Genomic DNA, 58136 nt, shown 5'->3' on the forward strand with positions numbered 1-58136 from the left:
AGCTGTATCGACGAGCTCTTTTCCACAATCTGTACGAAATCAATGCCTTGCACGGGATCAGACAATGCTTCAGGAATTTCTAGGTGGGACTCCGCAAATGTGGCATTAGCAGGGGCCGCATTGATAGGTACGCTGGGTCTTTTTTTTTTGGCGACCGCCGTCTCTTGCGATTTCTCGATAAATAGCTCGGAACATTCGGGAATTGGCACGGAACTGCATCAGGCTTCAGTGCCCAACACCCCATCTCGACAATCTGACCGTCAATGACATGCTTGTAAGTCTGCACAATGTCATCTGCCGCGTCACACACCTTGCAAGTCTTGCTGAGCACTTTGTCTGCACGCGGAATACCCACCTTCCGAGAAGCTCCGGATCGGATGGCGGGGCAAAAAAGTCTCCTGGTTGCTCTTGTACCCGCTAGTACAGCCGGGCACGAAGCAAGTTGGCATCGTCGCGCTCGAAAGCTGCTTCACGGCCAGCAGCGTTTGTTGTTCTGAGTGCACGATGGGCACCACGTGTTCGCAGAGCGCACAGGAACACAAATGAACAAAAAAAAGGCAACGACAAACGCGTGCACGGGCTAAGTAGTAACGGCGGGAGAGGGGCCGCGCTAGCGCCGGCGACCGCGCAAACCTCGATTGTAGCGCCCTCTCACCGCCCGGGTACAAGCAGCGCCCGCTTTCAGCGGCGGAGTTTGGGAACTAAAAAAAGTATCTATAAACGTTGGGATGGACCTCATTGGTTGCTGTTTACAGCTGACAGACACGCCAGTGCCCTTGCCGGGAACGTCGCTTCTTAATTGCATTCATGTTGTTTGCGGTCAGTCGCCTTCCGAGCATCGGGAATCTTTTCCTTGATCACCTCCAACGTCACGAATGCGCGTTCGGCTTTCTCTTCATCGCTCGTCTCGTATTCTAAGCTCGGAATGCGGCTAGACCTTGGGCAACCACGACTTGAGGTCATCGCCGTCGCACGGCATTTTTTTAATCGTGTGCTTGGAGATAAGGCGTCTATTAGTGACGTTCCGCGGCTCATAGCACTGGGATATTAACCCACAAATGATGTTCAAGGCATGGTCACACAAGGTTTCCCTGTCAGTGGCACATTACTAGAGGCACGAAAATTTCCCAATGGATCATATTCGCAACCTAGAAGAGGCTCTCATGCAGGGTCTGCCCTGAAAGCAAGGAGACTGAGTATATGGTACACACTTTGAGAAAATCGTTTAGTTTCCCTAGTATAAGCGTCAAAATACTGACCTTCGGCATCGACACAGCCAGCCCAACGAGATTCCTACTGTTTGTAGGAGTCTTGGAAGTCCAATGGAATCTCGTTGAGCACCTTCGCTGAGACCATTTGCACGTCTTCAACGGTGTACTTTCAATGCCAGAAGCTGGAAGAAGTTACAGGGAGAGAGGTCGGGGCTGTATATGCTAGCTGGGGAAGCGTATACTATAGGCCTTTTCAAAGAGCTACATCAGGGTGCCTTGGAACGTGAAGCTCCAAAATAAAATTAGATTTAATCTAAAATTTAATTTTAACATCGGCTATGTGTGGTAAGTCTGTAGAAACAGTTGAACACCTCATACTTGAATGTGATAATATCCATCCGGATGTCGATGCAGGCACAGCCACCCTCCCTGAGGCCCTAGGATTTAGATAACAATGGTTATAGTGCCTAGAATATACTGGCTAGTGTGCCGACCGTGGCCTTCCTGGTGGCACCGCGAGCGATGAATGCCGACGGCCGCCGCATGGAGCGCTGCAAGTCGTGAGGGTGCCGCCGAGCCGCAACGCTCTCGCAACATCGGCAAGAGGACTAGTGCATTTTTGCTTTCGTTCAGCTGTAATCGACCAAAGCTGTCATGGAGGCAGCTTACTATAGGTTTCAGGGTTTGTTTTGAGTCTCTGTCGAGGAGCTGCACATTTAGCACTTGTCGCTTGCGCGAAAGCTGCTGTGAAATTCAGCACAACTTCGTGTTTCGAAACACGAAACTTGTGCTGTACATAGATATCTTTTATTTATATATATATATATATATATATATATATATATATATATATATATATATATATATATATATATATATATATATATATATGAAGTACTTTTTCGGTAATATTTTCTCTAATAAAGTAGGCGAAACGCTTCGGTTAATTTTATTGGATTATATTTAGGTGTTCTCGCTGTGTACGTACTACATTTGCGAACGAGTAAACACATGCAATGTGAATAACGCAGGAAACACAGTCGTGCAACACTCGTTTTTATTCGCGTGCAATATCAATCGCGGACATGTTACAGAAGTACAGCAAGCAGGGCCCATATGTGCACATGAGAAGCATTTATTCGCAGCGACGCAGTTTTAGAAACTTATGCCGCTGCCTTTGCGCTTCCCTCTCATTGTTGAGGCCCTTGACAAAAAAACGAAACCTTAAGAGAACATAAAACTTAACGGTAGATAAAACTGCCTTTTCATGCTCTGAGCAGCCAAGTTGAGGAAATGACAGTGTCTGTAGCTGACTCGAAAATTCAACTAAACTCATTTCATGGAGCTTGTTTTTACTAAAAACACAGTAAAGACATCTTCCATGGCCTTTACAGCAGTTGACAAGCTCTGGCTGGGGTACACTAGGCCCCCATTGTCAAAATGGCTAGTAAAGTACGAAGCGGCGTCGGCACTTGCTTCAGCTTTGCTTACACATAGGCAGCCTGCACACTGTGGACAACAGTTCTTAGCAATGATCTTTCTTGCCACGTAGCCTGTAGTGTAGTAGATCAAAGCACTGTGGCTCTTCTCTATGCACGATGCATGGTCACTGCTAGACACGACAGCTTGAACTACATCTTCAGCTTCACTGACGTTTCCGTGGTCAAGAAGGTCATCTATTTTGTCTGAAAGGAACTTACTCGTAGTTTCACACACCTCCTTTGGGCTCAGCAGTGCTTTGATTACGTCTGGGGTGCAGTTCACTCCTCTAGGTGGCTTTGCCAGGTTGTAGAATGCGAGTAAATTCACAGTCATCAGAAACTGTGACACTGTCGGATGGTCGTTACAGCCAGACGACTGTCTAATTATACCAAAAAGGTTTTCAAGCTTATCCTGGCTTAATCTGGATGTTAAAAGATACTTGAAACCCACAGTCGACGTCAGGTAGGACAACAAGCCAAGTGTACTCTTGATGGTAACCCTTAGCCCAGCAGACGTGCTTTCTGTAAGAAAACCACCCCCAGCTGGTTTTGCAGTTTGCTCCCATTCCTGCAGATACTCTAGGAAGCCTTTCAGAAATTGCACATTTGGACTGTCAGGCTTGAGTGCCTTCTCGCTTGTTCGCGATGTCATAACACGAATCAGGCGATTAATTTCTTTTACGAAATCTACTGTCGGCTGCACGGTCCTATGTGAGGCTTCAATGTGTTCTCTATAAATGAAAAGTCCTTTGATGACCTGGTCGCTGAAGAGCTGAAATGCGATGTCCACTTTCATTTTTTCAAAGCAGTTTGGCTTAAGGTGTGCATTTGTCAGGCTTGGCATAACTTTCAGTGTAACATTTTCTCGATCCGCTTCGAAGGCTGCTAGTACAATACCAATGTGAACATGCCCAGCTGCTGTCAGGTATCCTTTTCCAACAAATTCATTTCTCACATTCTTCAAAAGGTGTGGAAAATCTGACAAAAAATAGAGCTGCCTTTTAGGATCCACTGGGTGTTTGGTGCTGCTCCGAACGTGGCTTGGAGAACCTTTGAAAAAAACAAAAACAACTTGTGATCAGTTTCTTCATCACAATATTTAAACATTAGAAACATGAAATCTGCACTAGCACCATGCACACTGAAAACAATCTTGCATTTTGCGTGAAATTACAGCCTTACCCTGTATTCCAAACAGCCGCCACATGCTCCTGTTCCAGCTGGCGCCGTCGCATGTTATGCAATCCACGAACAGACCAGCCTTTTCCGCAAGGACTGTGGTTTCCAAAATGATTTTCGCCAGTGTTGGGGCCTTCACATTGCCCTTTGAGGCAAAAACACCAAGGATTTGCGTCCATTTTCCTGCGGAAAGGTAATCTCTCACAAATGTACGTGCGTTTTATGTATAAAGTTGCGAACTGTAACCAAGAGAAAAAAAAGTTTACCAGTAAATGGCTGAAACAGCACAATCATCCCATGGTCTGCCAGCACATTCTTCTGGTCAGCAGGTGTATGACCTTCGAGGTCAACAAAGCCTTCAATATCACCTGAATTGTAAAAAAAAGCACAGGAAAAACACCTTGTTTTATGCGCAGACATCTCTCAACACAGATCAGAATATGGCAAAGGCGCTAAACCAGCATAAAAAGAAACACGTGCTAAAAGACTTGACGATCGAATATTACCAGAGCACTGCACGGCTCGAGCAATATTGTAGTGCTTAGCAGAACATCGTATTTTTCTCATACTGTAAAAGCTCGCTGATTCGTGCTTCAATGGACCGGAAAAAATGTTCGCATAGTCTGAAATTAAGTTCGAACTATCGAATGACCCCGAAAAAAAAAACTGACAAGAAGCGCTTGCATCGTGGTAAATTTATTTGGTGAAAGACTTGGCAGTAGTTGCTTGTTATTTTAGATGAGGACGGCGCAACAATCACTATTTTTAGCGGTGGAGCTCTGCCGCTAGTGCATCGCACGCCGCAAGCGCGGACGATTCACGGGCGATGAATACGGCATTGCTCAGCAGCTCCGAAGCGGCAAGAAAAAAATGTGGATAGGGAAGATTAGCGAAACAGCCAACCAACGCTATAAACGGCGCGTAGCTGGGTTTGGCTGGCTGGCTAGTGCGGTTGGGCGTACGTTTCAGAAAAGCAAAATCGAAACTATCAGTGTGTCCGCTCTTGTAGATGAGGCCGTCGGTCCGCCATCGCGCCTGCCGTTCAGCGCAAGTCAGAGGTGCGCGAGTGATTCTGCAGCACAGAATTCAACTTTGAGAGGGGCTATTTGGACGACCGCTTGCCGAGCCGATACCTGTATGTACACAACCTCCTTTGGGAGCCCGTTCGAATTAACCGGTGCGAGACCCGTAGCTTCCGAAACAGCGAGCGTGCAACGCCATAGACTTGCATAGCGTTGGCCGGGACCGCGCCGGCAGTTCGAATTATGCGGATTTTCGCATTGCGGGGTTTGAATCAAAGAGCTTTTACCGTATACACAGAACGGTCCAAGAATACATTGCAGCTATACTCACCAGCTGATTTCACCTTTAGGTGCTCCGAAAGCTTTATTTCGTCAATGACGAGGCCACCGTGACGACTGTAAGCATCCATGGCCTTTGTTTTTTTCATTTAGGGCATCGAAGACCTTTGTACTGAGGCCAAAGCCACCCTTGAAGCGCTGTAGGTACTTTTTCAGGCAAGTTCGCCCTGGCAGAACCATAATAGACTGTCTGCGGAGATGTTCATACAACTTCGGGCTTCGCATCCTCATCAGCATACATTCTAATATCCACTCATCATCGTATCGCATTCCCTTGTGTGATTTTCGCCTTGCAGCAAGGAAACAACTCTTTACAACCAGCTGCTGCTTTGAGGGAAGAGATTTAATTTTGCTGTTAAATTTCTCTTCACTAAGAGCCTCATTTCGCTCTTTCATGTGAGCCACCTGTATCCTTGCATTTGCCAATCTTTTCTTGGTTCTTGACAGGCTTCGAGAAATGTTCCTGCACTGTTTCTTTTCATCAGATTTTCTGGCAATTTCACTTGTGCTTTGCTTTTTTCTGCACGCTTGGTTTTGAGCCAGAATCCTTTGGTACTTGCAGAAAGCGCAGGATTCACCTTCAGACCTCACAGATAATGAACACTTCTCAGAAAAAATCATGCCTTTGTAGAAGGCGTGCTTTCCTGAGGCCGGCTTTATGCCGCATCCATCACAAAGATTTGTCAAGGCAACTTCCTTGATCAAAGTTTCGGCCTCTTCGCAAGTTGTGACGATGTGTTTTGACTTTTCCCTTCCCCTGAAGTAAACCGTGGCTACCACTGATTGTCCATCAAGTAATGGCTTTGCAAATGCTACCATATTTTCACTGAAGAGGTTAGCGAAGTTATTTTTTTCAGCCTCACAATAGGCGTACGCTAATGAATCGACTGTCACGGATGGCACTTTCATCCATGTCACTGGAATAGCGACGTTGGAGAATGGATGGAGACGATCGTTGGTTGTTCGTGGTCGTTCGTCACCAGCATTTTGCGCTTCGCCAGCGCTTCCTTCTGCAGAAACACAGCGTGGGGTGGTGCACTTTTCAGTTACTGCAGCTCCGCTGTTGGTGTCAGATGCTTCCATGCTCACCGATTCAGCATTATCAATGCCTGAGCACAACTCGGAGGCTTCCGACGCAGCACGCCTGTGACGCTTTGCTGGAGGCTCTTGCTGGCCCAGATTTCTAGTTTTTCTTTTAGCTGACACTTTAGGCAGAATGTGTTCTGGGTAATGCGTGAATATCGAAGGCACGGCGTCGGGTTTCAGGGGAAGCTCGCTGGTAACACCATTTACGCTGACACTGAATGTGCGCTCGATACAACTGCTCTCAAAATGTTTCTCGCAAACCAAAGCAGCTGGCGTCAGCCTTCTGTCCTCTCTTTTGATGTTTCTTTCCCATTCTGCAAGCCGCATAGCATCAGATGGTGCAGTAAACATGGAAACACGTTCCTTGTTCGAGCGGTAACCGCTTTTACACATTGGCGCAAAGCAAGTCTTCTCTTTGCACTGTCGCTTTGGCTTTGACATTTTTTGTGCAGTGACATGTAGCTTGTTTAGTGGTGGACACGGGAAAAAAACAATCGAGAGCTCAGTGCATGATTTGAATACACGGTGAAAGCACGCAGAACGGATACACGCACGCACAGAACGCGCGCACAAAACCGACGAAATCACCACAGAACTGCTCGGAGGAGCGGATGCGTCGACTTTCATGTGCAAGGAGCCACACAGGACAACATACACTGCACCTCAGTCAACAAAATTTCGTGCACAAGCAGGTTAATCGCGCACGCACAAGACCAGGTCGCTGCCTTCCGAAGCGAGAAAACCGCGTCGTCTGCTGCGGCAGCACCCTCCCGACAAGCAGCGCCCCCTGCCGCCATCGGTGGGCTTTCATTGCAAACGGTGCCACCTGCTCCCGTTGCGCAGCGCTGGCGCTCGGCACACTAGCCAGTATATTCTAGGCACTATACAATCTGCGGTGGAAGTTAGCAAAAAGCGAGTCGAATGTTGGTGGCTCAAAACCAGAGAGGTGAAATAAGGTTTGAAGCATAGGACTGAAAACGTATTTAATGAAAATGGCGAATTTTAAGACCAATTTATAACACAGTTAAATAAAAACAAAAAAGCGAAGCATGGTGGCAACTGGCACCACCCCGTTTCCTTCCTTCCACCCACTCATCCATCTATAGGGTGCTCTCGCCATCATCAGTGCTGCGCTGCCTCGGCTCGCGACGCGCTGGCACTGGCTGCACGAAGCCGGTCTCTGTGCAGCTGATTTCTCCCTTATCTTTTACTTTCTGTAACCGTTACGGAAGTCTCCTTTCGAGTTGAGGAAAGGTAAAGGCAAGGCCGGCTTGTTGTGAATATTGTGGTTAGGGTCTAGCCTCAGACTTGCACTGATATTCACTCGCTGCTTGCCAGTATAAGGCAGCAGCTGGTGCTTGCCATGGAAAACAATATTCAAGCACAAATGACCACAAGGAAGCGTTTGTTTCAACTTTGAATGAAGCATACTTAAGTCATCACATTTATTGCAAAATAAACAGGATGGCAGCTGTTAGGTTCATTGACACACAAAGCTGACTAATGTGAGAAATGCACGGAGAAGGAACCGTAGAGAGCACTTCCAATTACACCTTCTTGCGGGCCCTCTTTGCGGGTGGCGCCTGCAAAAAACAGAACAAAAGAAATATTGAGTGATAAAAAAAGGAAATTCACAAATCTGACAAAAATATTTCATGGGCTGAGCTAGCTCAAAAATTTTTAGAAATGGGCATAATATGTGACACACATTATGGCATCCACACTGCTCTCGATACTCTGACATGTCTTGATTACATTTGTTTCAAAACCTAAACTGGCCAGAGCAGCAGTGCATATAAGTGTGCTAGTCTGCCACTCATGATCGACTGTCTTTCGGAACTGGAGATAATCTTTTAAAGAAAGATTGCATATCCCATCAGGCTATGAGATTTAAAAAGATCAAGTAAACTACCATTCAAGCATCTTTAGTTTACCTGACTTTACTCACACCAAAAACCAAAACTGAAGCTGACCTGAGTCGATATGACTGCGGCATTCACGCGACAAAGAGGCCACTCTCATCGAAAACGGGCTTCTATATCGTTGAAAGCTTCTATGAAGAAGTGGAATTGGCAATGTACAAAGTAAAATCACAGTCAACTGTAAAAGGTAGACATGAAGCAGGCTGGCGACCAGGCGGTAGGCGACTATGGGATAGGCTCTAGGAATAGCAGGGGAGAGTTAATTGAGTTCGCAAATAGAAATAATTTACGAATCATGAATACCTTCTTCCGCAAATGAGAGAACAGGATTTGGACGTGGAAGAGCCCCAATGGTGAGACTAAAAATGAAAAAAGACTTCATACTATGTGCTCACCCTGGCATGCAGGATGTGGAGGTTCTGGGATAGGTGCACTGGAGCGACCACAGAACGGTAAGGCCTCTATAGTTAGCCTAGATTTGAAGAGGAAACGAAAGAAACTAGTGGGGAAGTCTAATAACAAGTTAGCGGTATGAGGGGAAATAGAGGAATTCAATATATCGCTGCACAACAGATATTCAGCCTTAACTGAGGAAGACGATCTTAATGCTCATACAATGAACGATAATTTGAAATCTAACATTACGGAGTGCGCAGTAGAAGTAGGTTGTAGGACGGTTCGACAGGATGCCGGCAAGCTATCTCAGGAGACGAAAGATCTAATTAAGAAAGGCCAAAGCATGAGAGCGTCTAACCATACATACAGAACAATACTAGCAGAGCTATCGACGTTAATAAGCGCAAGAGAGGAGGAGGGTAGCCGAAATATAGAATTTCAATATGGAGAGAATCGAGCATGCTCTAAAGAACGGAGGTAGCATAAAAGTGATGAAGAGGAAACTAGGCAGAGGTAAAAACCAGATGTATGCGCTAAGAGAATGGAGGGCAATGTGATTAGCAATATGGATAATATAGTTAAATTGGCCGAAGAGTTCTACACAACTGTTTGGCTAATCCAACTGTCTTATCCATATTGCTATGACATTGCCCTCTTTGTCCCTTAGCACATATATCTGGTTTTTATCTGTGCCTAGTGCCTAGTTTCCTCTTCACCACTCTTATGCTACCTCCTTTCTTTAGAACATGGTCGATTCTATCCATTTTGAATTTACTGAATTCATTATATATATATATATATATATATATATATATATATATATATATATATATATATATATATATGCACACACTCTCGAGGTACGCTTTCACCCTATAAACATAAATACCCACGAGAGCAGCAGATTGGACAGCCGTCGCCGTAGCGCAGTTGGTAGAGCACCGGACGCGGTATTCGGAGGTTGTGGGTTCGGATCCCACCGGCGACATGGTTTTTTTTCTGCTGCTTTATAAGTAATTTTCTTAATGCGGTAGATTATTCCTAGCATTATTATCCAACTGATTAGCACAACACATTAATAAAATTAAACATTCCCCTGTGCAAATAGGTTTCGGTGACTGTTGGCTCCCTTCATAAGTTTGTCAAACGAGCCCCTCATTTCCTTTGCCTTGTCTGCTAGCGCACAGCAATAGGTAATCCAGCAATTAACTAAAGAGGAAGTAAAGGAAGCCTTAGGGAACAATGCAAAGGGAGAAAGCGGCTGATGAGGATCGGGTAACAGCAGATCTGTTGAAGGACGGAGGAGAGATGGTGCTATAAAATCCAGCCATCCTGTACACGCAGTGTCTTATGACCTCAATTGTACCAGAATCTTGGAGGAACGCTAACATTATCTTAATTCCTAAGAAAGGAGAAGTCAAGGACCTGAAAAACTACAGACTGTCCAGCTTACCATCCATTGCCTACAAGGTATTTACTAAGGTAATCGCTAATAGAGTCAGGGCAAACTTAGACCTCAATTAACCAAATGGCCAGGCAGGCTTTCGTAAAGGATATTCCACAATAGACCATACTCACATTATCAATCAGTTGATAGAGAAATGCGCAGAATATAACCAACCCCTATATATACCCTTCATTGATTATGAGAAAGCATTTGACTCAGAGGAAACATCAGTAGTAATGCAGGCATTGCGTAATGAGGGTGTAGAAGAGCCTTATTTGAAAATACCGGAAGATATCTATAGCAACTGCACAGCTACCATAGTCCTTTATAAACTCAGCAATAAAATTCCAATAAGAAAGGACGTCAGGCAATGAGATCCGATCTCGTCAATGCTACCCACCGCCTGTTTACAGGCGGTATTCCGAGGCCTGAATTGGGAACAGTTGGGGATAAAAGTTAATGGAGAATACCTAAATAATCTGCGATTCGCTGATGACATTGCCTTGCTTTGTCACGAGATGAATTGCAAAGCATGATGAATGATTTGCACAGGCAAAGAAAAACAGTGGGTCTAAAAATGAACATGCAGAAAACCAAAGTAATGTTCAATAACCTAGCAAGAGAACAGCAGTTCACAATTGGAACCGAGGTGCTAGAAGTGGTAAAGGAATACGTCTACTTAGGACAGGTAGTGACACCTGATCTGGACCATGAGACGGAAATAACTAGAAGGAAAAGAAGGGGTGGAGTGCATATGGCAGGTTCTCTCAGATCATGAATAGTGTACAACAGCTGTATCGTGCCGGTACTCACCTACGGGGCAGAAAAGTAGAGGCTGACGAAAAGGGTTCAGCTTAAGTTTACGGACAACGCAGCAAGCCATGGAATGGAACATGATAGATGTAACGCTAAGAGACCGGAATCGGGCAGTGTGGGTGAGAAAACAAACTCGTGCTAATGACATCCTAGTTGAAATCAAGAGGAAGAAATGGGCTTGGGCAGAGCATGTGATGCGAAGGCAAGACAACCGCTGGTCCTTAAGGGTAACGGAGTGGATTCCAAGAGAAGGCAAGCGCAGCAGGGGCCGGCAGAAGGTTAAGTGGGCGGATGAGATTAAGAAGTTCACAGGCATAGTGTGGGCGCAGCTGGCAAAGGACCGGGTTAATTGGAGAGACATGGCAGAGGCATTTGTCCTGCAGTGGGTGTAGTCCGGCTGATGATGATGAAGAAGCGCTTTCTTAACGTGATTCAGCTTCGTAAAGTGTACCACTTGAGGTGTGCTCATGATGGTGCATCTTCGAACGCTAACATATGGCTGTTAGGCTGTTGTGTCTTACTGCTACACTAAGTGTGCATGCATTCCATTTTGGTTCTAGTACTTCTTAGGCCACATTCTCACAGCCGGCCGGCCTCTACGGCGCGGCGGCGACGGAGCCGAAAACCGCGGCAGCAGCGGAGCGGTGCGGTGTTCTAGTCGAAAGAGGCGCCGGACACCGGCACACCAGTTGTGGTGAGCGCTCGCTTCTCCAACGTGACTGTACGATCTCGCAAGCGGTGGCAAAAGTTTGAAGTTAGTTGAATAACTTTGAGCAACTCCAGAGTTTTTACAGCGAAACACCACGCGTACAGCACCAAAACGTTTTATACGAATATAGCAAGTTACTAATAAAGCGCTGCGCGCACTGCAGTCACATTATTCTGGCCAATATGAACGAAATCGAACTCTGTTATCGTTACAGGAATGGTTTGCCAGGGCTTGCTAGATTAGTCTTTATGCTAACGTTCGAGAATTAGGCTAGCAAAAAAGTTTGGAGAATATTTTACCAGTATCGGCTAATACACATGCAGATTTTCGCATTTTTCTCGATAGCAGAACTCAATGAGTGTCTGAAAGAGATAAATCCGTCATGCTAGTAACATTCCATACTGGATTGTTTTGCTGCATTCCTGTCTGTTTTAATGCATTTTATTCTGATATGCATCTGTGTGTACAACCATGTCTATCGCAAATGCTTGTACTTTACAGCTGCGTATTTACTGTATGTGCTCGAACTAGTCAATGTTTTGTTGAGTAAAGGGATGAATTTTTGCCCTACGTTTCTCGCTCTCTCGGTCCATGTAAATAGAACAGGTGCCCAGCTATATGTATACCATGTTTATAACAATTGAAGGAGTGTCCTAGGCGCGTAAAATGGTTTGTTTGTTTGTTTTACGGGGGTTTAACGTCCCAAAGCGACTCAGGCTATGAGAGACGCCGTAGTGAAGGGCTCCGGAAATTTCGACCACCTGGGGTTCTTTAACGTGCACTGACATCGCACAGCACACGGGCCTCTAGAATTTCGTCTCCATCGAAATTCGACCGCCGCGGCCGGGATCGAACCCGCGTCTTTCGGGCCAGCAGTCGAGGCGTAAAATGGGTTCAGTTCGACTGAGTGTCGTGTGGCCTACTCTGCCGTATCTATTCAAGGGAAAACTTGACTTTCAGCCCGGTGTGCGTATATGACATTGAAGTGACCTTCGCACTTAGCGATTTCATAGCAACAGCTTTAAGTCAGATGACAAGCATATTTTGACTATGGTTAATGCGATGGTGTCTCTAAATTAGACCCGGGTCGTTTCCGAAATGTTGAGCATCCCACCTCCGAAATTTGACCTTCATTGATTTGGACCAAAATCTATTTTCAGGCTAATTTCAATGTGCTCAGACAAACAGACGATGGCTGTCTGTAAATTTGACACGGGCCAGCCCCGAAATTTGACCTCGGCCGATTTAGACCAACCATAACTGAGCGTTCAACCATATTGATCGTGCCCAATACGATGACAAACTCTAAATCTGGTCCGGGCCATTGTCAAAATGCTTTCGCTTGACCTCTGGTATAACCATGATTGAACCCTGCCTGACTTTCTTTTTCGCACTGCACAGTCGATTAATTAGTTTAGGCTGACTAGCTAGCTTTTTAAATATTAACTTCTTGTTCGCAAAAAGGTACCATTGGAGTAATTTTTTCTTCAAGCTCTAAAAGATAGCGCGAGAAATACAAATACACAAATGGCACCCCTGTATTCCCCTTTCACCCTAACCGACAGGGTCCCTCTATTCTAAATGTCTCTAGAGACTGTCATTTCGTAACCGCACAACATGCGTGAAACGTGATTATTCAAATTAGACTGTGGGCAAGCAGCTTTCTGTGGGGACGGTGCACCCGTGTACAATGAGCGGACACCACCAGCATTGATCAGCCTCGGGTCCCACATCCTCTTTGCCTCACTAAAAGGAAAAAAAAGGATACACCAATACAGCCCAAGGAAATAAAAAAAGGGGGAAGGAGAGGCGGCGGCTTAGTTCATTCAAGCCTGTACCCAAAAAACCTCACATGCATGAACACAGCGAAATGGGTGAAGAGAAGGTTGGTGTTAGAGTATAGTATTAGGAAAATATCCTGGTGCCAGGTGGAGCCACATCGCAAGAGTCAAACTTGATGCGTATTTTCACCTTATCCAGAAAGTATACACAACACTTTGAGAACATAGCAAACGCACAACACAGGCTCAATATTGACGAAAATTTTGCCGTAACAATACAGAAAGAAAAAAGAGTAAATGTTGCAAACCAAATATCGATACTATTTTTTTTAAAGTACGCAACAATAAAGAGCAACATGCTTAAAAGTTTAAGATTTTTTTGGATATTTACCACTCCCTAAAAAAATGAAAGCTTTAATCGACAATCTGTCCGCAACATTTCCTCACACTTATCAAACATGAAAATGCTACCGCAAGCCGCATAAAATTTGGACAAATTTAGATGTGCTAGAGCTTCTGAAAGTGCCCATGTATTCTCTATGGCAGCTCGCACTGGTGAACCCTCTTAAAGCAGTCACACGGACTGAACATTCTGACACAACCCTTGAAAATTTCACTCACTAACTGTACAGCTATGATCTGACACAATGGTGTTGACATCAGCGGAACCTTCCACACGTGCCGCTGTCAATCGCCTTCAGGTACGAGGGGTGAGCTCTTGAACAACAGACATAGACCAGCATGAATTACAAAACCTACTTCACCTGTCATGCCAATACTCGCCCTCCTGGCCAACAGGACAAAACGCACGCATAATTAAAAGTACAGTTTCTCAAGAACCATTCATTCTTTATGGCAACGGACATGGTTCAGAAGGCATGCATTCCCTCATCTGAGTATTCTAGGAGTATATATATGTAGCTCGGGTTATGCTGTCACTTCTTTTTCCTCTCACCACTTCGGCGCAGTTTCCTTCACTTGCATCTGCGTGGTTTCCGTTCTTCCAGTGTGTCAAAACTGCATGTTTATCGCGTACAATTTGCTGTTCACACAGTGAAGCCTTCTCACACGCAGCAGCGCTGCTTATGATGGGTGTGATACGGCAGAGCTTCACTGTTCTGCACACCGTGAAGGATGCGGGCGGCCCTGACGATTTCAATAGGCATGCAATAAAGCATTAATGGAAACGTGAAAAACAGTCACTGCTGCACCGTTTTCATCTTAGAATTCGGCAACTATTGCCCAGTCTTTTGCCAAATAAATATACGTTGATGCAGCAGTTCTTGAGCACAAATAACGAGCAAAGAGAGACAAGCCGAGAGCTGAAAAAAACATGACTGCCAATTACAGTACTCCCTAACCCAAAGATTGAGTGCAGCATGATTCTGTGATACACTGAGGCAGAAAACGTGGACGACGATCAAGCTACCCCCAAGAGTACAGTGGGGAGCATCTGCACTTTGTCAAGCAAAGCCTCTAAAGTATTGCACTGAACAAATTCTCCTCAGTGGTATAGAGCAGCGCAGTGCAACCCCTGCCCGGCTTTGGCATCCTCTCCTGTGAGAACGCATTGCACCGTGCTTGTCTCACTGCTTCATGGAGCAACACGGATTCCACAAAAGACACGTCTTTGTTTGGAGCTGGCCCGCACATTCAGAGTAGCACTTACCCGCTCTCATGGGAAACGGCATGGACTCCACAAAAGACCCCTATAGACGCCTATGTATGTGCTGGCTGACCTTTCTACCGCTGATTCATGACTGACTCAAGTTGCAACAAGAAGCTTTGTGTTAGATCTTACGCTGTTTGAACATACAGCAGAATCTTGGTGAAGCAAATCTTACGGGGTCTCGAGAAAAATCATATCGTCCGAAGTTTTGTGTCATCCAAAATGAACAAAATCAGTACGAAGCAGCATGAAAAATGTGCTCACACAGATCTGTTTTCGGCTGACAGCATTTATTTACGGTCGCATGGCCACAGCTCACTGCTCACGATGTGTACAGCACGGCTGCCGATCGCGACATCAGCGATGTACTGGCCGCGCGCCCATGCTCATTGCCCCTTTTGCATACAGCACGACTAGCGATCGCGGAGTCGATGATGTGCGGATAATTTTACCATAGCGGAGAAGTATTCGTGTAGATGCATATATAGGTTGCACTGCGATCAGTGAAAGGAATCCCATGAGATGGGTCCGCCATGTTTATGAACCACCAGCTCAATTTGCAAGGCTGTCGTCCAACGTGACTTTTGGCGCAATACTTCATTGCTTCAGCAGCGATAGTGCTGACTATTCTGCCAGCTACATCAATGAAACAAAGAATTTGCTACAAAAGCTATGCAAGCACGCATAATGTGTAGAATTTCGAAAAAGGGCGCAGTGCAATCATGGAGCGTTCCAAGGACTTGGACCACCGCATGAACTTGTAGACACTGAGCCAGATCCCTACAAGCGACAGATCGTAGAATGCTGGCACATCCAAAACATACCCGGAAATGTAAACTGAAGCACACGGCCTTTGCAACTACTCACTGTGGGCCCCAACTCATATGCCTCACACGGAAGGACCCCCGCAATCTGATTGTGACATATTGTGACTAGCACGGCGACGACACCTAGCGGCAGTGATTACAAAAAACGTGTCTCTTGCTTCCACCAAGTCAACCCTGAAGATGGTGCTAAGTTGGCACTGAAACGTCTGTTCTCTCATAAGAACTTGCTCGGAGTATCCCAGTTTTCTCTCTAAAATGCTAAAGAACACAATATTCTCACACATTACAGAGGTCCATTGTGAGAATGTGAGCGAAGACGCTCAGAAAAACCAATGAATTTTGCGTGCAGCATGCTATAACCATGTCAAATCTGTGGCATGCAATTCATAACAAGTAAACCCACAATGTCGACTGCTGATGGCATGCTGATGACAAAACAAAGAAAACATCACTGTGTAACCCTACTGTTGGCATTGTAATGAAGACTCCCCCACCTCCCAAGTAATTCGAGAAGACGAATCCTGACTGAGCCCAGTTTCTCCTCCTTGGGTAAAGTGCCAAGCATGAAGATTCCGCATGCCATCAGCACCCAGTCAAAAATGATGCAGCGTAAAATGCAAGCTGAGGCTCAGAAACAGCATACTGAGACTGATGTGGCGGGAACAACGATTCACCTATGCACTGTTCCACCATAGCTGCCACCAACCATATTACTGTGGAGAAATCAATGTTTCTACAAACTGAGCTTTCATACCCAGAAAGTAAAAGGACAGGGGCAGGGATTGCTGTATTGATGCCTCGAACTAAATACAACTTGACAAAAAAGCTCAAGGAAAATGTGTGCTGCCCTCTCCAAGAAGGGGTTTTTTTTCGTGAAAAACTCTTTACCCATTCACAAATAAATATGCGATGAAAACGCTTAGTACACCAATTTGATGGTCCCAAAGGAGACAGAAAAAAAAGTAGCTAACAATGCCGCCATGTAAAATCCAGGAGCAGGCCAACCCTGGCGCATCATGAGGGCTCCTCGCACTGTGAAAACTTTTCTTGCACTCAACACATGCCAATCCAACGAGCTGCTCGCTCGAAAGTGGATGAATTTTCAAATCAAAAGCGAAAAGCACCCCTTCGCAGCACAGATCACAACCTTTTATCCGGGTCCTGAAGTGTGCACAAAAGCTGAGTGTTTCTTAAACATGGCTGCCGTAACAGTGAGCCTCCTGAAGTGACGTCCCGTGCAAGCTATGTATGCCAGACTAGGTGGGTGCCTGCTGTGCATGTGCGATTTCCAGGTGGGGACACACACCTGTCGCTGCTAATGAGCAGTAGGCGCTCAGCCAGTCCTGTGTATAGCTATGCTTTAATGCGTTTGGCAAAATATTACAGATGCTGCATTCTTCTGTTCTGTCCCTAAGGACAACAATACCGTATTTCAAACTTTGCAAGCATGTCTTCAGAAACGCCTGCAATTCTGTTTTCTCACCTCCTCAGAGTGATCTTCTGCTGTCCTTCGAGAGGCATCAGGTTTGTCATCTGCCCACTCTGTATGAGAAAGATACAAATGAGTGGATCAGACGTAGCTATTCCTATTTCAGTCTCATGTGCACTCATACATATTTGCATGGTGTAGCTGCATGACATTCCTTTGTAACATTCTAGTAATCACCCAGGGTGTCTACCACGTTGACGTTTCCAAATTCGCCAAATTTTCCCCGAGTACGCTAAAAGGGGTCATGACATGGTCTACCAACAAATTGTGGTTTTAAATTGCAGGTACTAGCCATGGCATTGTTATGCATTACTTAAAAAATAAGTAGGGCTCTATGCGCGCATTCGAGCTAGAAATTGCAATTAGAAGTTGTCGGCTCTGAGCCCCTCCCCCTGGCAAGTAGTCAAGACTTCTCCCTTTACCCCTCTGCACCCCTAGTCCGAACAACCCACTCCCTTACACTCACTATATGTACAGTGCGCAGTTCAGTCGCCAGCAAGCACGTGACTGCCAGTTTATGTCGTCAGGGATCGCGGTCGCACCAGGACTGCAAAACGGTTCAGGAGAAGTTTTAAACCCTTAATTACAGTGTGCGTTCCCTACAGTGCATTTCATGCTTGCATTTACTCTCGACGATGAAATAGTGTGAATTTTGTAGAATTCCCTCAGTGACAGACAACTAAGTTTCATGTCAAGAGAGCCTGACACAATGCCCCCCCACCATATGCTGTTACTCTCAAATAAAGATGTAAAAGAATAAAAATAACTTAATAGTACAGAATCCTGTACCAACATATTGTATGCAAATCCAATTCAAACAGTAAGTAGTAGTGTTTATTTCATTAAACAATAAACTGGAGGAAGGGAGGTTACAGCGAAAGATAACTTTAGGAAAAAAAGGGAGGGAGGAAGCAATAAACTGACTGACATACAGGGTTTTGCACTTTCGTGAGTTCTGTAAATTGGATTTCCCTCGAATCAACAGCCTTCAAGACTGCAATTTCACCGTGCTGTATTAAAACAATTAAAAGGGTAATTAGGAAATTTTGACTAACTAGTCCTATAACCATGACCACTACCTTGTCACTCAAGAGTACTCCGAGCCCAACATACACTCAGTGAAAGCAGCATCTATGTGACCATCAGTGTCGCTTTTTTATTATAAACCTGTAAAAAAAGAATCATCAGGTATAAACATGCACAGCATTACATCATGCATGATATTAACATGGATAGCACACTTGGAACAATTTTAGCACTAGCACACACGTACTTGCATGTGCATTCTTGGAACTGAAAAGCAAAAAGCACTGGCAAAATCTGCCTACGGGTCTGCAAAACAAAAAACTGTTCCGCAAGGACTAACCCCTATAAGATGAGCACATAAAAGAATAGGCTTCAACTGTCTGCTTACCAAGGGCAGTCTCGAGTGCTTTGGCACGTCTTCCCCGGGTCTTCCTTGGAGTTGCTTCAGTTGCTGTCTGGGCCATATCCACTTTCACAGCTTTCCTTGAACCCTGAGTATGCTTCGCTCTAGTTGCTTTTGTACTTTGTGGGTGGTCCACTTTCTTTTCTTCTCGGGCCTCTTCATTGTCCTTCCTTGAACCCCGAGTACAGCAACCTCTAGTAGGCCTGACAGGTTCATCTGCCAAGGCATGTACGTTGGTTGCAGATGAGCATTTTGATAGGGACACACCTGCAGTTTCTAGCTCAGGGACCTCTTCTACTTCATTCACCTGCTTAGAAGGTGAAGCACGTGTTTCTTGCTCAAGGTCCTCTTTAACTACATTGCTTGCAGATGATGCCCAGTGAGCTGTTGAGGCCTCCAGAGACTTCGGTGATTCAACTGGTGATGCGCCCACAATGTTCTGCTCTGTGGCCTCTTTAACCAGTACTATGATCTCGCCTGAAGCTGGAGTTTGCTTGCCTCCTGAAGTGTTCAAAGACTTTGGTGTGTCGACTGTTTCCTGTGCTAGGGCTTCTTTGCTCTTACTCGATACTCTTGAACCTCCCATGACATTCTGTGAGCAGACTTCCTCCATCCCAGGAGTCACTGCATTTACGTTCCTTGAAGCTGACGAGAGGCTAGATATTGTGAACCTGACAAACCCCTCAGTTGCAGCAGATGCGTTATCAAAGGAAACACATTCAGATGGTGAGGCTTGTGTTGTTTGCTTATGGTCCCCTTGACCTTCTTTTATCTTCTTGGAAGCAGATATCTGCTTCGCTTCCGAGGCTTTTAGAGACTTTGGTGTGTCTGCCATCTCTTGCTGTGGAGCTTCAATATTCACCTTCCTTGAAACAACTTTCTTTTCTCCACTAGCATTCAATGAGTTTGGTCTGAGGCCTACTGTCTCATCCCCTGTAGCCTCTGTACTTGAATTTTTCAAGGTTAGTGCGCAGGGAGACCTTGTACTTTGTGTGCCAACAGATTCAGCCACCACAGGACTGATGTTCATTAAAGGTGGGCGTTCAATTGGTGATGTGCCCATTATGACTTGCTCTGTAGCCTCTTCACTTGCACTGATCTTGCTCGAAGCTGGAGTTTGTTTACCTCCTGAAGTTTTCAAAGACTTCGGTGTGTCCACTTTTTCCTGTGCTAGGGCTTCTTTGCTCTTACTCGATACTCTTGAACCTCCCATGACATTCTGTGAGCAGACTTCCTCCATCCCAGGAGTCACTGCATTTACGTTCCTTGAAGCTGACGAGAGGCTAGATATTGTGAACCTGACAAACCCCTCAGTTGCAGCAGATGCGTTATCAAAGGAAACACATTCAGATGGTGAGGCTTGTGTTGTTTGCTTAAGGTCCCCTTGACCTTCTTTTATCTTCTTGGAAGCAGATATCTGCTTCGCTGCCGAGGCTTTTAGAGACTTTGGTGTGTCTGCCATCTCTTGCTGTGGAGCTTCAATATTCACCTTCCTTGAAACAGCTTTCTTTTGTCCACTAGCATTCAATGAGTTTGGTCTGAGGCCTACTGTCTCATCCCCTGTAGCCTCTGTACTTGAATTTTTCAAGGTTAGTGCGCAGGGAGACCTTGTACTTTGTGTGCCAACAGATTCAGCCACCACAGGACTGATGTTCATTAAAGGTGGGCGTTCAATTGGTGATGTGCCCATTATGACTTGCTCTGTAGCCTCTTCACTTGCACTGATCTTGCTCGAAGCTGGAGTTTGTTTACCTCCTGAAGTGTTCAAAGACTTTGGTGTGTCCACTGTTTCCTGTGCTAGGGCTTCTTTGCTCTTACTCGATACTCTTGAACCTCCCATGACATTCTGTGAGCAGACTTCCTCCATCCCAGGAGTCACTGCATTTACGTTCCTTGAAGCTGACGAGAGGCTAGATATTGTGAACCTGACAAACCCCTCAGTTGCAGCAGATGCGTTATCAAAGGAAACACATTCAGATGGTGAGGCTTGTGTTGTTTGCTTAAGGTCCCCTTGACCTTCTTTTATCTTCTTGGAAGCAGATATCTGCTTCGCTGCCGAGGCTTTTAGAGACTTTGGTGTGTCTGCCATCTCTTGCTGTGGAGCTTCAATATTCACCTTCCTTGAAACAGCTTTCTTTTGTCCACTAGCATTCAATGAGTTTGGTCTGAGGCCTACTGTCTCATCCCCTGTAGCCTCTGTACTTGAATTTTTCAAGGTTAGTGCGCAGGGAGACCTTGTACTTTGTGTGCCAACAGATTCAGCCACCACAGGACTGATGTTCATTAAAGGTGGGCGTTCAATTGGTGATGTGCCCATTATGACTTGCTCTGTAGCCTCTTCACTTGCACTGATCTTGCTCGAAGCTGGAGTTTGTTTACCTCCTGAAGTTTGGAAGGGCTTTGGTGTATCCACATTTTGCTGTGCTTGGGCTTCTTTGTTCTCTACATCGACATCATCCAAAGTCATGTGTCCAGGTGACAATGTGCTTACTGCTCGGTTCATCTCTTTGGTTACATTGCTTGAACGCAAAGTTCGCCTAGACGTCGGGGCTTTCAAAGCACTTGCTGTGCCTGTTGCCTCAAGCTCGGAAACCTCTTCTCTCATTTCCTTTGAAGTCGGTGTGTGGCTAAATCTTCCACTCCTGGTAAGCAAAGTGGCCTTCTCCAGTGCACTTTCTCGACTGTTTTCCAACGTTTGGCTTGAGCATTGGAAAGTTTGCTTACTGACAGTCACCTTAGGAGATTCTGCCATGATGCCCATGTGTTCCAATGACTCCTGATCAGATTGTGACTCGTCTCGTGCATATTGCGGTGGTACACCTTCTTTCTTATCATCCCCTTCCTCAGAAGCAACTGCATGCTCTTGCTCTGGACTTTCCTTTTTGCTTCTGTTGTTAGAAGCAGGTGTTACCATATTCAAAAAAACGGCAGGGACATAGAAGACACCCTGCAATAGACCTTCACTGCCCAACTGAACCCAGGTTAGTGAGTCTACTGCACTGTTAGTGATGCTGCTTCTGGCAGCCCTAGAAGGAACTTCTGCAGCGCCTTCCTTGTCCCCTGGAGATTCATTAAAGCTGGTGCTGTTCCACTTCTTCTTCCTCCTCCTCCTCCTCTTCTTTGAAGTACTGTCTGTCGAGATGGCACATTTGGACCCTGTCTTTTTAGCAGAAACACCTTCTTCCTGTTCTAGAAAGCCTAGAGTGCTTGCACCAAACTGGCCTTCGCAGTTAGAACCATCAAATGAACTAATAGTTTCATCAGCGGTGACCACTCTTTTAAAACTGTTGGTACACTCAGAGTTCTGACCAAGAGATGAATTAGCCCAAGTGCTCCTAGCAGAATGGTCTGAAGGTGTGTGAGCCCCATTAGTATTTTTCTCCAAGGAGGGCCTTGAACGGCTGCTCAGAGGACTTGCTGTAAAACTTTTTGCATGGCTTTGATGGGATCTTGGATTTGCAATGTGTGAAAGCCGTTTATAAGCACGCTTGTTGCCAAGTGAAGAATTAGATACATCTTGAGCAGTGAGAGGACCCAACACTCTTTTGCTGATGGAATCAGTATGGTTGGGTGTTTTGAAAAAGGACTCACAACCTAGAGAGCCAGCTGATGAGCTCAACGATGTGTGGCACAAACTTGCTTGAGAGCGTATGAGTGCCCTTCTAGAAAGGCCAGGTGAATCAAGGAATGATTCATCTGTTGTAGCCTTGCCATTTGGGTACCAGCTCTGTGATCCTGGGGTTAAAAAACCAGAGCTGTTTTCCTTGTGCGAGAATGAATTGACTTTAAGACCCTTGTTTCTCCTCCAGCGTCTCAGTTTGCAGGACCTTTCCGCTATACTATTTTCGAGAGACTGAGACCTTCTCTTGAGCGAGCTGCAGCTTTGTCCTTCCTGGAATGAAGGGTACTCTTCTTCAAAGCTATTGTGCATTCCTGGCAAACAGCTCCTTGAGCGTCTCGCTCGCTTCCTTGATTCATCAATCAAGGGTGTTGATGAGGTACTTGAATGCAAGGCTCTATTCCTTGACTGTTGCTCATGGCGAGCCTCGTTATCACTTTCATGGTTCTTTGTTGAACTCTCTCTTGCATCCCCTGCAGCTAAAAAAAAGTTTTCACAGATGCATGATACGTGCTTGCTAGTAGCCCTCCATTCTTTTTTCTTAAGGAAATAATTTGTTGTCTAGAGATATCAAGCACCTCATCTTAGATGCAACAAGCAGTGACAAAAAGGACCAAGAGCTTGGTCCTTCATTAGCAATTACTCAGCAATTACAAGCAAGTGCACAAGGCAGTAAAGTGTAACATATCACAGTGCCTTACACGCCAAATAACAAAGTTTTCAATTCTTTACAAACTCTGCCAGAAACAAACACTTACTACACAGAAACTTTACCTCTAAAAAAACTATGTTGCATCTACCCAATCCATTCAGAGGCTGTACCCTGAATTCAGCTGATGCTTAATTGACAGTCATGACATGAGGGGCCATTAGCAACATAAATGACGGCTCTACTGCCACAAAATCTCTGTTCAAACAATAACTGTGTGTCGCTTAAACACAGTACCCAACAATGATTATATGGCAGACTAAACGACCTTAAAATGCATAGTGAAAACTTTCCGCCATATCATGCTAGAGTAAAATCACTGAAGAGCGGTCGTCTCCTAAAAATTTAAGACACTGAAATTACTTTCACAGGAATATCCAGGTACTCAACATTACGTCAAATGAACACTTTCTGCGCACACCAAACATGAATTTGCCACCAGTTCCGGCTTCATGGGAAAACCTGCAACCTTAGACTAAAGTGACCTGAAGCACCCAAACACCCATGATCCATTTTCTTCCACTCACTTGACTGCTACAATTCTACTAGCCCTTTCAGACCTACCACATTATCAACGGCAGAGGGCAGAGCTCCTGCTGTCTACACAGGCAGTTATAACAGCTGTGTGAGGGGCAGCTAACAAACCCGACTCTAACAATTCAACATCCATTACTAATCAATGTCATTATTGCATGCTGTGGTAATGATAGCATAAAATGAAATAACTGAGGTAAGAATGGTTTATGGGTGTTTAACGTCCCAAAGCAACTCAGGCTATGAGGCACACCGCAGTGAAGGGCTCTGGAAATTTCGACCACCTGGGGTTCTTAACGTGCACAGGCATTACAGATTACCTCAATTAGACTTTTGCAGGCGAACTGTATAATGCAGTAGGTATAATTCTGCACAATCAAGTAAAGTACCTTACCTTTTGGCTGGTGAGAAGCAGCAGCAACTTTAGAACTCTTTTTCGTTCGCTTTTGCGCACTCTTTTTTTTCCGCTTATTCACCCACTCAAAGCGGAATTGGCGTGAACCAATTTGAACAATGTCCCCATGGCTGAGAAAAGACGTGTTGCGTACACGTTCCCCATTGTGCTTCACACCAGCAGAGCCAGTGACATTCACAACTTGCGCCTGCATGAAAATTTTACAATTAGCTCCCGTACAAAGCCCACCATACAGTAATGCAGAGTTCCAGCAATATAGCTTAAAGGTTTGCTAACGCAGCAAAAGGCCACTGTACAGCACCTTCGTGGTACAAACTGCCATCTTCAAGTACATCAGACAAACTCTGCATGCTCCCAATACTGAGCACGTCACACACTACAAATTGTTAATTGCAAGGCTTAATGCCCTGAAGTGACAAATGGGCTATGAAGGACACCACAGTGCAGGGCTCTGGATTGATTCAGACCACCTGGGGTTCTGCAACAAACGCTGACCTCACACACAGTGCCTTATGCATTTTGCCTCCATCTTTCTCTCTGCCATCGAAACACTGCCACCACGGCAAGAATTGAACCCATGTCCTTGGGCTCAGCAGCTGAGCGCCCTATCCGCTCAGCGATTGCGCACGGTCGTCACACAACACAGGGAGCAAGAAATGGATATCATTTGCTATACCGAAGCTCCAGGTGAGCAGGTCTGACAGTATCAACACCTCATATGAGGCAGTTTGCTGCATGGTAGTAACCTGTCTGCTACTGATAATGCATACAATGCAAGATATTACCAGTGCCACAGGGCGTAATGCATGGCGCACATGAGGCGCACATTTTTTTCAGCACTTCAGGCTGAAAAGTCATATTTCTCACTACACTAGTGTTTCTGATGGCCCCAGAAGCTGCATCACCACTGTCAGTTTAAATCACTTGGAATGCATTTTTCTTCATTCATCATTCCCATGCTACCTCGGAGCTTGTGCATTACATTCTTGCACTTGCTGAAATTAGAAATGAAATTTGGTATGAATATGCTGTACTATATGCAGAATGCAGCTATAATATTTTTAATGCAATTTCTAGTCGCAGAAGTGGTTTGGTTTATGGTGGTCTAACGTCCCAAGGTGACTCTCGCTATGAGGGACGCTGTTGTGAAGGGCTCAGGAAGTTTCGACGACCTGGGGTTCTTCAACAGCCACTGAAATCGCTCAGTACACGGGCCTCCAGGTTTTCACCTGTATCGAAATTTGACCACCGCGGCCGCGATCGAACCCGCGTCTTTCGCGCCAGCAGTTGAGAGCGATAACCACGGAGCCACAACGGCAGCAGTTACTAAAGTGATTCAAATTTGCTACAACCATTGCAGTCCCATCAAAATGAGACATGCTAAAGAGTACTAATTGTTAAAAAGTTTGAAAATTTTATGCATGGAGCACTTTCTTCTGCAGCATAAAAGGGGACCATAGCGAGCAAAAGCACATATTTTTCACTGCTGTCTTATGCCCACTGATGACAAATAGGCTCACAAAAACACCCCTATATTTCAAATGCATGACTGGCAAAAATTAACAACAGATTTCAAAACAACTGGCAAAAACATATCAACTGTGATATTTTCAGCCACTTGGCAAAACTATTACCAAAAATGTTCTAGAGCATGTCCCATTGAAGACCATTCGAAACTTTTTAATCACTGCAATTGGAGCTTAATCGTTAAAAACATTTAGAGCTGGCATGAAAAGTTTAAATTAGCATAACAAGCTGCCAACATAGGACACTCACACACACACACACCCGCACGCACGCACGCATACACACACATTCCTGAAAACTCTATTCAACAGCTCTTAGTCCACATTGTTCTTTGGGGACATATAAAACACCAATCAGTCCCTGCAGAGTCTCCACAGAATTGAATTAAAGCAATAGTTAGTCAACGGAAACAACTACTCACCAGCATGTTTTTGTCCGCAAGGAACAAGCAGTAGCTTGAATCGGCTCCCCGTATGTGGATGTCACAGCCAGCAGCTCTGGAGTAACCAAGACAGAATTAGTTTCAAGGCATGCCTCTGCTGTGCACAACTTGCTAATGTTATTAGTCACGTCACCAGTGCAGAGACTATACTCCACGACAACTTTTCCTGGCAAGGCAGCAAAAGCTACAGAACCTAAAACGCACTTTCTTCCTGTACAGCTGAAAATAGTTTGCTTGCAGTTATTAGCTCTCTCTTAAAGCATAATATATTGTCAATATTCATTTTTAAGGCATATTTGTAACAAATGCCAACTTTCAATGCTGAAGGTCAAGAAAAAAGTTTCCTCGATTGCAAAATTGCTAGGCACGTCTAGTTGCAAGAAGCTTCTACAGATGACACCAACTGCGCCAGCAACATAGTGGAGGTACCGTGGAAAGAGAAAGACGCCAAGAGACCTGGTGCACCCTTGTGCGGTCGGACTGTTACGCGGACTCACACAGTCACAACACACCCATAGCTTCCCTTCATTGCAAAGGAAAACTATCGCCGAGTGTGGCGTGTAAACTTTTTATCATCACACATCTGTAACATATTAAAACAGTGCTATGGAAAACCATCATGGAAGAGAGACATGAAAGATTTCATAATCTATAGTGTAGATCGCTTTTAACGTATGTCGCAGTGGCCACAAAAATCTGCTCAATACGCGGGTACCACGCTGTATAAAAAAAAACTTTTTCAAGTCAAAATACACGCCTGATGGGTAGCTTCGCTTAAAAAAATGCTTTATCTATCCCTGAACACAAAACAACCCACTGAGTCCGTTGTACGCTTAGATTAGGTTTATCATACGGCACGCAGCGCTACCGCAACATAACCAGCTGGGTGGTGAAGACAAATCCTTGATGCAGTGCATTCCACTGGTGAAAGCAATTTATGAGCGAATTGCAAAGCGAAATAAAAAGTGTAACCTAAGAAGCGGAGTTTCAGGGATCATGAAAACGATTTATGCTGTCGCATTTCCGTTGAGTCGGCCACAGATTGCTGCATAACTTTTTGTTCTGTTTGTGTTGTGTGGAATAAGTGGCAGTGCGCCTCACAAGCTCCCTGTGCAGCGAAGGAAAGTGCCCTTGCTGTTGCACACAGCTGCCGAACGGATTTTAAAACCGCACTGTAACCGGTATTTCTCTTCGCTCGACCACATATTAAGCAGTATGACTTTACATTGAGCCCTATGAGAGGCAGATTAGTGGCTGGCAAAAGCCGCATTATATACCGCCCCGCACTGTAAGCGGTTACGTTATAAGTGGTCTCCACTGTACATGGTACCCCTAACCTCATACTGTAATACTTCGTCATAAACAAACAAATGTGCTTAATACTAGTGTCCCATCAGCATGTTAGCACCCTTTGAACACAATGCCCAAAGACTGTTCTGCCTATCTCCTGCTGATATAAGAGTAGCTCTAGCCATAATGCTAAAGGTCAGCGAAGTAAAAGAAGTGAACACGGTACTGAGTAAAATATTCCAAGGCTCAAGTACACATTATAGAGTGGAATGCATTCACACTTTGCACTGTGCATTCCCAGCAAAGCAATCATTTTCCCTGAGAAAGACAGCTTTTTTTTTAAACAAGTATGGTGCAAAAAATGAAGATCACAACATCAAAGACAAGTCTCTCACAAAAAAACACAAGCAGGCCATGCAAATGTACCAGTGCAATAACAGCATGTTATTATGGGACAGCCTCTACTTGAGGACGTTAATTCGTGATGTTTAACTTCAACACATCAGGAACTAAACATGACAATTCTAGCATAACAGCACAACAAAAATACATGGTGTAAGATATAGCCATAAGCATGACAGGATTAAATTTAGCTAAATACCTCAAAACTGGCCAACTGTATTAAAATCCCCGTAATTAGCAATTATAACATGCTTCCCATCATTTCGACACATCATGTGTCAGGATACAAGTTTTATACACTCTTCCTTATCTCTGTTCCCCCCTGCATTTTATTATACTTCTTGCACACGGGCACATTTAATATCTAAAGGGTCCAATTGCAGTTAAGTTCCAAGCACGCTCGACATTTAACCCTGCTATTCGTTTCCATTTGAACCTAATCGACGAGTTCGCCTGCTAAGTGGTAGGTGGTGCTGCATGCAAACGTACTGGAAAAAACGGTGCAAAACTAATTGGGTTTATAATTTCGGCATGAAAACAGTGGTTTTCTGGTTCAAAGCGAATTCGAACTGAATATTTCGAATATTTCTGGCTGGCATACAAAAAAAGTTCAATGACACAATAAGCATTTCAAAATCATGTACTCTTCTAACACACAAGGTCATCGCATTCTGTGTTAACTTTTTACAACAATGGCCATGGGAAATTTGAGGGGTTGACCTACATGCAGTGCAGAAAAATTTGTGGGACCTTCCGACTGGTGTTTTTAATTGCGATTTCGTCATTGCGCAGCTATTGCTTTTCAGGGGTGAGTCCATGGGCACCTGCTAAGCATACACACTACATGCCACCCGGCGTCATGTGCCAGAAGGGGGCATCCATGCATCTTGTGCTAGCTCCCCTTTGCGCTTGCGCCCTCATGCTTCATTATCGTACTTCACGCAAAGAGGTGCCTGTGACAGATGCACTCAGCTCAGACTCGTCCCGCCGAAATCAAGGGCGCTGTCCAGTTAATGCACACTGCCATGCCGGTTCCGGTACATGCGCACCATGGGTAACGAGAGTGTAGGCACCTGGCAGGTGCAGGTCTCGACGCCGCGCTTGCGCCTGCTCATGTCTATTGCCACGCGCATGTGCAGACTGGCTCCACCATACATGCCGGCTCGCACGCATGAGGCGTGTATGCCATGGAGTCGGGGCACGGGGAAGGAAGCGTTCCAAGAACATCACTCGCTCGAGCCGAATACTTTGAGATTTAAAACACCAAACAATAGGATCCGGTCGGATACAGTACTATTCGCACACCCCTAGCATATAACCATTTAGAAGTAAAAAAAATATTTTGATCAAACGTCCTGTAGCTGTGACACATCTACAGTGGGTCCCACCAGAAACAAACACAAAACACAATACTACCAACCCATGCAAAAATTGGCACTTCCATGCTTTTTCACTTCTGTCCAGGCAAGTGTGTGATGCTGCATGTTAACACAGTTTTGGAAATCAAGCTAAACTTAAATAAATTGTTGTTTAAAAATTGTAGTTTTCATGAAACATCTAACTGTATGTTTCATTTTAGTTTTAATTCTAATGTTTCCTCAGCACGAAGGAAAAACTCAACCAAACCTCAGAAACCAGCTTCTGGACAAGAAAGTTGAGCCACAAAGCAGTACTAAATCTACATCAAGCTTGACCTCTATAGACTCAATCACGATAAAAGGTGAATGTGTGACAGCGGCCTAATGAGCTTTTCTTTGTAAGTTCTGGCGTGAAGAAGGGGGGTAACAACAAATATTGTAAAACAAGACTGCCCTGACTCAACTTCACACACTTCCCCCTGGAATGAAGGGCCAGTTTTTTATCTCAAGTTCTGCTACTTCTTTCACTTGGGTTCTCAACACCACAGATTTAGACAAGGGCAAAAATTTTTAAGTGCAGTCTACAAGCAAACTGCTCACTTTACTGAGCTCAACGAACTATTAGGTTACAATGGCGGCATGAAAGTTTCATTTCCTGCTTTCTACTGAATAAAAATTTAATGGTAATTACACAACTGATAATGTGGAAAATCCGCGCCAATAGCATGCAATAATACATTATGCACAGGACGATGCAGGCCGGAGGTCCCCATATTAGACTCGGCTCCAAGGACGCAAAATGACTCCAAACAAGACACATGCCCTCCCCAGAACCTTTGCAACATGTCATCGATATTAAGGAAGAGTGCGATGCAGATTCACTGCAGTACTAGTATATGGGGTAACGGCGCAGCAGCAACTTGGGTCATAACGCGCCAAACACCGAAGTCACTGCACATTCATCTCGGACGCAGGTTTCACAAAGTAATTATGCCAGACTCCAAGGTAACCAGCTTCTCACACAAAGCAGTAGCTATAGCAAAACCAGTATATATATATATATATATATATATATATATATATATATATATATATATATATATATATATATATATATATAGTGAAATGGGGGGATCGTTTGACAAACATATTAAGGAAACCAACAGTAACCGCCGAAACTAAGGCGCATAGTGGAATGGTTTCTATTTTTTATTATTAATTTCTAGTGCCAATGAATTGTTTTTTAAAGAAAATTACTTATAAAGCAGCAGATAAAACAACCATTCCGCCGGTGGGATCCGAACCCACGACCTCCGAATATCGCGTCCGGTGCTCTCACCAACTGAGCTACGGCGATGGCTGTCCAATCTGCCGCTTTCGTGGGTACGCTCAAAACATAAATAGCCACGAAAGCAGCAGATTGGACAGCCGTCGCCGTAGCTCAGTTGGTGAGAGCACCGGACGCGATATTCGGAGGTCGTGGGTTCGGATCCCACCGGCGGAATGGTTGTTTTATCTGCTGCTTTATAAGTAATTTTCTTTAAAAAAAGCAATTCATTGGCACTAGAAATTAATAATAAAAAAACAAACCATTCCCCTATGCGCCTTGGTTTCGGTGACGGTTTCCTTAATATATATATATATATATATATATATATATATATATATATATATATATATTCCCTGTTTTGATGGTTTGGTTTATGGCTGTTTAACGTCCCAAAGCGACTCACGCTATGAGGGCGCCGCAGTGAAGGGCTCCGGAAATTTAGACCACCTGGGGGTTCTTCAACGTGCACTGACAACGTACAGAACACTGACCTCTAGAATTTCGCCTCCATCGAAATTCAACTGCCTTTCGAGGCTTAGCACGATGACAATGTGATGCCTTATACAACCACCACAACCGTAGAATAAATATACATACGTGCCAACCGAGCATCGTCCCCTTTGAAATCGGTGCTTGGAACCTCGAGTTCCATCCTTTTTTATTGTGAAGATTCTCGGATACCAAGGCATCTTAAAAGAGAGAGAGAAAAAAAGTATGAGTGCGCGTAAGGTCGAAGAAAACTGTGCATGTTAAAACTCCCCTCAACTAGTGCAAAAAAGGCCCCCATATACGCAAATTATGATAGAAGTTTGCAACAGTCACGCAACGCTTTAAAGCTGTGAGACTAGAAACTACAGATCAGTGAACTGTGGATGCAGCGGAAAAGAACGGTTCAAGTTCAGCGCGCTAGAAGACAAAAGCGCGCAAGTCGAAATCAGCCTCAACACGCAAATTATATGGTAGTTCGCAGCGAGCATATACCGCCTCATCGTGAAAAAAGATGAATCAAGAAAATGGTAAAAGGAGTGCTGAACAGTGGACGCAGCAGCAACGCAGTGCTCGGTATTAGGCGTTTCGCGTCGGGCCTCAGCATAAACAAGTTGCATCGGCGATTACGTGAATCATACTATGCGCATCTGAAACTAAGTGCATTGAATTCGGAATGTTCGTCACCGAATTTTATGTTCAGTGTGAAGGCTATCTGAACAATGAAAACAACCGCTGTTGTTCGCACTTACCACACAGAAGAGGTCTTCTAAACGCGTTCTAGTTCAAGTCCGCCGAGACTTGTTCGAAGATGCGTTCCACATCGGATGAGCAAAGAAAATGTCCAAACGCTTTTCAAGCCAACAGCACTTCTTCATGCACTGCAAGAGAGAAAAAAAAACGTACGCACACACGAACATTACTCTATAGCGGCAGTCACTGTACAAAAAACTGCCACAAAAAACGTCACTGAACAAAAAACTGCGTTCGGTGCAAACGCTGGGGGGAACGCAGCTCAAGAAAATGGTAAAAGGAGTGCTGAACAGTGGACGCAGCAGCAACGCAGTGCTCGGTATTAGGCGTTTCGCGTCGGGCCTCAGCATAAACAAGTTGCATCGGCGATTACGTGAATCATACTATGCGCATCTGAAACTAAGTGCATTGAATTCGGAATGTTCGTCACCGAATTTTATGTTCAGTGTGAAGGCTATCTGAACAATGAAAACAACCGCTGTTGTTCGCACTTACCACACAGAAGAGGTCTTCTAAACGCGTTCTAGTTCAAGTCCGCCGAGACTTGTTCGAAGATGCGTTCCACATCGGATGAGCAAAGAAAATGTCCAAACGCTTTTCAAGCCAACAGCACTTCTTCATGCACTGCAAGAGAGAAAAAAAACGTACGCACACACGAACATTACTCTATAGCGGCAGTCACTGTACAAAAAACTGCCACAAAAAACGTCACTGAACAAAAAACTGCGTTCGGTGCAAACGCTGGGGGGAACGCAGCACAAGCGCAAGCTGTTTCTGCATTCGCCGAGGATAAATTTTGTACCCTGAGTAGAAGTGTTATCTCTGAACTTCAGAACACATAGAAGGGGCTCCTAACAAAGAAGAACGCGCTCCAGATAGAGTCCGCTACAACTCCAATTTTAATAAAACCTGACCGCTGCTCAAAAACAACAACAAAGAAGGAGAAACTGCACACCAGAGACTCCTTGAACTCTTTCAGAGTCAGCAGTAACGGTTAATTTAGTGAAACAAGGAATCAAACATATGTACACACGAACGCTGAGAACCACATGGGCGGGCGTCCCAGTTCTCTAACACGGCAACCGGCGCAAATGTTGCGAGAAACACGCGGCAAATGTAACCAGTTTCAATAACGACATTACGGGAGGTTAAATATTCAAATTCATCTTAAGAACAGCGTTTTTACTGCAAAAAAAATGAACACTCATAGACCGCTGCGTCTTTTGCGACCTTCAGAACATCTAGAAGGGGCTCCTAACAAAGAACGCGCTCCAGATAAGGAGTCCACTGCAACCACAATTTTGATAAAACCTGACCGCTGCTCAAAAACGACAACAAAAGGAGACACTGCACACCAGAGACTCCCTGAACGCCTTCAGAGCCAGCAGTAACACTTAATTTAGTGAAACAAGGAATCAACATATGTACACACGAACGCTGAGAACCACATGGGCCGGCGTGCCAGTTCTCTAACACTGCAACCGGCGCAAATGCTGCGAGAAACACGCATCAAAAGTAACCAGTTTCAATAACGACATTACGGGAGGTTAAATATTCAAATTCATCTTAAGAACAGCGTTTTTACTGGAAAAAAATGAACACTCATAGACCGCTGCGTCTTTTGCGACCTTCAGAACATCTAGAAGGGGCTCCTAACAAAGAACGCGCTCCAGATAAGGAGTCCACTGCAACCACAATTTTAATAAAACCTGACCGCTGCTCAAAAACAACAACAAAATGAGACACTGCACACCAGAGACTCCCTGAACGCCTTCAGAGCCAGCAGTAACACTTAATTTAGTGAAACAAGGAATCAAACATATGTACACACGAACGCTGAGAACCACATGGGCCGGCGTGCCAGTTCTCTAACACTGCAACCGGCGCAAATGCTGCGAGAAACACGCATCAAAAGTAACCAGTTTCAATAACGACATTACGGGAGGTTAAATATTCAAATTCATCTTAAGAACAGCGTTTTTACTGCAAAAAAATGAACACTCATAGACCGCTGCGTCTTTTGCGACCTTCAGAACATCTAGAAGGGGCTCCTAACAAAGAACGCGCTCCAGATAAGGAGTCCACTGCAACCACAATTTTAATAAAACCTGACCGGCTGCTCAAAAACAACAACAAAAGGAGACACTGCACACCAGAGACTCCCTGAACGCCTTCAGAGCCAGCAGTAACACTTAATTTAGTGAAACAAGGATTCAAACATATGTACACACGAACGCTGAGAACCACATGGGCCGGCGTGCCAGTTCTCTAACACTGCAACCGGCGCAAATGTTGCGAGAAACACGCGGCAAAAGTAACCAGTTTCAATAACGACATTACGGGAGGTTAAATATTCAAATTCATCTTAAGAACAGCGTTTTTACTGCAAAAAAATGAACACTCATAGACCGCTGCGTCTTTTGCGACCTTCAGAACATCTAGAAGGGGCTCCTAACAAAGAACGCGCTCCAGATAAGGAGTCCACTGCAACCACAATTTTAATAAAACCTGACCGCTGCTCAAAAACAACAACAAAAGGAGACACTGCACACCAGAGACTCCCTGAACGCCTTCAGAGCCAGCAGTAACACTTAATTTAGTGAAACAAGGAATCAAACATATGTACACACGAACGCTGAGAACCACATGGGCCGGCGTGCCAGTTCTCTAACACTGCAACCGGCGCAAATATTGCGAGAAACACGCGGCAAAAGTAACCAGTTTCAATAACGACATTACGGGAGGTTAAATATTCAAATTCATCTTAAGAACAGCGTTTTTACTGGAAAAAAATGAACACTCATAGACCGCTGCGTCTTTTGCGACCTTCAGAACATCTAGAAGGGGCTCCTAACAAAGAACGCGCTCCAGATAAGGAGTCCACTGCAACCACAATTTTAATAAAACCTGACCGCTGCTCAAAAACAACAACAAAAGGAGACACTGCACACCAGAGACTCCCTGAACGCCTTCAGAGCCAGCAGTAACACTTAATTTAGTGAAACAAGGAATCAAACATATGTACACACGAACGCTGAGAACCACATGGGCCGGCGTGCCAGTTCTCTAACACTGCAACCGGCGCAAATGTTGCGAGAAACACGCGGCAAAAGTAACCAGTTTCAATAACGACATTACGGGAGGTTAAATATTCAAATTCATCTTAAGAACAGCGTTTTTACTGGAAAAAAGTGAACACTCATAGACCGCTGCGTCTTTTGCGACCTTCAGAACATCTAGAAGGGGCTCCTAACAAAGAACGCGCTCCAGATAAGGAGTCCACTGCAACCACAATTTTAATAAAACCTGACCGCTGCTCAAAAACAACAACAAAATGAGACACTGCACACCAGAGACTCCCTGAACGCCTTCAGAGCCAGCAGTAACACTTAATTTAGTGAAACAAGGAATCAAACATATGTACACACGAACGCTGAGAACCACATGGGCCGGCGTGCCAGTTCTCTAACACTGCAACCGGCGCAAATGTTGCGAGAAACACGCGGCAAAAGTAACCAGTTTCAATAACGACATTACGGGAGGTTAAATATTCAAATTCATCTTAAGAACAGCGTTTTTACTGGAAAAAAATGAACACTCATAGACCGCTGCGTCTTTTGCGACCTTCAGAACATCTAGAAGGGGCTCCTAACAAAGAACGCGCTCCAGATAAGGAGTCCACTGCAACCACAATTTTAATAAAACCTGACCGCTGCTCAAAAACAACAACAAAATGAGACACTGCACACCAGAGACTCCCTGAACGCCTTCAGAGCCAGCAGTAACACTTAATTTAGTGAAACAAGGAATCAAACATATGTACACACGAACGCTGAGAACCACATGGGCCGGCGTGCCAGTTCTCTAACACTGCAACCGGCGCAAATGTTGCGAGAAACACGCGGCAAAAGTAACCAGTTTCAATAACGACATTACGGGAGGTTAAATATTCAAATTCATCTTAAGAACAGCGTTTTTACTGCAAAAAAATGAACACTCATAGACCGCTGCGTCTTTTGCGACCTTCAGAACATCTAGAAGGGGCTCCTAACAAAGAACGCGCTCCAGATAAGGAGTCCACTGCAACCACAATTTTAATAAAACCTGACCGCTGCTCAAAAACAACAACAAAAGGAGACACTGCACACCAGAGACTCCCTGAACGCCTTCAGAGCCAGCAGTAACACTTAATTTAGTGAAACAAGGAATCAAACATATGTACACACGAACGCTGAGAACCACATGGGCCGGCGTGCCAGTTCTCTAACACTGCAACCGGCGCAAATGTTGCGAGAAACACGCGGCAAAAGTAACCAGTTTCAATAACGACATTACGGGAGGTTAAATATTCAAATTCATCTTAAGAACAGCGTTTTTACTGCAAAAAAATGAACACTCATAGACCGCTGCGTCTTTTGCGACCTTCAGAACATCTAGAAGGGGCTCCTAACAAAGAACGCGCTCCAGATAAGGAGTCCACTGCAACCACAATTTTGATAAAACCTGACCGCTGCTCAAAAACAACAACAAAAGGAGACACTGCACACCAGAGACTCCCTGAACGCCTTCAGAGCCAGCAGTAACACTTAATTTAGTGAAACAAGGAATCAAACATATGTACACACGAACGCTGAGAACCACATGGGCCGGCGTGCCAGTTCTCTAACACTGCAACCGGCGCAAATGTTGCGAGAAACACGCGGCAAAAGTAACCAGTTTCAATAACGACATTACGGGAGGTTAAATATTCAAATTCATCTTAAGAACAGCGTTTTTACTGCAAAAAAATGAACACTCATAGACCGCTGCGTCTTTTGCGACCTTCAGAACATCTAGAAGGGGCTCCTAACAAAGAACGCGCTCCAGATAAGGAGTCCACTGCAACCACAATTTTGATAAAACCTGACCGCTGCTCAAAAACAACAACAAAAGGAGACACTGCACACCAGAGACTCCCTGAACGCCTTCAGAGCCAGCAGTAACACTTAATTTAGTGAAACAAGGAATCAAACATATGTACACACGAACGCTGAGAACCACATGGGCCGGCGTGCCAGTTCTCTAACACTGCAACCGGCGCAAATGTTGCGAGAAACACGCGGCAAATGTAACCAGTTTCAATAACGACATTACGGGAGGTTAAATATTCAAATTCATCTTAAGAACAGCGTTTTTACTGCAAAAAAATGAACACTCATAGACCGCTGCGTCTTTTGCGACCTTCAGAACATCTAGAAGGGGCTCCTAACAAAGAACGCGCTCCAGATAAGGAGTCCACTGCAACCACAATTTTGATAAAACCTGACCGCTGCTCAAAAACAACAACAAAAGGAGACACTGCACACCAGAGACTCCCTGAACGCCTTCAGAGCCAGCAGTAACACTTAATTTAGTGAAACAAGGAATCAAACATATGTACACACGAACGCTGAGAACCACATGGGCCGGCGTGCCAGTTCTCTAACACTGCAACCGGCGCAAATGTTGCGAGAAACACGCGGCAAAAGTAACCAGTTTCAATAACGACATTACGGGAGGTTAAATATTCAAATTCATCTTAAGAACTACGTTTTTACTGCAAAAATTTTACACACATAGACCGGTGCGTCCGTTGCGCGCGCAAGTTTTTCTTTTTTTTCCAGAACTCTTCAAATTTCTTGGGGCCAAAATAATAAATATATCAGGAACGATTAACAGGCTAGCAGGACAGAGAGAATACACGATACGTCAACCAAATCCAAAAGGTGTACTTACCGCAAGCTTGTTATCCCAATCCGAGTAAAGCGTGTTATAAAAAATGAAGAGACGCGAAAGGTTCCACACAGGCCGAGCTGCGAGTTCCGAATGAAAGAGCACCTTCGCGCGCTGATGTTTCGCGCGCTGAGTGCGGAGCATGCGCAGAAAGAGCGCAGTACAAATCGCAGCCTTCCGCTCAAAAACATAGATCCTTCGGCGTTTCAGACTGTGGTAGATATGAGACGTTATTTCAAACAAGAATTTACAAGGGAGCGTTCAACGCTCTGTGCATTTGCTGGATCTTCTCTCACATGCGCAGTATGTGCCCTCCACTTGAACTCGGCGAACACAGCGATTGTGGAAAGCAGCGCGGCCGCTGGTTGGTACACTTATTTTTTGTTTTGTTTTTTCGCAACGTGGTTCACGCGGCGTAAATTCGAAGGCGCCGGCCTTTGAGCAGCGTTCTAAGATGGCAGATACTGATCCGGAGTTCCCGGGTTCGAACCCGACCGCGGCGGCTGCGTTTTTATGGAGGAAAAACGCTAAGGCGCCCGTGCGCTGTGCGATATCAGTGCCCGTTAACGATCCCCAGGTGGTCGAAATAATTCCGGAGCCCTCCACTACGGCCCCTATCTCTTCCTTTCTTCTTTCACTCCCTCTGCGCCATTTCCTTTCCCCCCCAAAAAACAATTATTATTATTATTATTACGATGGCAGACATTAAATAATTTTGATGCAAGATTCCTGCTTTGGGACGCTGCTTCTAGTGGATGCAATAAAAATAGTCAAGGAACTGCAGACATCTGTTTAGCCAATACGGCCATTTTTAATTCAATACTACTGCACGAAAGAGGCATAAATGGGAGGCGGAAGTGGACGGCTGTGTGTGTGTGTGTGTGTGTGTGTGTGTGTGTGTGTGTGTGTGTGTGTGTGTGTGTGTGTGTGTGTGTGTGTGTGTGTGTGTGTGTGTGTGTGTGTGTGTGTGTGTGTGTGTGTGTGTGTGTGTGTGTGTGTGTGTGTGTGTGTGTGTGTGTGTGTGTGTGTGTGTGTGTGTGTGTGTGTGTGTGTGTGTGTGTGTGTGTGTGTGTGTGTGTGTGTGTGTGTGTGTGTGTGTGTGTGTGTGTGTGTGTGTGTGTGTGTGTGTGTGTGTGTGTGTGTGTGTGTGTGTGTGTGTGTGTGTGTGTGTGTGTGTGTGTGTGTGTGTGTGTGTGTGTGTGTGTGTGTGTGTGTGTGTGTGTGTGTGTGTGTGTGTGTGTGTGTGTGTGTGTGTGTGTGTGTGTGTGTGTGTGTGTGTGTGTGTGTGTGTGTGTGTGTGTGTGTGTGTGTGTGTGTGTGTGTGTGTGTGTGTGTGTGTGTGTGTGTGTGTGTGTGTGTGTGTGTGTGTGTGTGTGTGTGTGTGTGTGTGTGTGTGTGTGTGTGTGTGTGTGTGTGTGTGTGTGTGTGTGTGTGTGTGTGTGTGTGTGTGTGTGTGTGTGTGTGTGTGTGTGTGTGTGTGTGTGTGTGTGTGTGTGTGTGTGTGTGTGTGTGTGTGTGTGTGTGTGTGTGTGTGTGTGTGTGTGTGTGTGTGTGTGTGTGTGTGTGTGTGTGTGTGTGTGTGTGTGTGTGTGTGTGTGTGTGTGTGTGTGTGTGTGTGTGTGTGTGTACAATTCGAACAATCTGTGCTGTCACTCGGCCGCTAAGGTTTCCGCGACTCCTGCACATTCGGAGTGACCTTTCAGTGCGACATATTCCTTTAACTATTTGTTGTTTACCATCTGGTAAGCTTGGTTTGTATGTATGAATCAATAATAGGATGCATTGATTATTGCGGTACCTGTGCGGATCTGGTAGGATTACAAAAGGCGTTAACCAAACCAGCTGCAGTTCTGGCACTATCTCCCCACCCCCAAGATATTCGCAACGAACGCTGAGAAAGCGACATCCCACTGAAATGCATTAAACCAACTGATAACGCAGTGTAAGTTACAGTTGTACACTTTAAATACGGACTGGGTTTATCGACTTAAAATTTACGCTAAGAACAACATCTTTATCTGAACCACGGCATAAGGGAAGGGATAAAGGAGGGACTGAGAGAACGAAGTAAGAGGCGCCGTAGTGGAGGGCTCGGAATTATTTCGTCCACCTGGGGATCTTTAATGTCCACTGACATCGCACAGCACACCGGTGCCTTAGCGTTTCGCTTCCAACGTAACGCAACCGCCGCGGTCGGGTTGGAAAATTGGTTTTGGGGGAAAGGAAATGCCGCAGTATCTGTCTCACATTTCGGCGGACATCTGAACCGCGCCGTAAGGGAAGAGCTAAAGGAGGGATTGAGAGAAGGAAGTAAGAGAGTGAGTGTCGTAGTGGAGGGCTCCGGAATAAAAATGTGGATTAACTCAGCTAATTCAGGATATACAAATCGAAAGATGTCGGCGTTCACTGGCGTTAGCGTTGACACTGTTCTAGACGGCGATGGCTTTGAGCAAAGGAAGGGCGCACAACTGGCTCCCTGCATATGCGGACGCCTCATTCATGCTTCGATACATGTAGCTGTGGTGAGAGAGAGAGAGAGAGAGAGATACGGCCTGAGTTCATTAGAGCTGAGAGTGTTGTGGCTGACATGCGGCACTGCAGCAATAGCTATAGGCCGCACGTTCATTTGGTGATAAATCTCTCGCGGTAAACCATTAGCTGCATGCCACCTCAAAGGGTACGTGGCAGGGAGGGCGCCCTAACTATCCAGTATGCCGAACGCAATCAAAGCAGGCTTTTGCAGTTGGACACCAACGCAACGTACATGAAAGCAAGATTGAGGTCTCCACTTACCCACGGAGCCGGTTGTGCGCGGGTCATTTCGTGAAAATGAACGACCTTTGCAAAGTTGTCAACGCCAATGAACTCCATGAACGCCGTCGGGTCACTTGTTTTCTTTGGTTTTTGAGGAAAGGAAATGGCACAGTAACAGTCTCATATATCTCGGTGGACACCCGAACCGCGCCGTAAAGGAAGAGATAAAGGAGGGAGGGAAAGAAGAAAGAGAAAACTGAGCGGTGGATCAGTTGTCAGGGCGCTCGACTACTGATCCGGAGTTCCCGGGTTCGAACCCGACCGCGGCGGCTCCCTTTTATGGAGGAAAAACGCTAAGGCGCCCGTGTGCTGTGCGATGTCAGTGCACGTTAAAGATCCCCAGGTGGTCGAAATTATTCCGGAGCCCTCCACTACGGCACCTTTCTTCCTTTCTTCTTTCACTCCCTCCTTTATCCCGTCCCTTACAGAGCGGTTCACGTGTCCACCGATATATGAGACAGATACTGCCATATTTCCTTCCCCAGAAACCAATTATTATTATTGTTATTATTTTCAGGAAAAGCGCTGCGCTGCACAGCGGCGGTACACCTGTGGCTCGGTGCTTCTAGCGTCGCATGCGCAGCAGTGACTAGGGAGCGAGAGAGAGAGAAAAATTTGGAGAACGCTTAAGCTTCGGGTTTAAGAGTGATACGCGACAGCGTGCTGCAGCCATCGCCCGTTCGGCGGGACGCGTGGCCCGTCTGACAATGTAAGGAAATGACGGTTTGTCATTAGTCGCAGTTTCCTCAGCCGTACTCAAGTTAGCTCACGTACATTCATATGATTCGCTTTATATAGCGTGCGTTTACTTAAATGTTTATGCTAGAGCAAAAGGTAAAGGGGAAGATAATAATAATCATTGGTCTTGGGGGAAAGGAAATGGCGTAGTATCTGTCTCATATATCGGCGGACACCTGATCCGCGCCGTAAGGGAAGGAATAAAGGAGGGAGTGAAATAAGAAAGGAAGAAAGAGGTGCCGTAGTGGAGGGCTCCGGAATAATTTCGACCACCTGGGGATCTTTAACGTGCACTGACATCGCACGGCACACGGGCGCCTTAGCGTTTTTCCTCCATAAAAACGCAGCCGCCGCGGTCGGGTTAGAATCCGGGAACTGCGGACCAATAGCCGAGCGCCCTGACCACTGAGCCACCGTGGCGGGTAAATGAAATGAAAATCAGTTTTAAGGAAAGGAACTGCCGCCTGTCTCACAATTCTCGCAGGACATCCGTACCCCGCCGTAAGGGAAGGAAAATCCCGTCCCTTACGGCGCCGTTCAGATGTCCACTGAGATGCGTCATTTTTCGCTCGGCCAACGCCGCCGACGACACCCGCTTTTCTGCGACATGAGCTCATTTACGCAGTCGCGTTAATATCCGCGGCGAGGCGCGCGTTGTGAAGTCATGTGCCTCCTCGGAGCACTGCCACGGCGAAATCGGAAGTTCGCGACCAGCAAAACTTTTGCTTTAATAATTTCGATGATTACACGGAGCTTGGCCAACATAAACGAACTGCGTCGACTGACGCTCCTAAGGTGATCTAAAGAGCGTTCTGGAAAACTTGTTTTTCGCTTTTATTTTCTTTTTTATTTCTGTGAATAAATAGTTTCATTTGCAGACAATATAGCCGCAAATTAAGTCCAGTAGATAAAAATTCGCGAGGAATCTTACTTTCGCGAGAGACAACCTCAGCACCTTGCGTTTGGTAAGTGAAAGCCGTGAAGACAGCCAAGGTAATTTATATTACTTTTTTATCCATGACATAAGTAACAGTTTCATAAAAACGCTACATATTTGCGGCTCAGAGAATATATCACAGAAAAAAACAAGCCCGAAAAAATCGGAGTATGTTTTCTCCTCGTCTCCTGCCGCGGGGTGATGCGCCCGACAACCTGATCCGAAGCGCAGGCCTCGCTTCTTTCCCCGTGGCGCGTTTGCGGTCACGGTTCCCCTTTATCGAAGGTCCTATGTCTGCCCCACTCCCCAGTTTTGCAATCCCGCGACATCCATGGATCTACATGTTTTCGTGTGATCTGTTGGACGCCGTCGCGCTTTGTTGTGAGCAAAACGCACATTTTAGGATATCCCTCCGCCTATTGCTACATATTACTCCGCCGATGGCACAATGGCAAGCCGCATCAGAAACTCTATGCGAGCCCGCCGTGCTGGCTCAGTGGTTAGAGAGCTCGGCTACTGAGCCGGAGTTACCGGGTTCGAAACCGGCATCGGCGACCGCGTTTCGATGGAAGCGGGAAGTAAATACGCCCGTGTGCTGTGCGATGCCCCGGAGATCTACATTACGGCATGTTTTTCTTTCTTTCTTGCGCACTCTCCTTCCTCAGTGCCCTTGCAGCGCGGTTCGGGTGTCCACCGAGATATGAGAGAACTACTGCGCCATTTCCTTTCCCCAAAATCTATTTTTTACGCGACTGGCTGAAAGGCACTGGAGGGATGGTTGGATGGACGATAGGTGTATTCCGTATGAAGGGGGGGGGGGTGGCAGTTGCTGTCATGCTCAACTTTTTTTCGTTGTATTTCTTTAACGGTTTTATAAATTGGTCTATAAATTAGCAATTTTTTCCAAACACATATTTAATCCTACGGTTCTAAACGTATGTCACCACACTGCTTTTAAGCCACCAATCGCTTTGTGTTAATTCACCACAGATTCATTCACACGAAAATTGTTGTCTACCCATCGCGCGGTGGCTTAGTGGTTAGGGCGCTCGGCTACCGATCCATAGTTGCCGGGTTCGAACCGGACCGCGGTGGCTGCGATTTCGTGGAGGCAAGACGCTAACGCGCCCGTGTGCTGTAGGATGTCAGCGCGTGTTAATGATCCCCAGGTGGTCGAAATTATTCCGGATCCCTCCACTACGGCACCACTTTCTTCTTTCACTCCCTCCTTTATCCCTTCCCTTACGGCGCGGTTCAGGTGTCCAGCGATATATGAGACCGATACTACGCCATTACCTTTCCCCAAACCTAATAATATTAATTATTATCAGTATCTCTAAACCTTAGGGCTAGGTCCTCAGGGACAGTGACTGCCTCTGTGTCTCTGTCAGGCTAACCCTGCCTATAGCCATAGGTGGTCTTAACCCTTTGTAAAAAAAAGCGAGTTCTTTTAACCTAGAAACAACATGTAGTTGTTCCTGGCCCACGGCCCTAAAAGGGTCGCGTCAAAGGATTTACAATTGTCGACGCCTGAGCTAGCCTCTTTTTTCGCCGTTTATTGCCATCACGAAGAACACGAAGTGCAACCATCTGAGTCTATTTCCTGCTGTGGAAAACTTCCTCGGCTTCCTTTTTCGCTGCTGACGAGACGGGACGACTTGAATCTGATATTCCTTTCAGAGTAGCGCACGCTGATAAAGGTCACTCGGGCTCACCAAGACGTGACTGCATGGGGCTATCCGTGCTTGCCCTCTCCCTTGGCCCTCCGTCGTCCTGAAAACACGAAATCCTGGCCGCGCGTGACATGCTTTGCCTCCTACTCGCTGAAAGTCAACCGTAGACTGGCGTTAAATGAAGGCCGAAGCACCACGACATCGGGCTCGGAAGTTGGCAAGGAGTAAGCAAAAAAGACTGCAGACTTTCAAAACTACAAGGTAGCTACCAGGAGGCTAAGGTTAATTTCATTGGTTTGGTTTGGTTTATGGGGGTTTAACGTCCCAAAGAGACTCCGGCTATGAGGGATGCCGTAGTGAAGGGCTCCGGAAATTTCTACCACCTGGGGTTCTTTAACGTGCACTGACATCGCACAGTACACGGGCCTCTAGAATTTCGCCTCCATCGAAATTCGACCGCCGCGGCCGGGATCGAGCCCGCGTTTTTAGGGCCAGCAGCCGAGCGCCATGACCACTCAGCCACCGCGGCGGCTGCGCTAAGGTTTCTTTGCAAGGCTAAAAAGTCAGGGCGGAAAATCACGATCCCTATGTTTCACGACAGCCCAGCAGGCAAAGCTTCACAGGTCTGAACGAGACCGCGTGCACGTAGGCTCTCAATGAGAGATACCAATTAAAAGCCTTGTTCTTTTATTCTCGTTCATTGCACTTGCACTCTTAATGGGCACCTCCTCCGTTGCGAATGTTCCCAAACTGTCTCGCGCGCTCGAATGACTCCGAGTTGGGCTTCGTTTCCTTTTGAGCGTATCAGCTTCCACAGCCATTCAGCATCATCTGGCGCAATGCCGTAAATAATTTTACATCGACTATTTACTGGTGCATGATCAGAATTAAAACATCCATTTGTTTTTGGAGACGTCCGTGCTAACCGCGTGTCATGTGACGTGGTGGTGGTGGTAGTGGTTTTATTAAAAATAATAGTAAAAAGGAAGGAAAAGATTTTTGCTAGCCCCGGCATCTGCCATTCATACTGAAGCACCTGAGCTGGGGCAGCGGAAATAAAGGACAGCAGGGAGAATGGAGAAATCGTGATTCTGTGGAAAATGCTCGTCACGAAGCATTTTCTCCAAAACGCTTTAAGTCTTCTTTTGAGGTCCAGGATTAGGTCGTCCGAGAACAGAAGATACCTTGCAACGCCCTCCTTGCGGAAGTCTCCGTCTCCCTATGAACGCATCATTTTTTCTTATTGTAATCTGGGAAAAGCCTCAGTGTCAGTTGAAGAGCTCTTCATTTCAGCATTGGAATCTGCAGGAAAATTCAAATAGATGATCGCAATGCCGATTTCCCACTCGTACTTGGAAAACTAATCTACAGCAATTGCGACATTGGCCTGATTATTGTGTAACAAAGTACCCTGCCTCAAACCGTGGCATTCCTTTCGGAGCAGAACTGAAGCCCACTTCTATAAAACGTGGTCACTTCTGTACAGAACCTTTAGTGCAGTCACCCGACTGTTGCGAAGAGGCTAGCGACGCACATTGCGAACGCCTTTGGTGTCACCTAAATACAAAAGATAACCGAGCCAGCAGTGACAGCGGCTCACCTTCCGTCGTCGTCGTTACCACTGTACAGATTGAACACTGATACCACGGTTGACGTAGAGGCTTTTCCATTTCAATTCTTGAGAAAACCCCGCGTCCAATAGTTTCCAAACGAGCGACAATGCAGTCATGTACACATGACTGCATCGCTTTGACGGCCATCGAGGTGCGGGACCAACTTCTTGCGCCACCCGCAGAGAACTCCTGCCAAACGCTCAAAGAGGCACTGATCCGCCGTGTCGCCCCTTGAGAGCCGGAGAGTGTCCAGTAGCTACTACGGTAGGCCTGCAGACTGGGCGACCGCCGGCCTAGCCAACTGTTGCGCCACATGCAGCAACTTCAGCACGGCAAGCGTCGACAGCCGCTTAGTGCGGGAACTATTCCTGCAGAGACTCCTCGCAAACGTGCGAATAGACCTGACTGCGTCCGGCGAGACGGATCTTAGCAAGGTGACCGAGCTCGCTGAAAAACTCATGGCGGTCGCCACGCCGACAGTCGCGTCAGCACACGCAGATGCACCGACCGCCAACTCCCTGCTAGAGATGCGAGTTGGAATTTCTTCCTCGCCGACTTCACCGCTGCAATCAAGCGGCAACCAGCGTCCATGGCAGCGTACCGCACCACAAACCAAAACAACGCAGTGTGCTGGTACGACCGCAAGTCTGGCAATGCTGCACGGAACTGCATGTCGCCCTGTGAAAATTAGGGAAACGGCCCGGGCCGGCTCTGAAGGCGATCAGTGCCCCCGCCTCGCCGGACAGTCGCCCCTCGGTTTCCTTCCCGACCAGTCGGGAGCGGGGCACACGTTTCCTGGTCGACACAGGGGCGAAAGTGAGTGAAGCGCCGGCGTTGCCAGTCGATCGCAAACAACCATGTGCATCATCGTTGCAAGCTGTCAGCAATATGACAATACCGACGAACGGGCAACTCTCTCTGTCGCTGGACCTGGGACTCAAGAGGGCGTTTCGGTGGATTTTTGTCGTGGCTGACACAAAATTTCCTGGGAGCGGACCTTTTGCGCAACTCCGGGCTGTCGATTCACGCAACCGGCGTTCACATGATCCCCTCTCACAAGCAGCAGTGCGTGGGAAGCCATCCAAGCATCTGCCCCTCACTCTCACGCTCATAGTGGCACCGCCGGGCGCTACCCAATTCACCGGCATTCTCCGCCAACGCGGTCACCACAAGCCGGCACGGCCATCAGACACAACGTATGCCACCACACTGTCACAACAGGCTCACCAATCTACGCACGCCCACTCTGCCTGTCCCCACAAAAGCTGCAACTAGCACGACGGGAATTTGACCATATGGTCGAGCTCGGCATACAGTCCTTGGGAGTCACCACTGCACATAGTGCCGAAGTGTACGCCAGGAGACTGGCGACCCTGCGGGGAATTTCGCGCCCTTAATTGAGCAACCGTTCCTGATCGCTATCCGGTACCTCCCAATGTCACAGCCAGCCTACATGGTGCAACGATTTTCTCCAAAGTCGACTTCGTACAGGCCTGCCATCAGATCCCCATGGCTCCAGAAGACATCTCGAAGACGGCAATAGCACCACCCTTCGGCCTGTTCGAGTTCTTACGCACGTCTTTCGGCCTGCGAAACTCGGACAGGCATTCCAGCGCTATATCAACGGCGTTTTTTGCGGCCTCGACTTCTGTCAAGCATACCTCGACGACCTACTCACCGCATGCAGTTCACCGCACGAGCATGGACGCGTCAGTGATCGACGTTTCAGCGCCCGGTTGAGCATCACATCTTAGCAAACACGGACAAGTGTTTCATTTCTTGATGTGTGCTTAGTGACTAATTTAACATGTAAAACTTATTCTTTGTTTTTTTATCTTTTTGTTTTTTTACCACTTATACACTTGTACGAGAGCCGTATCTGCAGTATGTGTGCCAATTTATAAGGGGGCAGGACCCAAGTCAAGCCGCTGTCAAGGCTCTTAGTCATATCTCCTTCTCTCAAGAAGGAAAAATACAGAATTGAATTGAATTGAAAGTGCGAGCTCGGTGTCCTGAAGCTGACCTCTTTCGGCCATTTTGTTTCAAGCTCCAGCATTCAGCCTCACCCAGGCAAGATCAGAGCTGTCGAGAAGTTTTCCCCATTACAACGGACAGAGGAAGCCAACTTGAGACTGCGTCGTTCGCCAGTCTGACGAAGCTCGTCGGCACCTCGCGCATCAGGACTACGGCCAACCACCCGATGAGCAACGGAATAGTTGAGAGATTTCACCGGCAGCTGAAAGCAGCACTCATGGCAAGTGAGCAGCACTCTTGAGTGGAAGCTTTGCCCATCGGGCTCTTGGGCATACGCTCGGTGTTCAAGGCGGACATCTGCTGCAGCGCTGCGGAACTTGTCTCGGCACGATGCTACGTCTGCCCGGCCAGTTCTTTGCGTCTGGCCATCAGCAAGTCCTCATTTCCGCCGGCGATAGTGCGCCTCGCCTCCGTGACGTCACGAACCAGCTCCGAGCCGCACCACCGCGACACCCAACGGAGAGACACATGTGAGCAGCGTCCTCATTGAACACTGTGTCATCTTTCAGAAGACTAGAAACAACCTTGGCAAGATGTTCAACCGGTCCTGAAGACATCGTAAAGTCTTCAAACAGTTCGTATCTATTATAATTTTGAATCTTCACAAGGCTCATAAAGCGAGGCATGGGGCCTGTAAAATTTAACCTTTTCATCACGTAATATATCAGAGTAGAAATGATAATAATAATAATTGTTTTTTGAGGAAAGGAAATGGCGCAGTATCTGTCTCATATCTCGTTGGACACCTGAACCGCCCCGTAAGGGAAGGGATAAAGGAGGGAGTGTAAGAAGAAAGGAAGAAATAGGTGCCGTAGTGGAGGGCTCCGGAATAATTTTGACCACATGGGGATCTTAAACGTGCACTGACATCGCACAGCACACGGGCACCTTAGCGTTTTTCCTCCGGATACAACCATGACGCCACGAAGCGAAGGTGAAAGAAGCAGAGGTGGGCAACCTCATGGTGGTGGTAGTGGTTTTATTAAAAATAATAGTAAAAAGGAAGGAAAAGATTTTTGCTAGCCCCGGCATCTGCCATCGATACTGAAGCACCTGAGCTGGGGCAGCGGAAATAAAGGATAGCAGGCAGAATGGAGAAATGAAATGAAAAAGAAATGGGGCAACCTCATGAGTTTTCGACTTCACGAGGTCGACCTCAACCTCAAAACGACCTCAACCTCACGTCGTGAGGTGAGGGTGAGGTGAGGTCGGCGACGGCTCGAAATTTTGAGTTAGGTCAGCAAATCATACCTCAACCTCAGGCGTGAGTTTGAGGTTGAGTGAGGTCTTCATTCAGTGAGGCCGAGATTTTGAGGTCGACACTTTTTGAAGTTGCCGCGTCTTACTCCGACGAGTGCCGCTTCCGAAGCGGAGTTTCAGCGCACCACCGCAATGTTCATGCAATGACGCTTAGTGTTCGGTTTCCCCTGTTTGGACAACCGGATGCCGCAATGCGCTCCTAGCTTCCGGTGCTGCGCGGTAATGTCCGTTCAGCCCCAGCCTACAGTAGGGTGCCTCGATGCGCGCGCCCTCTCCGCCGCTCCGTGCAGGGTGGAGCCATCCTTTGACAGGGTCAGTGCCGCCGCCGCGGAAGAGGGCAGCCATATTTGAGCCCACTCCTCGCTTCCCCACGGGCCGGTTGCACGTGCGTGGTCGCGCGTCCGCCCGTCGCAGTTTTCTTCGGTTTCAAAACTCGCAAGATGCCTGGCTGTTGCGTGCCACTGTGCTCAAACCACTCCAGAAATGGCTGGAGAATGTTTTCATTCCCAAGAGACCCTAAAAGAAGGCTCCTCTGGACGGTGAAGATAAAGCGGGACAAATGGCAGCCTGCAAACTCTTCGCGCATATGCAATGTAAGTACAGTGATTATTTGGACGGTTGCGATTTTTTGTAGTTATGTCTGTCGCTGCAGGTTTACATTTAATATGTGCGCTGGAAGTTGTGTTAGTGTTCCTGGAAAGGCTGTAACTACGCACGCTACGTGACTACATCTTTTATGAAACATATATAAGGAGGAATTATACAGCAGATGAGTGGCGGAAAATCATTTTCATAACTCGCAGGTGTGGACATGGATTTTGTATTTCTGTGCACAGGCTAATAAACACAACTAACGGTAATATTAGTTATATACAGTGAAGCGTTGCAGAAGCACTCGGCATTTATGCAATAACAGACTGCTTGCTTGTAGTCGGTTAGCTTAGAGCCGACAGGTTCTTGATTAATTTTTCAAATGGCCCTAAAAGCAAACGCATCAAGAGACATGCGTCAGAAGCGTCAGAAACTTTGACAATAGTTTTGTAGAGTTTTTATTTGTTCCAAGGCTGTTCCAAGGACGAAGCCAGGAATTAGTTACTTTTGGTAAAACTCCCGTGAATGTGAGCTTTCGTATATAGTAGCTTCGCTAAGAACTTGTTGCTTCTATCTGGCATTTCTAACGTTGGCGCAGTTATTGTGCAGTGCCGGCTATTTCCCTTGTGCGCAGCCATTATTAGTCTGACTTTTAGGATTTGATAAATGCAGCTGCCGAGTGTGCGCGACTCCTTAACATCGCTGGAGCAGTGCCAGAACTTGTGTATCTTTCAAAAGGGGCATTTCTTTCTGTTTGTACTACATACTGGACGCCTGAATTAATTTTCTTATGCAGGCCCATTTCGAAGACAACTGCTACGAGAATCACCGCGCGGATGGAAGGAAGCTGCTAAAGTCAAACGCTGTTCCAACCATTTTTTCGTTCAGACGTAAGTTGCACTATATTTTATTATTGATGGCAAATATGATGTGCATCACTGTTGTGACTCATGAGTTAGAATAATAGCGCTTAAAATCTGGCCTTCTAAATGCAGTACCAATTGCATTACCAATTGCAATTTTAAAACTTTGTCATTGAAATTGTGCCTGTTGCCAAATGTTTGGGAGTGCTCTTTGAACAGCACACGTCTTGGGATCTGCAAGTAGATACAATCATTAGGAAAATATCCAGAGTATCCGGAGTACTTTCTAAATTGAGACATTGCCTCCCTACATGTGTAAAACGCTTTATATATAACTCTCTTTTTATGTCAATAATAAACTACTGTTATTTAGTCTGGGGGACAACCACTTTATCAAACATTAATCAGTTACATATAATACAAAAGAAGGCTGTTCGAGCGATCATGAATGTCCCATACCTTGCTCATTCCGAACCACTATTCAGGGAGTTAAAATTAGTGCCGCTTCCTGAACTTTATCACCATACTCTCAGAAAGCGTTATCAAACAGGTATCAGAAAGAAAAACAAAACTCTTGAAATTATATCGAGTCTAACACTAAACAGAAATGTTTGGGACACTCGCTATCACGAGACTTGGGAGGTTCCGTGTAACCGCACAAAATATGGTGACCAGATGCTGCGATTTCAACTGCCGAAATTACTTAACTGATTACGCACACATATATATATATATTTTTTTTTTCAAGTTACAACGCGTTCGCCTCTGTGTTTTTTGCACTTATTTATTGACTGTTTGTTCAGATGTGTGGTGATATTGTTACTTTCCTATCATTATTTTTTGTATGCAAAGTGTTACCTGCCTAGTTTTTTTGCACAAGTTCTTTTCATTGATTTCATGTCTTGCTCATATCTAATGTATATTTGCACTGCTGTGTCGCTGTCAAGAAGACGGTCAGTGGGCGCTGCCAAGCCCTATTTTTGTGGCTTTTTGCCCACTGTCCGTGACATCAGTGTCTGTGGGTATTGATGTTGAAATAAATTGGAATTGGAATTGAATTGGAATTGGAACTTTTCAAGCTTAAAATTTTCGCTTTTAGGTTATGGTTCGCGCAGCTATGAAATAACTGCCGACACTGAGCAATTCTGACGAACTTCACTCATTTCTGCTCTTGCATTTCCTTTTGTTTGTGCAGCTATGGTCCACCACCAAAGAAAGGCTCCTAAGGAGAGAGGCACACCCGCTCTACCAACTACATCAAACTCAACAGTGCAGGAACAAGGACCTGGCGTTTTTGCGGATTGCGATGAGCCTGGGGGAACGAACTTAAGTGAAGAGGTTGTCTATCAGCCTAGCGATGGACAAACAGAGCAAAATGAAGGCTGCGATGCACATTCATCCAGTAGTTGTTGCGCTCAACTGAGAAAACAACTGGAAGATGTGCGAAAGAACCACAGACAACTTCAAGAAGTGCATAAAAAAGCCAACTTGACTATTAACTCTCTTAGAAAGAAGGTGCGAAAGCTAAAAAGCGCCGTAGAGCACTTTAAAAAAAGGATAAAATTTTTAAATAAAGATCAAGTTCGTGCACTTTCCCGAAAAAGCAACAAGGGAAGCATCTGGTCGCCGCAGACTATTAAACAGGGGCTTCAACTGAAGTTTTCTTGTGGGAAGTCTGGTTACAGAACTCTCAGACAGCTCGGCTATCCACTTCCGGCAGAAAGAACTCTATCTCGTCGCCTCCACTGGCTCAAGTTCTCACCAGGAATTCTTACAGACGTTGTAGAACTTCTCCAAGCGAAGGCACAAGGCATGGAAGATGTAGAAAAAGACTGCGTCCTCTTTATCGATGAGATGGAGATTGCCAGAGGGTTTCAGCTTGACCGCGCTGAAGACATTATGTATGGGGGAGTGACATTGCCACAAAAGCCAGATGAGCCTGCTAATCACGCTCTGGTGTTTATGGTTGGAGGTCTCAACCAGCGATGGAAGCAGGTGATAGCTTATCATTTCACTGGAAGCCATGTGGATGGCCGCACGCTCAAGGACATTGTTCTGCAAGTTGTCCAACTCTGCGCCGATATTTCCCTCAGAGTTCGGGTTGTAACGTCCGACATGGGCGCCTCAAATCGAGCGATGTGGCGTGAGCTGGGATTTTCTAGCCACCGAAATTCGAAGACAACCTGCTCAATACCACACCCTTCGCTCAATGATATGGAGTTGTTCTTCAACGCAGACGCTGCTCATGTTTTGAAGAATATTAAAGGTCAGTTGATAACATCTCATGCATTTACATTAAGTGAAGCAACAGCCAGCCAGTGCGATCTTCCCTCACGTGAAGTGAAACTGGATCATGTGCATGCTGTGCTGGAGTTTGACAAGGAAAGGGAGCTAAAGCTCGCACCGAAGCTCTCTGAAGCCCATGTCTCATCTGGACATTTTACGAAAATGAAAGTCGGACTTGCCGTGCAATTTTTCAGAGAAGCTCCCAGTGCAATCCGATACCTCATCAAGGAAAAAGTGCTGGACATAGAGGCAGAAACAACAGCTTGGTTTTTAGAGCTGGTATCAAGATGGTACGCATTAATGTCGTCGCGTCATCCATCTGTTGCCCTAAGTCTGCACGATGTGGCGAAGCATCATAGAGCTCTGGAAACTCTAAACCTGGCTCTAAACACCTTTCAAGGGATGAGCATGGGCAGCACGTCTCAGTGGAAGCCATCGCAGGCGGGCCTCCTGATCTCCACAACGGTCGTGCTTCGCCTGCAAGACATTCTTTTGAACTCGGAGGGCTACAGCTTCTTACTCACCAGCAGGCTGCTTTAAGATTGCCTTGAGAATCTTTTCTCTGTGGTTCGTCTCAGGAAGCCTGTCCCAGACGCCTATGATATGAAATGCGCACTGAAACTTGTGTGCATAAGCCAATTTTTGCACACGCCGTCTACCACCAGCTACAGTGTTGACGATTCTGAGTACCTGGTTGACCTTCTGTCAAACGGGAAACGTGAACTCGCTGAAGCCGAGGTAAAGGAAATCGATGACTCGGAGGTTCTTTTCATTGAAGCGCTAACATCGACTGAATGCAGCATTCTGTTCCATATTGCCGGATTCCTCGTTAAAGGTATTCTGAAAGCCATAAATAATTGCGAGCAGTGCAAAGCTACTCTGCTCGGTTCTAGTGACGCTGAAAATGCATATCTCACAAGGCTGAAGGAGTACCTCGAAAATGGCGACAACCTGCATTACCCCAGTCCTGAAGTGATGAAAGTGCTGAAGTCGTGCGAGGAGCATTTTAAGGGCATCACAGAATGGGCGGAAAGCCTTCTAACTATGAAATCTCCAGTGCAGGCTGTGATAACATACCTAAGACAAATGGTTCCGTTTAATGTTGAAACATGCCAGGTTCACAACGAAATCATTCAGAAGTTGTTATACTCGACCTACGCTCGAACGAGGCTGCGAAATCACCTGCGACAACTGGAAGAAAAAAAAGTCAATGGACATGCAAGCAAAACGTGTGCTGGCGTCAGCTTGCCGTGAAGAGATTTGTAAATATTGTGTATAAATGTCATATAGTTCGCTTGTCTCCTATTTTTTGACAGTAGCTTTAATAATTTACAACATAAATAAACTGCATTATTACAACTCCTAAGTAAGTGAAATTTATGCACTTACGTTTCTCATTAACTCTTCACACTATATAAGAAAAACTTCCTCAGTCGATGAGACACGCGCATTTTCCCAATATAGGCTCTGTTGATAGATGTTATTTTTTTGCCTTTTCATGAGAGTATTTTTCACAGTCAAGTTTGCGTTCACTTAATGTTTTCGGTGAAGGTATAAAGGCGCCGAAATTATCCCATGCTTTGTTAAAGTGGTTACTTTACATGAAAAAAAGCTGCACGAATTATGCAGCTGCATTGTATATTACAGCTACAGTGCAAACTCCTGTACCACAGCATTGTTTCTTTTTTTTTACCTGCACAAATTAACAAACAAAAACAAGCGATGCCAAGGATCAAACGACTACGAATGTCCAAGGGCCTACAGATTGCGTCCATTTGATTCTGAGGGGGTAAAATGTTTCATTAATAAGCCTTATCATTCTCAGCATTTAATATTGACTAATACGCTGCGGCGAACGAGATAAACTCTGTTTTTGCGAGTCAGCGCACTGAGTCCCAGACAATTTACAAAACTCCGTAAGTCAGCTTTTCTGCATAAAAAAAAAAACACCTTTACGATTGCGACGCGAACTGTCCGAGGGAGAAGAGTTGGGTGCAGCGCAAACGACTTTTATTCCTTTATGTTATGGTGTGCACGGCCAGGCGAGCACCTTGGCACAGCTGCGTTTCAAATTTCCTTCAGGAATGCAGCCCGGGGAGGGTGCATTGTAACCGCAGCAATGGCTTGGGAGAGCGGCCCCTAATCTCTTTATTGTGAAAGCAACACAGGGCAGAAGCCTGTAGGAATGGGTTCGGCAACAATAGATGTCCCCAGCGATGCACCCTATTTCTGCCTCCAAAACCTGTTTCGCCGTGATGGTGAAGGGGCCTTCGCTGCGCAGAGAAGCTTACCTCCAGTGTTCTGAAACGAGTGGGCTCAAATATGGCGGACACTGCAGCAGACGACGCGGTTGTCCCCACCCTGCACGGAGCGGCAGAGAGGGCGCGCGCATCGAGGCACCCTAGCCTACAGCAGGACGCACCCATCTGGTCTTCCTGGAAGGAGTGCTGCTGTCACGGCACACCACCCTCCCTCCCCCTTGCACCGCTGGCGTAGCACCCGTAGCTGCCTGCCGGTCGGCTCAAACTTCCAAGAGCGCGCAAACCACATAACTCACGTTGAACCGCGGTAGCTTTGTTTGATGCCGCAAACAAATAAGTTAATTCCAACAAGCACGCAATAAATTTGTCGCAGCGCGGATGGCCCAGGGAAGACTGCTTCGTGTTCATGCTCGTTGCCGGCACTGACGTCATGGCTCTTGCCTTGCAGTCGAGTAAAGGAATCCTGGTGTAGATTACACGGTGACTTGACAGAAACTGGAGCAGTTGGCACAGGCGAGAGAATGTGATTCAGGTGGTTCCTAACAAGGACACCTGCTGATTTGATCAAAAAAGCACGAAGCCAGAAAAACTTGTATAAGACCGTTGAAGCTTTTGAACGGTGTCTTCCCCTTTCGAATCTCGCACTACTTCTGTATATTCTCGTTCCATAATGCAAGCAGATGCAAACATAATCTCACTTTTATATTCTTCCGAATAACCTCTCTTTGGTCTCCGGTTCCTTGTTCCTTCTCGGAAATTAACTTATTATGCCGAAACACCGCAACACGAGGCGAACGTGCCAGCATAGTGGTGTTACAGCGGCGAAAAAATGCAAAGCTATAATTAATGTATGGTGATGTGGTAGCTGATTTCTTTTTTTTAATGAAGATGTGTGAACAGAACTGATTACGTGCTGGCGCTGTGCTGCTGGGTCGCTGTTTCAAACCTTCTAATATGACGTTTAATGGGGCACACTGTTGTTCGCTTCCGTGTTTAGTGTGCGATTTTTGTTTGTATGTTTGTAATCATTCTGTCTTTTTTTCTCGTATGAGATCAGTGAGGTTGCTGGCCTGCCTTGCAGACGACAAGGCACTACCCTTTATCTTTCCTTTAACTATTTTGCCGAGACCCACCGTTCCCCTTAAACGGCTTCGCAGAATGCTCGCGCTGTGCTCGCGGGTAAAAAATCGTCGAGGATGATGGTGTACCATTGATTAGTTCAGTTTTGAAGGGAAAATAATGATTGACTTAAAGCAGCTTGTCTCAGAGCGGTTGACGAAATGGTACCCAGAATTCTGCTCAGGTGTATGAATATTTAGGCGGTTTTTTTTCGAAAGGGGGGGGGGGGGGGGGCTCGAGAAAAAATTTCGCTATATGGCGAAATTTGAGCGGAGAGCAGTGGTGCTCCTGACAGAGAGAGCGGTTCACGCTGCCCACTCTAGGCCAGTCGTTTTGACCCGTGTGATTTTAATAGTTGGCACAGTGTCCGAAGACGTAATCAAGCCCTTTCTTGCAAAATGCCGTGGAATCACCAAGTCATCGGAGAACTCCCAGGATTTCGAAACCATTACCATCGCCACCTGGAGGGAAGTGGCGGAAACGGGGGAGGGTCTTGACCTCCCAGGAACATCAACACCATCATCCTTAATCATTAGCTGCAGGTATTCCTGTTTTCCCGCGCAATAATTGTATTCGGTTGCTGGGTAATGTACAATATTTAATCAGTATTCTTGCAACATTTATTTTGATAGCGGCATATCTGACTACCCCGGGCTGCCAAAGATATCTATTAGCATTATCATCATCACCGCCATCATCTCGAGGGTCAGAGACATGTGTCGTGCATGATCTTTACAGTATGTCATACATGATAACTGGCGCGTTAACCTGCTGTACGATCCGAAACCCATTAATGTGGGCCGGTTTGTGGGCACTCTTTGTAATGCGTCATGCGCGCATGTGTAGTAAATGTGGGATCCATATGGATCTTGAAATTGGGGTGGGAGGTTATGGGTGGGGGCCTGGATGGCGTGAAATTACTCTTTACACATTGGTCGGTGTGACGTCATAGTACATCTTCGTCACGTGAGTAGGTTTGACGTCACATTACATCGTTGTCACGAGACTTGATATGACGTCATACTTATATGATATCATCATTAATAATACGAATTAGTCTTAGCGCTACCTAGTTACATTAATTAGCATTAATTAATCATGTGACGTCATCATCTTCGTCGCGTGACTCGTCGGCTTGTGACGTCACATGGTGCCGTTTCTCGCGGACACTTTTTTCCGTATATGACCTCGAAAGCGAGCCATCTAATGCTTTGGCATTAATAAGATTAGCCGCTCGCTTATTCACAGACATAAATACAATGCACCTCTGTTGGTGTACTACAGTCGTAGCTTGTTAAGTGTTTTCGAAGGCTGCATATAGAGGACTGAAAAGAGCGTTTCCAGGGTGACAAAATTATTATCTACGCTGAGTCCTCTCGCTATGCCGGAAAGAGCTAGAAGATATAAATATACTGATATGAGTCTGCGTAGCCGTCGCATTGGAAATTACATCGACGACCAGTTCGCTAACTATTCTCAAGTCTAAAAAGAGTATCGTGAATACCTTCCCCCGCCGCCAATTTCTGGTAGGTGGTGTAGGACGTCTGTGATTGGCAGTTGCCAGTTCGTGCGTGAATGAGCGAGAGGCATTCAATATGAACAAATATATGTATAGTATATGTATACCCGAAGCAGGTTGCCGAATATTGACACCTGTAAAGTACTCATCGATGTACCCACCGAGGTAGTCGCGTATGGGACACCCCTGCCCGCAGGCCATAAGCTCTCTCGGGGTTCATCCCAGATTATAAGCTTCTCCTATTGCGTGCACGTTAATAGCGGCTGTACAGACCTTATTAAATAATACCATCATAGTTTTGGCCTTCATCTCTCACAGGATTCTCAGAATTGTTTTTAACTGAAAAACTTATTCGCTTTTTGCTTTTTGTTTGTTTTCTGAGGTCGAGCAACCGACCTCAACCTCAATTTTTGAGTGAAGTCGAGTGAGGTCGGCAGTGGCCTCAGGAAAAGTGACGTGAGGGCGTCTCAGGAGACCTCAACGTCAACTGATGAGGTTTAGGTTGAGTGAGGTCAGCAAATGATTTTTGAGGTTGAGGAGAGGTCGAGATTTTTGAGGTCAAATGCCCACCTCTGAAAGAAGCAGGGTTAATTGTGCAGTTTGAACACGAAGCAGGGAGGTAAGAAAGGGTGGCGTGGCCACCACTGCGGCGCGAAAGGCTTCCCGCTGAATATTGTAGCTTTATTGCTCTCAATTGGCGCAATTTAAAATTTTCTGCCGCAAAAAATATGGTGCCTTAACCACGTCGCCATAAATCTACGAGCGAGTTGTTTATGGGAGCTAAGGAAAGCACGATATGATAACTGGTTGTGTGGACACGGCGGGGTGAAATCGCGCTGCGCGATAGCATATCAGATAGCTTAGCGCAAAAAGGGTACTGTCCCATTTGATAAGATACACACAGGCAGCAAGCAATTCAAGAAAGACGTTTTGCTGAAGCTTGAAGAAGCGAAGGCACGTAAACTGAAGGAAAGGTCTTCAGATGTCTCATATCACGCCTGGATGCTAA

At 46.0% G+C, this 58136-nt stretch overlaps 1 protein-coding gene and 1 non-coding gene across 3 annotated transcripts; one reads left to right on the forward strand and one right to left on the reverse strand.

Annotated features, from left to right (window-relative positions):
- Positions 1–7729: 7729 nt before the first annotated feature.
- Positions 7730–31790, reverse strand: LOC144113030 (uncharacterized). Of its 2 annotated transcripts, XM_077645911.1 has the most exons (7): positions 31668–31790; positions 31027–31118; positions 26029–26104; positions 24060–24267; positions 18789–22901; positions 17369–17427; positions 7730–7901 (listed from the first exon to the last, which is right to left on the reverse strand). In XM_077645911.1, exons 2-7 carry the CDS (start codon positions 31116–31118, stop codon positions 7866–7868), a joined length of 4584 nt encoding a protein of 1527 aa, XP_077502037.1. In that variant the 5' UTR covers positions 31668–31790; the 3' UTR covers positions 7730–7865. The 2 variants fall into 2 exon arrangements, with proteins under 2 accessions (XP_077502037.1, XP_077502038.1); XM_077645912.1 differs by lacking the exon at positions 18789–22901.
- TRNAP-CGG (transfer RNA proline (anticodon CGG)) lies at positions 9552–9624 on the forward strand. Its single transcript has one exon. It is a non-coding gene; the product is annotated as a tRNA-Pro (tRNA).
- Positions 31791–58136: the final 26346 nt, after the last annotated feature.

Source organism: Amblyomma americanum, chromosome 1 (assembly GCF_052857255.1).
Source record: "Amblyomma americanum isolate KBUSLIRL-KWMA chromosome 1, ASM5285725v1, whole genome shotgun sequence".
NCBI classification, from domain to species: domain Eukaryota; kingdom Metazoa; phylum Arthropoda; class Arachnida; order Ixodida; family Ixodidae; genus Amblyomma; species Amblyomma americanum.

Excerpts from the sequence above, each read along its gene's own strand:
- LOC144113030 (XM_077645911.1), bottom strand. The coding sequence starts at position 31,118 with ATGCCTTGGTATCCGAGAATCTTCACAATAAAAAAGGATGGAACTCGA. Across the intron at positions 24,268-26,028 it reads TTGCGGACAAAAACATGCTG|GCGCAAGTTGTGAATGTCAC; the intron begins GTGAGTAGTTGT and ends ATTTTCATGCAG. Across the intron at positions 7,902-17,368 it reads CAGAAGATCACTCTGAGGAG|GCGCCACCCGCAAAGAGGGC; the intron begins GTGAGAAAACAG and ends TGTTTTTTGCAG.